Source organism: Arachis ipaensis, chromosome B6 (assembly GCF_059453495.1).
Source record: "Arachis ipaensis isolate K30076 ecotype BB chromosome B6, ASM5945349v1, whole genome shotgun sequence".
Classification (NCBI taxonomy): Eukaryota; Viridiplantae; Streptophyta; class Magnoliopsida; order Fabales; family Fabaceae; genus Arachis; species Arachis ipaensis.
In genome coordinates this window covers 108,100,685-108,172,773 of record NC_142441.1, presented here as the reverse complement: position 1 = coordinate 108,172,773, position 72,089 = coordinate 108,100,685, and the positions used below count along the sequence as shown (strand labels likewise).

Genomic DNA, 72,089 nt, shown 5'->3' with positions numbered 1-72,089 from the left:
CGAGCCAATAGGATAGACATTCATCATGTACATTTTCTATCTGTTTGTATGCTTTGCCGACTTGTAATTGTATGCCTAAATGAATAACATGCCTATTTGCTTACTTGAATTACTGTTCTATATGCTTCTACTTGTGTTTTACTTGCTTGCACTTATATTGTGATTGTCTGGTGCTGAGGAGGTTAGGTAGGCGGTGGCAATGGGATCGCACGGAGGTTAGGTTGGCGACGGTTGTGAGATACAGCGGTGTGAACAGTATTAGTTAGAATTCCCCTAGGTTTAGACAACCCTGGTTTATGGTTTAAGTTCTTTATATATTTATTTATTTATTTTATTCTAAGCTTGAATATCAGTATGTGATGTGAAGTTCTAGGATTGCCTTCGGCGTCCCGGGGCCTTACATCTGATATCATTGGGCACTGTTGCCATACTGAGAACCTTCGGTTCTCATTCCATACTTTGTTGTTGTTTTTCAGATGCATGTCACGACCCACCGCAGTGAGTTGGGTGATGGTAGCAGCGCGGAGAATCTTATTCTATTTTGTTGTCTTCTTGGTTATTTTATCTTGTACTCTCACTTTTGTATTTTGTTCTGCCTAGAGGCTTTTATTTGAGAGAACAAAACTTGTATAAGCCCTTAGGAACTACAGTCTTCTTGTTGTCTGTATATGGCTAGCCGACTTAAACTCCGCGAGTCATGGCTAAATTCTTATGATATTATACTATTATGTTTTGATACATCTTATCTGTACCTTGTGATTTAAGTTAGTAGCTTCGCCAGTACGTTATGCGCTTTTTAAATCCTGTTTTTGAGCTAAATCTTTCATCAGACTTCTAGAATATATTATTTCTTTCTATATAAATATGTATAAGCCTTAGAATTGTCGTAATCTCTGATTAACCTTTGCTTTACGGCTAGAGGTAAGGCTTAGGGTAATTGGGGTGTTACACCTGCCACACTCTTGGGATATAGTGCCCGCCACACTTCATAATCCTCAACCTAACTCGTCCCCTACCATTCCAATTGCTGCCTTCATTCCTTTTCCTTTGACATTTCATGCTTGTTGAGCTTCCAATACTATTCATTTTGCGCTGTGTTAGGGTTTTACAGTATACCTTTAAGGTCATTAATTGAGGATTTTGCACAGTTATGGTTTAAAAGAGATTAAAATCAAATCACATTGAAGGATGATGGTTATCAGTGGCTAAGAGAAGGGGGTTGAATCTTAGCCCCCTTTTCACTTGACAATACTTGCTGGCCTTTGAAACCACTTCTGGAAATTTTTTATCTTTTTATCTCGTAACTAGCCACGAGACTTTTTCTTTTGTCTCGTCCCCAGCCACGAGACTTTTCTTTTTGTCTCATCAGTCGGCATGAGATATTTTCAGTTTTATCTCCTGAGCAGCAGAAATAGAAATGGAGTAGAAGAAAGAGAGAATTACACCAAGATATATCCTGGTTCAGCTGCTAAGTGCAAGGCAGCCTACATCCAGTCTCCATCACAATAATGATGAAATTTCACTATAATCATCCTTGATTACAAACACCAATTCTCCCTAGGAACTACCCTTCCTATCCGGGACAAGTCTAGAATCTAAACCCAAACTGAACTTGACTTGGTCGTAGCCAAGCTTTCAACTGTAAAGTGCTAACCCAACTTACAAGAGGATTCTCACAGAATCATGAAACACAACACAGATGTACAAAGGAACTCTAAGAACATCTATGGCTTTTTCTTTTAATTTTGCACTCTCTGCCTTTTTCCACTCTATGGCTTTTTCATACAAACCTCATTGTTTGCCTTTTTCCATGAGACTCAAGACATGACGAAATTAAACAAAAAAATTACAAAATGAGAACATTGAAGGAGAAGAAATTCTGTCAGCTTAGAGAGCTATGAGAACCCTGTGCTTTTGCACTCTTACTCCTTGAATCAAACCCTGACTGTTCACCCATACTTATAGGGAGAAGCCTCCAAGGTTGAAACCAAACAAACCAAGCCAATCTTCTTCTTCTTCAAGTTAGAACCGATTCCGCCAGAGAGAGAGAAGAGATAACCCATGCAAAACCCAACATGCAATTACTTCTAGTCCTTCCTTGGTCACCACTCTTCATCAATCCGAGCCCTTCATCCTTGCCTTGCTCTCCAAGATGAACTTCTGGCCCTTGATGCTTCATGATGATGATAGCTTCATCTTCTTCAATCTCTTTCTCTTCCATCACGTAGCCACTGTAGCTACCTCCTGTGGCGGTTGAGCAGAATCAGAGACAAGCCATCCTCTCCAAGGATCTTCTCCTTGCTGGCCGAGATCTTCTTCTTTCTTTTTTGGGTATGAAGAGCTCGAGATTACCTCACCAAATCTTACCATTCTTGGTGAGAATCTCAGCTACTACATACTTTTAGTTTGCTTTTTTTTGCCATCATAGTGATGGTCTTTGTTGCTTGTTCTTCCTTTCGGTGTCTAGCCATAGCCTCCATTGTTTGTTGTGTAAAGACCGAATAGAGAAGAAAGAAATGAGAGAGAGAAAAGAGAAACTATTAACAATTAATGAAACAAAGAAAAAGTGTAATAGTGAATTAATTTTCCCACTCCCTTTGCTGAGTAGCGTGTAGCTAGATGCAATCAATCATGTCAATCACATTTTCTCTCTCATGGTTTCCAATGCATTAACTTCACTTTAATGAAATTTGAATTCCACCACATGGTAAAGATTGAGATCCGTTGGAGGCAAAATATTTGCTTTCCCTCAATATGTTTCGGACCAAGCATTGGATCTTTGGTTTAATATGGGCTTAATGATGATGTTGATAGAAACTGGTCCAATTAAACAATTCAGCCACCATTTATTTCCTATAAGGCTGAATTTTGATTTCATACTGGGCTTTGGTTTTTCTTTTATATTCGGCCCAAGAAACAAAAATTATTTCAGCCATAGTCTCATCAATTTAATATTAAGGTTGAAAAACTGGCCCAATATAAACATGCATTGTAAAATTATTTAATCAACATATGAAAATTAAGATCAAAATAATAATTTTGCAATTAATCACATTTATAATGTTTAATCATCACTTAAATTAAAAATAGAGTTTTTCAAACTCATCAATCTCCCCCTTGATGACAAACATTATAAAAAATTGAAATGGAAAGAAATTAAAGATTAAAGTATAGAATACTCCCTTTGAATATTTGAATTTCTCCCCCTTTCTAATTATCACATGGCTCCCCCTTAATGTATGCTATTTTATCAAGTGAAGCTTTATACTTGTAACAATTTTTATCAAGCCTAAGACAGCAATGTTATTCAACATATACATTATGTAATGTTGAATGGCTTGATTTATGAGCAGAACTAAATGATAATCAAAACTCATTTGTTATCAATAATTTGATTTTCTGCTCAAACATACAAAAAAATTGGGTAAAAAAATTGATGTTTCCTGAAGCTGCTTTTCAAGCCTTTTTAAAACTATTTTCCAATAAGCAAATCAGAGCAAGTTAATTATAGTAAGGTAAATATTTCTAATTAAGCATGATCATCTCAAACCATAACAACTATGCTTAAAGGAACTGCCAAAAAATAAATTCAAAACAGCAACCATCAAATAAATCAAATGCATCACAAACACAGCAAACATTTTACCAAGGTAAATAAATCACAAACATCAAGCAGCAGCAATCATGTTTACTAAAATAGAACAGATGCATTATCAAATATATTACCACAACAAAATATTGAATCAAGGGTGATCATGAACCCACAAAAGGATTTCATCCCCTGTTTTCAATTTCAATTTTCAGCCATTTTCTCCCCCTTTTGGCATCAAGGGGCACTGCAAATAAATGAAAACATCATACCAAACAGCAGAATATTTATTTTCTACCAAAATACAATGGTCTAGAGTATCCAAGTACAATACCAAAACAAGATAGCAAAAACTGTGTACAAGCTCCAAATGATTCCTAAAAGATGAAAATTTCAAGGATTTAGATCCTTTAAGACTAAATCATATTTTCACAAGAAAATGTTTTTCCAACACCTTAATAAAATTCCATATCACACATGCATTTGAGCAAATAAATTTATCAATGACAATCAAAGCTCAAGTCAAAATTAATCCATAAAATGCTCAAAACAGAGCCAGATCAAGGAAAAATAAAACAGGACAACAATGAAACATAACAAAGCAAAACATGGCAACAAATCAATAAAACATAACAAAGCATCAAATATACAGAGAGCAAAATAACAGTGTATTCAGCAGCAGTAGCAGCAATAGGGAGCATTAAATACTGATTGGAGAGAGAAGTGGGGTAGTTATTACCTATTAAGGAGCACGGTTATTAACCAAGGAGGGATTTTAAAATTAAAACTGAAAAGTGGTTTCCTAGAATCAAGGGATTAGATAAAGAAAAAGATTTGATTTGACAACATCCTCTTCCAACAAGATTTGATGAGACAACAAAAGGAGATTGTGATTTACACAAAGAGAAACTAACAAAACGGTCAGAGTGGGGTCAAGAAAATTTGGTGGGGTCCATAAGAATTAATTTCGGCGCAGTCTCCCCCTTGATCATAGCCCTTCCAACACACTCTGATTTTTATCTCCTCCTTTCCTACGAGACAAAAATGAGCAGAATCAAAATTTCACAAGTTATCAATAGAACTTAAATCAATCATTCCCAAACTTTTTCTCAATGTACAGAATCTATCTTCACATAGGGGTTTTGTAAAAATGTCAGCAAGTTGGTCTTCAGATTTTACAAATTGAATATCAATAGTACCCTTTTGCACATGTTCTCTAATAAAATGATATTTAATTTCAATGTGCTTGGTTCTTGAGTGCAGAACAGGATTTTTTGAAATGTTTATAGCACTCATATTATCACAAAATAAGGGTATACTATTGATCTTTAATTTGTAATCTTCCAACTGCGTTTTTAACCAAATTAATTGTAAACAACATGCAGATGCAGAAATATATTCAGCTTCAGCTGTGGATAGAGCAACTGTGGCTTGCTTTTTGCTTGACCACATATTGAGTGAGCTTCCAAGGAAGCAACACATGCCGGAGGTGCTCTTTCTGTCCACCCTATCTCCCACATAATCTGCATCACAAAACCCTACTACACAAAAATTATTAGATTTAGGATACCACAAGCCATAATCACTAGTTCCCTTAATGTATCTAATGATGCGCTTAACGGCTGAAAGATAGGATTCCTTTGGGTGAGATTGAAATCTTGAACATACACTCACACTTTGAACAATGTCCGGTCTAGAGGAAGTAAGGTACATGAGTGAACCTATCATTCTTCTATACCTTGTTTCATCCACATCTTTGCCATCATCATCCTTTTCAAGTTTTGTGTTGGGATGCATTGGTGTACCCATTGCTTTGGAATTTTCTAGGCCAAACTTTTTGATAAGTTCTTTTGCATACTTTCCTTGGTGAATAAAAGTACCACTAGGAGTTTGTTTAATTTGGAGGCCAAGAAAGAAAGTTAGCTCTCCCATTAAACTCATCTCAAATTCACTAGTCATGAGTTTTCCAAACTCTTCACACAAGGACTCATTGGCCGAACCAAAGACAATGTCATCCACATAAACTTGAACTAGGAGAATGTCATCATTAGATACTTTAATGAATAAAGTTGTGTCGGTGGTTTCCCTTTGAAAGTGATTTTCTAATAGGAAGGCATTAAGCCTTTCATACCAAGCTCTTGGAGCTTGTCTAAGGCCATAAAGGGCCTTTGAGAGTTTAAAAACATGATTTGGAAAATCTTTATGTTCAAAGTCGGGGGGTTGAGCCACATACACTTCTCTATCAATAAAGCCATTAAGAAAAGCACATTTAACATCCATTTAAAACATTTTGAAACCCTTATGGGCAGCATAGGCAAGAAGCAACCTAATTGCTTCCATTCTAGCTACCGGAGTAAAAGACTCATCAAAATCTATACCCTCTTCTTGATTGTAACCTTGAGCCACTAATCTAGCCTTGTTACGAACAACTTGTCCATCCTCACCAAGTTTATTTTTAAAGACCCACTTAGAACCCATTATTTTGTTACCATCCGGATGAGGTACTAGTGTCCAAACCTCATTCTTGTCGAATTGGGCAAGCTCTTCTTGCATTGCTTTAACCCATGATGGATCTTCAAGAGCTTGTTTGACATTGTTGGGCTCCATTTGTGACAAGAGGGCAAAATTTCTTGGTTCAAATTGCCTTTTGGTTGAGGATCTCATTGTTACACCTTGAGAGGGATCACCAACGATAAAGTCATGAGGATAACCCCTCATAGACTTCCATTCTCTAGGCTTCCGGAGTGGCGTTGAGCTTTGATGAGCTTCTGGTGGTCTCACTGTTTCAGTTTCTCGTGCTTGCTCTGGAGACAAAATGGAAATGTCTCCTTCAATCTGACGAGACAAAACTAGGCTGGCAGATTCTTCATTTTGAGCAAATTTGGAATTTTCTTTACTTGTTCCAGCTTCTTCACAATCTGAATCATTATCTATCACAGTACTGGGAATTAAATTATAATCACAAAAAGTAACATGTATGGATTCCTCTATGGTCCTATGTTCTTTGAGATAAATCCTATAGGCCTTGCTAGTGGTGGAGTATCCAACAAACATTCCTTCATATGATTTTGGATCAAATTTGCCAAGGTTTTCTTTATTGTTAAGTACAAAGCATTTGCATCCAAAAACATGAAAATACTTAAGATTTGGGGGGGGGGGTTCCTTTCCATAGCTCATAGGGAGTTTTTTTCAACCCTTTTCTAATAATTGTCCTATTCAAAATAGAACAAGCTGTATTTACAACTTCTGCCCATAAAAATTTTGGAATCTCATTCTCACAAAGCATGGCCCTAGTCATCTCTTGAAGGCTTCTATTCCTTCTCTCAACCACCCCATTTTGTTGAGGAGTTCTAGGGCATGAAAAGTTATGAGCAATTCCAAAGTCATCACAAAATTTTTCAAAGTCTTGATTTTCAAATTCTCTTCCGTGATCACTTCTTAAATGGGCAATTTTTAAATCTTTTTCATTTTGAAGTTTCTTGCAAAGAGTTGAAAAAGCATGAAAAGCATCATTTTTATGAGCAAGAAAAAGTACCCAACCAAATCTAGAGTAATCATCTACCACCACAAGACCATAGTGTTTACCTCCTAAACTTTGAGTTCTTGTTGGACCAAAAAGATCAATGTGTAACATCTCTAATGGCCTTTTAGTTGAAATTCCATCTTTTGGTTTAAAGGAGGATTTTACTTGCTTGCCCAATTGACAAGCATCACAAGTAAGATCCTTATCAAATTTTATATTTGGAATTCCTCTAACCAATTTTTTCTTAACTAGCTTAGAAATTTGGTACATGCTAGCATGACCTAACTTTCCATGCCATAGCCATTTTTCAGATTCAAGAGAAGTAAAACATGTTACATTTTGTTCTTTCAAGTCCTCAAGAGTCAATCCATACACATTATTGCACCTTTTAGCCTCAAATAAAATATTCCCAGTTTTCTCACAAACAACCAAACACACAAACTTTCTAAAAATAACTTCAAAACCTAAATCACACAATTGGCTAACACTAAGTAAATTATGTTTCAAACCATTTACAAGAAGAACATCATTTATACAAGATGAAAAGCTTTTACCAACTTTCCCAACAGCCACAATCTTTCCTTTAGCATCATCACCAAAAGTGACAAATCCTCCATCATATTCATCAAGCTTTATGAAGAAGGTTGTCTTTTCGGTCATATGCCTAGAGCATCCGCTGTCCATATACCACATATTCTCCTTCCGTTTGGATGCTAGGCATACCTACAAAACAAGCTCAAGTGACTTTAGGTATCCAAATTTTCTTGGATCCTTTCATGTTAAACCATCTCTTATGTCCTAAGCCATTATAATAAAAAACAACCTTGTAAACTTTATCACCTATCCTTCTTTCACCAAAAAAGCATTGTATGGGAAAGTGTCAACTTCGGTTACATAGTCTACAAAATCTTGGTGTTTCTGTTTTGTTAAAGCTTCTTGGGTTTTGAAACCTTGTATCATTTGAAGATGAAGCAATATTTTCAAAATAAGATTTTTCAACAGATTTATAGAACCCCAAGCCAGCTTTATCATAGAGGTTTTTGGCTAGCCAAGATTTGATTCAGATTTTCAAAACTTTGTGTAAACTTGGCTAAGTCTTCTTTAAGCCTTTTGACCTCTTTAAGCAACTCTTCATTTCTTTCAAAACAATCGACATATGCAACAACCGAATGGTCACTTTTACAGCTCCTAAGTTGGGCTTTTAACTGCTTATTTTTTTCAACAAGATCACAAGCAGTTTCAGCCTCCCTTAGCTTTTCTTTTAGAAATCCATTTTCTGCTTTTAGGAAGATAATTTGTTGTTCAAGTTCTTGATTATCCAGCAAAAAGCATCTTATTTTTTCAGAAAGATGATCTATCATAAGATGAAGAGATTTAGTGTCAGGGTTAGGAATGATTACCTGCTCAACGTGGTCAGCCATAAGGCATGGTTGAGACTTTGTTTCAGATTCTTCATCATCTTCAGAGTCATTTTCAAGATCTTCCCATGATGCCATCAGTCCCTTTTTCTTTCCTTTCTTTGGCTTTTCTTCCTTCTTCAACTTAGGGCAGTCGGACTTGAAGTGGCATGTTTCCTTACAGTTATAGCAAGTCACCTTGCTGAGATCTTTCTTCTGTTTTCTTGAGCTGCCTCCTTTGCCTCTCTCCTTGAGCTTTACCCTTTTCTTGAATTTTTTTACAAACAACACAAATTCATTTTCAGATGAATTATCACTGGATTCATCATCCAAAGGGTTAGTAACAGATGAGAAAGCTATTCCTTTCTTTTTTGAATCCCTTTTTAAATAGGTATTTTCAAAAGCAAGTAAATTTCCTCTCAAATCATCATAAGTCATGGAGTCAAGACCACTACTCTTAGAAATAATTAATGCTTTTGTTTCCCACTCTTTTGTGAGACATCTCAACACTCTTTTCACTAGCACAGATTCATGATACTTGATTCCCATAGCATCCAAGCCAATAATAATGGTGTTGAAGTGCTCAAACAGCTCATCAATGGATTCTCCTTCCTTCATTGCAAACATTTCATACTCTCTGTTTAACATATCTATCCTAGTCTTTTTTACAATGGTGGTTCCTTCATGAGTAACTAGGAGTTTGTCCCAGATTTCCTTTGCCGTTGTGCATCGTGATACACGTCGGTACTCCTCAAAGCTGATAGCACAGTTGAGTAAGTTGATAGCCTTGGCATTGAGTTCAACCTTCTTTCTGTTTTCTTCGGTCCACCTTGCTTCTAGTTTAGGAGTGACAACTCCTTCGGCACTTGTGATGGTTGGATATTGAGAACCTTCAAGGATAATCTTCCAAAGTCTGTAGTCCACTGCTTGCATAAATATCTTCATTCTCTCCTTCCAATAGGTGTAATTTTTCCCATTGAAAAGAGGAGGTCTGTTGCTTGATTGTCCTTCGGTCAGATTGTAGGACACCAGATTTGAGCCACTGTTTTTTGCCATCTGGATCTTTACTCCAAACTGCAAAGCTTGATCTCTTTGAGACCAAGTTCTGATACCAATTGATGGTTATCAGTGGCTAAGAGAAGGGGGGTTGAATCTTAGCCCCCTTTTCACTTGACAATACTTGCTGGCCTTTGAAACCACTTCTGGAAATTTTTTATCTTTTTATCTTGTAACTAGCCACAAGACTTTTTCTTTTGTCTCGTCCCCAGCCACGAGACTTTTCTTTTTGTCTCGTCAGTCATCACGAGATATTTTCAGTTTTATCTCCTGGGCAGTAAAAACAGAAATGGAGTAGAAGAAAGAGAGAATTACACCAAGATATATCCTGGTTCAGCTGCTAAGTGAAAGGCAGCCTACATCCAGTCTCCATCACAATAATGATGGAATTTCACTATAATCATCCTTGATTACAAACACCAATTCTCCCTAGGAACTACCCTTCCTATCCGGGACAAGTACAGAATCTAAACCCAAACTGAACTTGACTTGGTCGTAGCCAAGCTTTCAACTGTAAAGTGCTAACCCATCTTACAAGAGGATTCCCACAGAATCATGAAACGCAACACAGATATACAAAGGAACTCTAAGGACATCTATGGCTTTTTCTTTTAATTTTGCACTCTCTGCCTTTTTCCGCTCTATGGCTTTTTCATACAAACCTCACTGTTTTCCTTTTTCCATGAGACTCAAGACATGATAAAATTAAACAGAAAAATTAAAAAATGAGAACATTGAAGGAGAATAAATTCTGTCAGCTTAGAGAGCTATGAGAACCCTGTGCTTTTGCACTCTTACTCCTTGAATCAAACCCTGACTGTTCACCCATACTTATAGGGAGAAGCCTCCAAGGTTGAAACCAAGCAAACCAAGCCAATCTTCTTCTTCTTCAAGTTAGAACCAGTTCGGCCAGAGAGAGAGAAGAGATAACCCATGCAAAACCCAACATGCAATTACCTCTAGTCCTTCCTTGGTCACCACTCTTCATCAATCCGAGCCCTTCATCCTTGCCTTGCTCTCCAAGATGAACTTCTGGCCCTTGATGCTTCAAGATGATGATAGCTTCATCTTTTCCAATCTCTGCCTCTTCCATCACGTAGCCACTGTAGCTACCTCCTGTGGTGGTTGAGCCGAATCAGAGACAAGCCATCCTCTCCAAGGATCTTCTCCTTGCTGGCCGAGATCTTCTTCTTTCTTTTTTGGGTATGAAGAGTGGTGCGCAGAAATCATGACGGTTCCATTCCTTGGTAACGGCGCTGAAAACTTTATACGCACGTTCATAATCTTAATTCTTTGTCACAACTTCGCACAACTGACCAGCAAGTGCACTGGGTCGTCCAAGTAATAAACCTTACGTGAGTAAGGGTCGATCCCACGGAGATTGTCGGCTTGAAGCAAGCTATGGTCACCTTGTAAATCTCAGTCAGGCGGATTCAAATGGATATGGAGTTTTAATAATTAAAAGATAAATAAAACATAGATTAGGATAGAGATATTTATGTAATTCATTAGTGAGAATTTCAGATTGGCATATAGAGATGCTTTCGTTCCTCTGAACCTCTGCTTTTCTGTTGTCTTCATCCAACCATTCCTACTCCTTTACATGGCAAGCTTTATGTAGGGCATCACCGTTGTCAATGGCTACATCCCATCCTCTCTGTGAAAATGGTCCAATGCGCTGTCACTGCATGGCTAATCATCTGTCAGTTCTCGATCATACTGGAATAGGATTTACTATCCTTTTGCATCTGTCACTACGCCCAGCACTCGCGAGTTTGAAGCTCGTCACAGCCATCCCTTCCCAGATCCTACTCGGAATACCACAGACAAGGTTTAGACTTTCCGGATCTCAAGAATGGCCATCCATGGGTTCTAACTTATACCACGAAGATTCTAATATCTAGGACTCGGTCCTCTGTATTAGATATCTAAGAGATATTCATTCTAGCTTGTTTGCATGTAGGACGGAAGTGTTTGTCAGGAATGCGTTCATAAGTGAGAATGATGATGAGCGTCACATAATCATCACATTCATCATGTTCTTGGGTGCGAATGGATATCTTAGAATAGGAATAAGCTTGAATTGAATAGAAAAATAGTAGTACTTTGTATTAATTCATGAGGAACAGCAGAGCTCCACATCTTAATCTATGGTGTGTAGAAACTCTACCGTTGAAAATACATAAGTGATAAGGTCCAGGCATGGCCGAATGGCCAGCCCCCAAAACATGATCAAAGGATCAAAAGATAATCCAAAGATGTAAATACAATAGTAAAAAGTCCTATTTATGCTAAACTAGTTACTAGGGTTTACAGAATTGAGTAAATGATGCAGAAATCCACTTTCGGGGCCCACTTGGTGTGTGCTTGGGCTGAGCATTGAGCTTTACATGCGTAAAGGCTTCTCTTGGAGTTGAACATCATTTTGTAACCTGTTTTTGGCGTTTAACTACACTTTGCAACCTGTTTCTGGCGTTTAACTCCAGAATGCAGCATGGAACTGGCGTTCAACGCCAGTTTGCATCGTCTAAACTCGGGCAAAGTATGGACTATTATATATTTCTGGAAAGCCCTGGATGTCTACTTTCCAACTAATTGAGAGCGTGCCATTTGGAGTTTTGTAGCTCCAGAAAATCCACTTTGAGTGTAGGGAGGTCAGAATCCAACAGCATATGCAGTTCTTATTCAACCTCTGAATCTGATTTTTGCTCAGGTCCCTCAATTTCAGCCAGAAAATACCTGAAATCACAGAAAAACACACAAACTCATCGTAAAGTCCAGAAATGTGATTTTTATTTAAAAACTAATAAAAATATACTAAAAACTAACTAAATCATACTGAAAACTACGTAAAAATAATGCCAAAAGCGTATAAAAATAATGTCAATGAGTTCTTGAGCTTCTACAGGCGTTTTCTTTAGGTGAATAGATCCACCTGCAGAATGGTCCAGTGACATCTTTGATAACTCAGACAGACCATCATAGAATATATCCAGGATGGTCCATTCTGAAAGCATGTCAGAAGGACACTTTTTGGTCAGTTCCTTGTATCTCTCCCAAGCTTCATAGAGGGATTCACCTTCTTTCTGTCTGAAGGTTTGAACATCCACTCTAAGCTTGCTAAGCTTTTGAGGAGGAAAGAACTTAGCTAAGAAAGCCGTGACCAGCTTATCCCAAGAGTTCAGGCTATCTTTAGGTTGAGTCCAACCATACTCTAGCTCTGTCTCTTACAGCAAACGGGAAAAGCATAAGCCTGTAGATCTTGGGATCAACCCCATTGGTCTTAATAGTATCACAGATCTGCAAGAATTCAGTTAAGAACTGAAAAGGATCTTCGAATGGAAGTCCATGAAACTTGCAGTTTTATTGCATCAGAGAAACTAATTGAGGTTTAAGCTTAAAATTGTTTGCTCCCTGCCATTGAGATGCTTCTTCCATGTAAATTGGAATTTGGTGCAGTAAAGTCACCAAGCATCTTCCTTGCATTGTTATTATTTTCGGCCATGTTTTCTTCTTTTTCGAAAATTTCTGTCAGATTTTCTCCAGAGAGTTGTGCTTTGGCTTCCCTTAGCTTCCTCTTCAGAGTCCTTTCAGGTTCAGGATCAGCTTCAACAAGAATGTTCTTATCCTTGTTCCTGCTCATATGAAAAAGAAGAAAACAGAAAAGAAAATATGGAATCCTCTATGTCACAGTATAGAGATTCCTGTATGTGAGTATAAGAATAGAAGAACAGAAGAAGAGAAATTCGAACACTAAGAGGAAGAGAGGGTTCGAATTTTAAGATGAAGAGAAGTGTTAGTAAATAAATAAATAATTAGAAGGAGATGAGAGAGAGGAAATTTCGAAAATTAATTAAATTAAAAATAAAATTTAAAGTTAAATTTTGAAAATTAAAATTGAAATCAAATTAAATTAAAAATTAAAACAATTAGTTAATAAAAAAAGAAATTTGAAAAAAGGGGGAAGGGATTTTCGAAAATTAGAGAGAGAGAATTAGTTAGGTAGTTTTGAAAAAGATATGATTGAAACAAAAAGATAGAATTGATTAAAAAAATTTGAAAATCAATTTTAAAAAGGTAAGAAGTTAGAAAGGAAGTTAGAAAAGATTTTGAAATTGATTTTGAAAAAGATGTGACTGAAACTTAATTTGAAAAAGATTTGAAAAAGAAATTTAAAAAGATTTGATTTTAAAAATTAAAGTTGATTACTTGACTAACAAGAAACTAAAAAGATATGATTCTAGAGTTTAAAGATTGAACCTTTCTTACTAGGCAAGTAACAAACTTAATATTTTTTTGAATCAATCACATTAATTGTTAGTAAAGATTTGAAATTATGAAACAAAATAAGAAAAAGATTTTTGAAAATCATTTTGGAATTTTCGAAAATTATGAAAGAAAAATGAAAAAGATTTGATTTTTGAAAAAGATTTGAAAAAGATAAGATTTTTAAATTGAAAATTTGATTTGACTCATAAGAAACAACTAAATTTTAAAAAGTTTTGAAAAAGTCAACTCAAATTTTTGAAAATTTATGAGTGAAAAAGAGAAATATATTTTTTTGATTTTTGAATTTTAATAAAGAAAGAGAAAAACATCAAAAAGACTCAATGCATGAAAATTTTGGATCAAAACATGTGATGCATGCAAGAACACTATGAATGTCAAGACGAACACCAAGAACACTTTGAATGTCAAGATGAACACCAAGAACTTATTTTTGAAAAATTTTCAAGAAAAGAAAACATGCAAGACACTAAACTTAAAAATTTTTATTCTTTAGACATTAACAAATTGAAAATGCATATGAAAAACAAGAAAAGACACAAAACAAGAAAATATGAAGATTAAACAAGAAGACTGGCCAAGAACAACTTGAAGATCATGAAGAATGTAATGCATGAAATTTTCGAAAATAATTTTTAGAAAATTAAAAAGATGCAATTGACACCAAACTTAAAACTTGACTCTAGACTCAAGCAAGAAACACAAAATATTTTTGATTTTATGATTTTGTAAATTTTTTTTTGTATTTTTTGAAAATTAATTGGGAAAAACGAAAAAAAGAAAAATTTTTGATTTTTTTAAGAAAATAAGAATAATAAAAACAAAAAGGTTAAAATTAAAATAAAGTTACCTAATCTGAGCAACAAGATGAACCGTCAGTTGTCCAAACTCGAACAATCCCCGGCAACGGCACCAAAAACTTGTTGCGCAGAAATCGTGACGGTTCCATTCCTTGGTAACGGCGCTGAAAACTTTATACGCACGTTCATAATCTTAATTCTTTGTCACAACTTCGCACAACTGACCAGCAAGTGCACTGGGTCGTCCAAGTAATAAATCTTACGTGAGTAAGGGTCGATCCCACGGAGATTGTCGGCTTGAAGCAAGCTATGGTCACCTTGTAAATCTCAGTCAGGCAGATTCAAATGGATATGGAGTTTTAATAATTAAAAGATAAATAAAACATAGATTAGGATAGAGATACTTATGTAATTCATTAGTGAGAATTTCAGATAGGCGTATAGAGATGCTTTCGTTCCTCTGAACCTCTGCTTTCCTGCTGTCTTCATCCAACCATTCCTACTCCTTTCCATGGCAAGCTTTATGTAGGGCATTACCGTTGTCAATGGCTACATCCCATCCTCTCTGTGAAAATGGTCCAATGCGCTGTCACTGCATGGCTAATCATCTGTCGGTTCTCGATCATACTGGAATAGGATTTACTATCCTTTTGCGTCTGTCACTACGCCCAGCACTCGCGAGTTTGAAGCTCGTCACAGCCATCCCTTCCCAAATCCTACTCGGAATACCACAGACAAGGTTTAGACTTTCCGGATCTCAAGAATGGCCATCCATGGGTTCTAACTTATACCACGAAGATTCTAATATCTCGGACTCGGTCCTCTGTATTAGATATCTAAGAGATATTCATTCTAGCTTGTTTGCATGTAGAACGGAAGTGTTTGTCAGGCACGCGTTCATAAGTGAGAATGATGATGAGCGTCACATAATCATCACATTCATCATGTTCTTGGGTGCGAATGGATATCTTAGAATAGGAATAAGCTTGAATTGAATAGAAAAACAGTAGTACTTTGTATTAATTCATGAGGAACAACAGAGCTCCACACCTTTATCTATGGTGTGTAGAAACTCTACCGTTGAAAATACATAAGTGATAAGGTCCAGGCATGGCCGAATGGCCAGCCCCCAAAACGTGATCAAGGGATCAAAAGATAATCCAAAGATGTAAATACAATAGTAAAAAGTCCTATTTATGCTAAACTAGTTACTAGGGTTTACAGAATTGAGTAAATGATGCAGAAATCCACTTCCGGGGCCCACTTGGTGTGTGCTTGGGCTAAGCATTGAGCTTTACACGTGTAGAGGCTTCTCTTGGAGTTGAACGCCAGTTTGTAACCTGTTTCTGGCATTTAACTCCACTTTGCAACCTGTTTCTGGCATTTAACTCCAGAATGCAGCATGGAACTGGCGTTCAACGCCAGTTTGCGTCGTCTAAACTCCGGAAAAGTATGAACTATTATATATTGCTGGAAAGTCCTGGATGTCTACTTTCCATCGCAATTGAGAGCGTGCCATTTGGAGTTCTATAGCTCCAGAAAATCCACTTTGAGTGCAGGGAGGTCAGAATCCAACAGCATATGCAGTCCTTCTTCAACCTCTGAATCTGATTTTTGCTCAGGTCCCTCAATTTCAGCCAGAAAATACCTGAAATCACAGAAAAATACACAAACTCATCGTAAAGTCCAGAAATGTGATTTTTATTTAAAAACTAATAAAAATATACTAAAAACTAACTAAATCATACTGAAAACTATGTAAAAACAATGCCAAAAAGCGTATAAATTATCCGCTTATCAAAGAGCTCGAGATTACCTCACCAAATCTTACCATTCTTGGTGGGAATCTCAGCCACTACATACTTTTAGTTTACTTTTTCTTGCCATCATAGTGATGGTCTTTGTTGCTTGTTCTTCCTTTCGGTATCTAGCCATAGCCTCCATTGTTTGCTGTGTAAAGACCGAACAGAGAAGAAAGAAATGAAAGAGAGAAAAGAGAAACTATTAACAATTAATGAAATAAAGAAAAAGTGTAATAGTGAATTAATTTTCCCACTCCCTTTGCTGAGTAGTGTGTAGCTAGATGCAATCAATCATGTCAATCACATTTTCTCTCTCATGGTTCCCAATGCATTAACTTCACTTTAATGAAATTTGAATTCCACCACATGGTAAAGATTGAGATCCGTTGGAGGCAAAATATTTGCTTTCCCTCAATATGTTTCGGACCAAGCATTGGATCTTTGGTTTACTATGGGCTTAATGATGATGTTGATAGAAACTAGTCCAATTAAACAATTCAGCCACCATTTATTTCCTATAAGGCTGAATTTTGATTTCATACTGGGCTTTGGTTTTCCTTTTATATTCGGCCCAAGAAACAAAAATTATTTCAGCCATGGTCTCATCAATTAAACAATATAAACCTGCATTGCAAAATTATTTAATCAACATATGAAAATTAATATCAAAATAATAATCTTGCAATTAATCATATTTATAATGTTTGATCATCACTTAAATTCAAATGGAGTTTTCCAAACTCATCAAAGGATCAATTTGTCCTCATTATTTTAGATAATTTTACCTTGGCATTTTTTTGTGTGACTATTTTACTTTGGTATTTAACGAACACCTCATTTACTTTAATAGTACACGTCAAAAGAGCTTATAAGTTTTACATTAGCAACTGACAAAAGAATATATCCAGTTCACTATAAGTTATTCTAAGAGATGTAATTGTTACCCTTTTTTTTTCAGAGGCTAAATAGTCAAAATACAAAATCTTTAGGGACCTAATTATCACTTTGTTTTAATAATAATAATAATAATAATAATAATAATAATAATAATAATAATAATAATAATTTAGTATTTTAAGAGAGTAGCTCTTATGTCAAATTATTAAGGTACATAGTAAAATATGGTAGATAAAACAATATACATGCTCCGACCAATGCTTCTGTTCTATATATGCTACATATCATTATTCACCAGTGCCAGATAACTAACTAACTAATACCATAGACAATAAGATAAACTACTCATTATATCTACTATAAATCTCCATTTTCTTCTCTACCATCTGTTACAACAACAGATGACACATTTTCTTTGGCACGTTCCAAATCATGATACTCCTTGTGCATTTCACTAGTACTTTCCTGCTCCACAGGCTTGTACGTATAAAACCAAGCACAAATGGAATAGTAAATGAGATTAACAACTTGAATCCCACAAACAAGAAAGTAGTAATTCTCCAATCTACCCCTATTGAGATTCCTATCAGGTAACCAATTTCTCTCTTTACCAGTGTACGCATGAACCAGTGATACCAACAACGTTCCAATGTAATTCCCAATGGCCGAAGTTATGCTATACAAAGCAGTAGCACTACTTCTCATACTTTCAGGCGATTGATCATACAAGAATTCCAAATGTCCAACAGACGAAAAAATTTCAGCTACTCCATGAATTACATACTGCGGCACCAACCAGAAAACACTGATTGGAATCGTGGCTTTGGGATCGTCCAATAAATGGTGCTTTGCTGCGGCAGACTTCCTCTTGATTTCGACGAAGGCGGCGATAATAGTTGCTACAATGTTGATCACGAAGCCTACTCCCATTCTCTGCAGGCATGTGATGCCTGCAGGGTTCTTGGTGAACCTGCGGGCGAAGGGAACGAAGAGGCGCTCGTAGAGTATGACGCCGACCATCATGGTTAGGACACTGAATATGGACATGCTGGCAGGGGAGATTTGGAAGGAGGGAGAGAGGTGGCGGTCCATTGATCGAGCTTGTTGGATGACGAAGCTGTGGAGGTGTGATGAGGCTGTTACTTGTAAAATTCCTGATGCCCAAATTGGAAGCATTCTGATGATTGATTTCAGCTCTTCTACTCTGTGGACAGTGGCTAGTTTCCATAACTTTGGTTCTGCGTTTGGGTCTCTGCTATCATCCTCTGTTACAATTGCAGCCTTGTCCAACCATCTGTAACAATATAAATTCAAGAGTCATTGAGAAAGAATATAGGCTTTTCAACTAACTGAAAACTGCTTAAATCAGTTGATTGATCTAGTATGACTTACTTGAATTGGTCAGAGTGTAGAAGAGTTCCTTCTGTGGAAATGCCAGCATCAAGCTCCTTATTTTGGTACAAAAGCTTAGCATCAGAAGGCAAAGGTTGTTTCCTCTTCTTGATAGCAGCCACAACCACTTGTGCCAAACGAATCAAAGGACTGCCCTCTGGCTTGACATGCTTATAGAGAGGGAAGCCAACCACAAATGCAACAATGGATATCATCATTGCAATGGTTGGAATCCCAAGTCCCCAACCCCACCCCATGTTGTCTTGGATGTAAACCACAACTGTCAAAGCACTTAGTGAAGCAAAGCCCATGCTGAAAAAATACCAATTGAACAGGTTCCATTTTCTGGATTCCACACCCTTTTTGGACATGTCAAATTGGTCTCCTGAAAAGGGCACCACACAGGGTCTAATGCCACCTGAGCCAAGAGATGTGAGGAGTAGAGACATGTATAATATCCATAGCTGTGAGGATGTGGCTTCTTGGCAATTCACTTGTTTTGGGCATGGTGGTGGACGAAAATGTGGAAGTATCGCTGATAATGTCATGCTAATCATTCCCTGCATGTCAAACAATAATTAGTTGCAATGCTATTGAATATGTTGTACATAAATTCAAAAACTGAAACAAGAATGAGATTATAGAGAGAAGAGAAGGGGGAAAATGAAACCAGTTCATAGATGAGAGAAGCAATAGTAATGGTCCAAAAGCGGCCAGCAAAAGACTCAGCAATGATAGCACCAAGGAGAGGAGTGAAGCTTGATGTTCCAGCAAAGTTTGTGAGTGTGTTGGAGGCAGCTACCAATGGCATGTTCATCACTTGTGTCAGGTAACTTATCAAGTTGCCAGAGAACCCAGCCACCGCAAATCTATCACACACTTCATTTGCTGCAAACATATTTGCATATCACCCACCATCTCCATGTAATTAATTTTACATATACAAGGAGGCTTCTATAAAATGTATATAGATATAGGGTAAACATCTCATATTCAATATTAATCAAGTTTTCTAAGATTTTGTTTTCCATTTCTATCGTTGAATTATTTTTGTACAATTTAAACTATTTCGCTTTCATAGTATTTCGAATATCTGATCTCAGTTAAAAGGTTAAGATATTCTACTATATATTCTGATAAATCTTATATATATTGGTTATGTTTTATTATTCCTTTTTTTCCTGCTGATTTTGTTTAGTTAAATTTTTTAAGAGTTGTCTATATAGAGCAACTATTGAACTAACACTTCGTGCACTAATGGGACACGTGTGGAAATATGTCTATTTCTTGGTATAGATATAATTATCTCTCCAAAAATATACTTAGCTATTGATTTTGGGACAATTGTGCAATATACCTAATTGATGGTGGTATAGATGTAATAATGATCTCTCCAAAAATATACTTAGCTATTGATTGTTGCATTGAGATGTTGTAGTTGTCAAATTAACACAATATAAAATATTTAAAAAAAGTACTTGTATCTTATTTATCATTGATATAACATGGAGTCAATAAGACAATGAAATATGTCACTTCCACCCGTTTAGGCTTGACTCACATCTAAGTTTGTAGGTTATATGAATTGATTCGTTTATTTTTTATTTGTTCATCAACCTCAATTTTCAAGCTCGAGTCGTTTATGCCAAATTCGACAGATTATACAAGTTAACTCGTTTGTATTTTTTTTATTATCTTTTAAAAAAAATTGGACAAAAAATCCATTTCTAAACTAAAACAAATTGAAAAAAAATATTACTTTTTGGCCAAAATCTTTAAACGACAGAATTTTTTCAATGTGGGTGAGTCAGATCTTCAAGTTAAATTAAAAGAAATATTAGAAAATATTGATTTTATTTTTAGAAAATGCAAACAAACAAATTAAACAAACAACTTGTTTAATTGTCAGGTTAATCCGTTTAATCCACTATTTTTTTTTAAATTAATCGATCTCAGTCCATTTAGTTCGAAATTTTAGTAAACCTAATTTTAAAGACAAAAATCTGTCTATTTAACAAGTAAATGAATTAGTTCAACGAATTTAACCAATTTTAACGGATCTATACTCAGTAAAATTTATATCTTATTTAGTAGTTAAATCTAAGAGTCAATATAGTATTTCATGTATTAATATACGTTTGAAATTTTTTATTTTTAGTTTGTAGATATAATTCTACTACAAGCAGCCATGTATACGCAACAACTTTTTGCAACTCTGTTCGGTTTTGAAAATTATTCTTTATTAGTCTAGCTAAAATATCTATAAGACAGAGTTCTAGAGAAATTAAATCAGGTATTAAACTATAAGCAACCAGGGGAAGAAATATCATCCGTGACTATACAAAGGATGCTTCAATCTTATGTAGAGCATGTGAAGTGTTTTCCATTTTTTGCTTTCTATTTAAATAGCTTTATGAATTAATATGTTACTATTTCTTTGTAGATTATTGATCATTTGTCCTCTGTTTTCTTTTTCGCTTATCCATAAATGGACAATACCTACAGGTATTATAGACGAATCAATTACAGCACATTTGCACGTGAAAATTGTAGAGTCTAGTTTCACCTTCACATGATTATTGAAAATTTATTTAAAAATATAAAACTAAACTTTTTAAATACGGGAGGACGGTTAGGTGATATATACGTATCAAAGAAAAAATAAGTATCATTAAATACATACAAATTAAAATTAAATAATTTTTTTTTATAATTAATGACAATAAGGTTTGGAACCTTAATCATAAAAAAGGATTAAACTTTTATAAACTAGGAGTAGGACCCCATGGAGTTAAAGAAATATATAATTAGAGAAATTTTTCATCTTTTATACAACTAATCATATTCTCATAAAATTATTCTGATTTCCATCACTTTTGTTAGTAGGAATATGAATAAAAATTAACTAATGTCATTATTAACTTTTGAAAAAATTTATTTTCAAGAAATAAAACTCTCAAAGTGTATAGTTATTTAAAAAATTAAAAATAGCCACTATTAGAGAATTGAGTAATATAAATAAATATAAAAAGTTAAAAATATTTATATTTCATAGCTTATAAGAACCTAAAATAAAAGAAAATGGCGTGGTTACTTTCATGTAGATATTTTTATGTAAAAAATAGTATAGTTCAATCAAATATATTTAATTAAATATATGAACTCATGTAATGATTTATAATACTATCTTCACATAAAGACATTTTAATAGAAGTAGCAAAAAATAAATAAATAAATAAAAGAAAAATGATTGGTATGAATTGAAAATTATTGATGCTGGACGAATGACAATAATGCAAAGGTAGGTCGTTTTATCCTTTTCACACCAGAATTCTGTTTCTTGTGCCCTTTCATACATTGCCTCAATTACTTAAATTTGAGGGTACCATGTTCATGGCTTTATTCGTACATACACATACCATTTAGATGTAACGGCGTTCATATACGAAACAAATTGGAAATGGATTATCTCCGGTTTTTTTATTAATATTTGACAGAATCTAGTGTGATCTCTCACCTTTGATTCTATAAATGGGACCAAAAATAAATAAGAAAGAAAATAATAAATAGTTAAATTAAATACTACACATCATCCATTTTTTTATTTACTGGAAAGAATCCACTCCCAAACAAATTAACGCCTAACTATTGTCACGTCAACTCGTCTGTTACTCTAGTCTACTTATTAATAACCAGTATTTTAACTTTTAAAGACACTAATCAAGAATAGAAATTTGGGTTTTGCTAACAATTGTACTTATAAGACTTAATTTGTTAACTTGATTTTTATGAAATTAATTTTGATGTTTAGTTTATTCAATAAACAAAAATAATTTATGAATAATTAACCGAAAAAACGAATATAATTAAATAATTGTATAAAATATTATATACTATCAATTTATCAAAATTAAGCTTTATTTTTATTAAATAATGTTAGGGTCATATTTTTAATATAAAAATATAAAAAATTAATTAATGTTAGTTTGAAAACAAGACAAAAATAATAAAAGTATTGATTAGCTAAAATTTCTCTTATTTTAACGGTCTTATGTACTTATTAACCAATTTCTACAATTTTTGTATATTTCTATTTTTAATCTTTAGTTAGTATTCTCATCAAAATCCAAAATGGTGGATAACAGATACCCTTTTGAGTTTTGATATATACTTGTTAACGGTACTACTAAAGTAAGTTCTTAATATTTTTAATATTTAATAAATATTTTAAAATCTTAAATTTTTGTAGCTTATCAATTAATTTTTATTTTTAAAACATTAATAAATATCCTAACTCTTAGAATTTAGATCATCTAAATTTTAAATTTTTATTTGAGAGGATAAAATGTAATTTTTTATTTTTAAATATTTTTTTATATTTTTTTTATTTGACCTATAAAATAAATAATGAAAAATGACACTTTACCTTCTAAAATAAAATTCAAAATTTAGAATATTTAAATCCTAACTCTTAATGACTTACATTTTTGTTGGATGGAGGGAGTAAATCGAGGGACAATGAATCAACGATACATACACTAAATAGACATTAATAACAAGGACAAAACTAAGTTTTAACATTGTCTTATATCTTATATTTAAGACAGGATACATTTACAATTCATAGATTCCATCAACTGTAGAAGTTCTTTGAACTTATGTTTATAAAGAATTTCTTCAAATTAATTAATCAAAACATTTTTAAAATAATGTATGCAAAGCATATACGGAGTGGAGTACTAGACTCAAAGTAATTATCTACCAGCACATAGAAAATATGCTTCACCGGAATACTGGATTTAGTTACTTTTTTTTTTACATTAACCTTGTCTTCCTTGCTACCATCATCTTTATTTGTGCTCTTGTCTTTACTTGCCTTGGCTTTCTCCTTCTTTAGCTGCCAACAAAATTTCTTCACATGTCCCTTTTGACCACAATGATGACACTCAATATTCTTATACTTTCCTCGAGACTTGCTTCTGCTTTGATCTCTACCTTTAGGACCTCGACTTTTGCTTCTCCCCCTAGACTCAGAAACAAGAACATCTGAATGTGTAGTCGATGTACCTTGTGACTTTCTTCTCATCTCTTCATTCAAAACACTGCTCTTGGCAAGATCCATAGAGATTACACCATCAGGAGCAGAATTGGACAATGACATTCTGAGAATTTCCCACGAGTCTGGTAAGGAGCCAAGAAGTAACAATCCTTGAACCTCTTCATCAAACTTGATACCCATGGAAGATAACTGATTCATAATTCCTTGGAAATTATTCAAGTGATCTGTCATTGATGTCCCATCTGTATACTTCAAAGCCAACAACTGCTTGATCAAAAACATCTTGTTATTCCCAGTTTTTCGAGCATACAACTGTTCAAGTTTAATCCAAAGAGTCCGAGCATGTGTCTCTCCAATAATATGGTTCAACACATTATCGTCAACCCACTGCCTAATATATCCACAGACTTGTCTATGCAACAAAGTCCAATCATCATCAGATTTATCATTAGGCTTCTCTGTACCAAAAACTGGTTGATAAAAATTCTTGACATAAAGCAAATCTTCCATTTTTGACTTCCACAAATCATAATTAGGACCATTAAGAGTGATCATCCTACTAGTATTAGTATTAGCTTCCATTGTTCACAAACTCACAAGCCCAGAAAAATACCAACAAGCTCTGATACCAGTATGAAAGAGCCTAGCAGCGGAAACGACACAAATGTCCAACACAAAAACAATATGGAAGCACTCACAACACAATATGGCAGCAACTATAACAAGCAAATATAGCAAGTAAAGCAATAATAAGAACACACCGAGATTTTAACGTGGAAAACCCCCTCAAGGTAAGAGGTAAAAACCACGAGTCGTCCAGACCAATGAAATAGCTCCACTATAATCAAATGAGGTACAAGAGAGTCTCAAACAAAGCACAAAAATGTGCATATAACCAGCCAAAACATCAAAGCACCAAAGCTCACAAATGAAAAGCAAGAAGATGAAATATACCCAAAAAACAGAGCTGCTGTCGAAGCCAATTTCTCCCTCTGTAGACCTCCAATTAAAATCTCCACCGTCCAGAATGAAGAACAAGATGTGAAGAATCTACAGTTCAAATTTCACGTCGATCCAACGGTGAAAGAATAAGAAACTGCCGTTCCAAAATTGCTGCTCTGTGTAAAAACGGGAAACCTAATTTCTCTCTTGCGAAGCCAATTTCTCTCACTGCAAATCTCCAATCAACATCTCCACCGACCAGAATGAAGAACAAGATGATAAGAACATGCAGTTTAAATTTCAAGCCGATCCAACGGTGAACAACTGAGAAACTGATATTTGAAATTTACTGCTTTGGGCAAAAACGGGAATTTTGTTTTTCCCCTTCTCTCTCACTTGGTGGCTACTCTCACTCACTCTCAATGACCCCAAAAATCTGAACTAGGGTTGTGGCACAATGGGTGCAAGAGACACCCTCAAAATGTTGGGCTTGGGCCTCACAAAGGAGAGAAAAACCCAACAAATCTCCCCCTTCTCGACTAGGTGGAGGCTCTCGCCATTCCGGCGATCAAACAACATGTTTCAAACTTTTCTCTTGACAATGCTTTTGTCATCATATCAGCACCATTGTCATCAGTGTGAACTTTCTCAAGTTCCAACAACTTTGAATCTAACACATCCCGTATCCAGTGATACCTAACATCAATGTGTTTAGATCTTGGATGAAAAGTAGAATTCTTGGCAAGATGAATAGCACTTTGGCTATCACACAACAACACATAACGGTCTTGCTTGAAACCAAGTGCTGCAAGAAACTTCTTCATCCACAACAACTCTTTACATGCTTCAGTTGCTGCAATAAACTCTGCCTCTGTGGTAGAAAGTGCAACACACTTTTGTAGCCTTGACTGCCATGAAATAGCTCCCCCTGCAAACTTGACCAAATAACCTGAAGTAGACTTTCGAGAATCAATATCTCCTGCCATGTCTGCATCAGTAAAGCCAACTAGCAAAGGTTTCTCACCACCAAAACTCAAACTCAAGTTAGTTGTACCTTTGAGATATCTCATAATCCATTTAACAGCATTCCAATGTTCTTTACCTGGATTAGAGAGAAAACGACTCACAGTACCAACTGCATGAGCAATGTCTGGTCTAGTACACACCATAGCATACATCAAGCTTCCAACAGCTGAGGCATAAGGAATTTCATCTATTGCTTGTTTCTCCTCATCAGTGGTTGGACACTGCTTGGTACTCAACTTAAAATGAGGAGCAAAAGAACTAGCAACACATTTGGCATCATTCATGCCAAACCTTTGAAGCACCTTCTTTATGTACTTCTCCTGTGACAAATAAAGCTTCTTGGAATCTCTATAACGAGTAATAGTCATGCCCAAAATTTGTTTGGCAGGACCCAAGTCCTTCATAGCAAAGAACTTACTCAACTGTTTCTTCAACTCATTAATCCTCAAAGCATTCTTGCCCACAATCAAAATATCATCCACATAAAGCAAAAGAATGATAAAATCATCATCAGAAAATTTTTGCACAAATACACAATGATCTAAAGTTGTCTTACGGTAACCATGCTTCCCCATAACAGATTCAAACTTCTTGTACCACTGTCTTGGAGCTTGCTTCAACCCATAAAGACTCTTCTTAAGCTTGCACACAAAATCTTCCTTTCCTTTAACAACAAAGCCCTCCGGTTGCTCCATGTAGATCTTCTTGTCTAAATCACCATGAAGAAAAACTGTCTTCACATCCATTTGCTCAATCTCCAAATCAAGAGACGCTGCTAATCCAAGCACAGCACGAATGGATGACATCCTCACAACAGGAGAAAAGATCTCCTCATAATCAACACCTTTTCTCTGGCTAAAGCCTCTAACAACCAATCTAGCCTTATACCGAGGCTTAGAATTGTGTTCTTCATTCTTGATTCTGAATACCCATTTGTTCTTCAAAACTCGCATACCCTTCGATAGCTTCACCAACTCATAGGTATCATTCTCAAGCAAGGACTTCATTTCTTCTTGCATAGCTTCAAGCCATTGAGCTTTGCTTTCATCTTCAACAGCCTCTCCAAAGCATTCAGGTTCTCCCCCATCAGTCAACAAAACAAACTCATGTGGAGAATACCTTGACGAAGGCTTTCTCTCTCTTGTAGACCTTCTAAGTGCATTTGCAGGAATTTCTAAAGCTGGTTCTTCATCTTGATCATCATCACCAACTTCATCAAGTATTGGATCAACTGTTCCATCTTCACCTGCACTTGTATCATGCTCATTATTTTGAGCTTCAACTCTACCATCTTCTACCATAGGCATAGAGGGAGTAATATCCAAGTCAGAAAAATCATCACTAGGCTGAACCATTGGCTTTTCCGCATTATCAACATCCTTCAATGTTTGGTCTTCAACAAAGACAACATCTCTACTCTGAATCACCTTCTTGTTAACAGGATCATAAAACCTGTAACCAAACTCATCCATGCCATAGCCAATAAAAATACATTGCCTAGTCTTTACATCAAGCTTAGATCTCTCATCTTTAGGAATATGAACAAAAGCTTTACATCCAAAGACTCTTAAATGATCATAAGAAACATCTTTACCTGACCATACCTTCTCTGGCACTTCAAATTGCAAGGGAACACATGGTGTCCGGTTCAAGACATGAACAACAGTGCTCAAAGCTTCACCCCAAAAGGATTTTGCCAATCCAGACTGTGACAATAAGCACCTAACTCTTTCAACCAATGTTCTGTTAATCCTTTCAGCCAAGCCATTCAACTGAGGAGTCTTTGGAGGAGTCTTCTGATGTCTTATACCATGCTCTTTACAATAAGCATCAAATGGACCTGAGTACTCACCACCATTGTCAGTACGAATGCATTTCAACTTCTTCCCAGTTTCTCTTTCAACAGAAGCTTGAAATTGCTTGAACACATTCAAAACTTGATCTTTGGTCTTCAAAGTGTAAACCCATAATTTCCTAGAATGATCATCAATAAAGGTTACAAAATAGATAGACCCTCCAAGTGTTCTTGTCTTCATCGGCCCACATACATCAGAATGCACCAAGTCAAGTATCTCTGACTTCCTTGAAGGTGGGTGGCTCTTGAAAGAAACCCTGTTTTGTTTTCCAGCAAAGCAATGGTTGCACTTTTGCAAAGCAACCTTACAACCAGATAAAAGATTCCTCTTGGATAACATATTCATGCCCTTCTCACTCATATGACATAATCTCTTATGCCATAAATCAGTTTCATCAACAAACTCAGCAGCATTAACAACATCTTTCACAATCTTTGCTTGAGTTAAATAAAGAGTAGAGTGTCGAGTACCTCTAGCAACAACCATGGAACCCTTGGTGAGCTTCCAACTATCACGAGAGAATGAGCTATCCAAGTCTTCATCACACAACTTACCAACAGAAAGTAAGTTCAACCGAATATCTGGAACATGCTTCACACGCTTCAAAGTCAACTTGGTACCGTTGGAGGTTTCCAAGCAAACCTGTCCAACACCGGCACATTTTGCAACACCTTGATGAGCCATTTTTACATCACCAAAATCACCAGGAGTATAGGACGTAAACAAATCCCTCCTAGATGTAACATGAATAGAAGCACCGCTATCAATCACCCAACTAGTGCTATTATCAACAAGGTTAACAGATTCAAACTCCTCAACAACAAGAAAATCATCATGAGTTACATTAACCTTGTCTTCCTTGCTACCATCATCTTTATTTGTGCTCTTGTCTTTACTTGCCTTGGCTTTCTCCTTCTTTAGCTGCCAACAAAATTTCTTCACATGTCCCTTTTGACCACAATGATGACACTCAATATTCTTATACTTTCCTCGAGACTTGCTTCTGCTTTGATCTCTACCTTTAGGACCTCGACTTTTGCTTCTCCCCCTAGACTCAGAAACAAGAACATCTGAATGTGTAGTCGATGTACCTTGTGACTTTCTTCTCATCTCTTCATTCAAAACACTGCTCTTGGCAAGATCCATAGAGATTACACCATCAGGAGCAGAATTGGACAATGACATTCTGAGAATTTCCCACGAGTCTGGTAAGGAGCCAAGAAGTAACAATCCTTGAACCTCTTCATCAAACTTGATACCCATGGAAGATAACTGATTCATAATTCCTTGGAAATTATTCAAGTGATCTGTCATTGATGTCCCATCTGTATACTTCAAAGCCAACAACTGCTTGATCAAAAACATCTTGTTATTCCCAGTTTTTCGAGCATACAACTGTTCAAGTTTAATCCAAAGAGTCCGAGCATGTGTCTCTCCAATAATATGGTTCAACACATTATCGTCAACCCACTGCCTAATATATCCACAGACTTGTCTATGCAACAAAGTCCAATCATCATCAGATTTATCATTAGGCTTCTCTGTACCAAAAACTGGTTGATAAAAATTCTTGACATAAAGCAAATCTTCCATTTTTGACTTCCACAAATCATAATTAGGACCATTAAGAGTGATCATCCTACTAGTATTAGTATTAGCTTCCATTGTTCACAAACTCACAAGCCCAGAAAAATACCAACAAGCTCTGATACCAGTATGAAAGAGCCTAGCAGCGGAAACGACACAAATGTCCAACACAAAAACAATATGGAAGCACTCACAACACAATATGGCAGCAACTATAACAAGCAAATATAGCAAGTAAAGCAATAATAAGAACACACCGAGATTTTAACGTGGAAAACCCCCTCAAGGTAAGAGGTAAAAACCACGAGTCGTCCAGACCAATGAAATAGCTCCACTATAATCAAATGAGGTACAAGAGAGTCTCAAACAAAGCACAAAAATGTGCATATAACCAGCCAAAACATCAAAGCACCAAAGCTCACAAATGAAAAGCAAGAAGATGAAATATACCCAAAAAACAGAGCTGCTGTCGAAGCCAATTTCTCCCTCTGTAGACCTCCAATTAAAATCTCCACCGTCCAGAATGAAGAACAAGATGTGAAGAATCTACAGTTCAAATTTCACGTCGATCCAACGGTGAAAGAATAAGAAACTGCCGTTCCAAAATTGCTGCTCTGTGTAAAAACGGGAAACCTAATTTCTCTCTTGCGAAGCCAATTTCTCTCACTGCAAATCTCCAATCAACATCTCCACCGACCAGAATGAAGAACAAGATGATAAGAACATGCAGTTTAAATTTCAAGCCGATCCAACGGTGAACAACTGAGAAACTGATATTTGAAATTTACTGCTTTGGGCAAAAACGGGAATTTTGTTTTTCCCCTTCTCTCTCACTTGGTGGCTACTCTCACTCACTCTCAATGACCCCAAAAATCTGAACTAGGGTTGTGGCACAATGGGTGCAAGAGACACCCTCAAAATGTTGGGCTTGGGCCTCACAAAGGAGAGAAAAACCCAACAGAATACACCATTGAAACTAATTAAAGGAAATTAAAGGAATTTGAAGAAGATACTAAATTAAAAGCTATTATATATAGTTAGTGAGTGATGAGTGAGTGCTAACCAAGGATGAAAGGTAAAGTTCTTATGCCTCCTTGACGGCACTGCTTCCTCTTCATATTTTTGTTTCTCTCTTCTTCTGCAACGCTTTCCCCATTGCCCTTTGTAACATTCTTCTCTATCTCCATATGCTACTCTCTTTCTCTCTCTCTCTCTCTATATTTCTCTCTTTTGTTTGCCTACAACTTAATTACATTATCTGTTTCCAGTCTCGCTCTGCAAATATTTATAGAGGGGAATGTCTGGAACGCAATACAAAAACTATTTAATTTATGTTTAATTTTTAGGCTAATATATTTCAGGAAAAGAATAGAGTATATTGCTCTCAGAAAATATGGTGAGGTAATAAATAAAATATTACATTATGGGTGTTAATATTTTTGTTTATCTTTTTGTAAGGAAGATATGATTAACATGATTATCAAGTTATTCTTTTAAACTTTATCCAATATAAAATATAATAAATAAAAAGTTCTGATTTATCTAGTAAATAAAATATAAGCCTTAATGAATTTAAATACAAATAAAATGAATTGAATTATAAGTGAAGCCAGTCCAAAATTTTTTTTAATAAATAATTAGTCATTCATCTACCATAGCATCAAATCGGTGCAACATGGTAAAAATGGTTCGAGCCGGATTTTGACTTCGACAAATTTAATCAATGATATAAATAGGTGGTTTAAGTTTAGATTTATTATTTTTATAGGCATTTTTTTAGGTTTAAATTTGGTTTATTTAAAAGTTTCACAAATCTACAAACCTATTTAAAAAATGTGTTTCGTAAATTATATAAATTGATGTTAAATGTATTTTAAAATTTATAATTTATAATTTATAAGCACAATTTATTTATGGTTATGGATTCCTTGCTCCTACATTTTTGTAGGTTTATCGTTAACCTTCATAAAAATAATTATAAAATGTACCCCGTTTTTTTTTTTGAAAAATTTATTAATTAGATTTTGACCCCTCAAATTATTGATTTTTAATTTTGTCCCCTTTCTCTTTCATTTCTAGATTCAAAGGCATTTAGAGAAGAAAGGTCTGCTAGGGTTTCCTCTCTTTATCAATTTCTGCTAGGATTTTCAATCACTCTCTCCCTCTCTTCCACTTCCCCCACTGCAAATCTCAATATCTTCCTCTTCCCCTCGCTGCCGCAACCTGCGCCCGCCGCCGCGCAACATACCGCCGCCGCGCAACCTGCCCCGCCGCGCAAGACGCCGCCGCCGCCGCACAAGACGAGAAACTGAGAGAGATTAGAGTTCTTGGAGAGCATCAACGAGACTGAATAAATCTCCTTACGAAATAGAGTTCTGAGTTTTCTCCTGAGATTTTTTCTGCCGTCGCATCTGACTTTCTTCTATTTTGTTCTGTTGTGTTCTGTCAAACAACTTCCGAGTTTTCTTCTGTTTTCTTCAAACCGAACCCTTAGTTTTGGATGTGCTCTAATTTTGAACCATTGCATAACCCAGTTTTAGGAAAGATGAAAAGGTACAGAACTACAGATTTTAAAATCTCTCAGTGTTGAACTCTTCATTTCAACGGATCCTGCTGTAAGTTTCTTCCTCATTGTGGTTCACTTTTTGATTGGTTAGGACTTAAGTAAATTGCATGAATTAATTTGATAGGATCACAGCTTTTTCCTTTGCTGTGTAAATAGATTGTGTTTGTTGTTTGTATATTGAATTAGTAGAATACTGCTAGAGTAGGAAGGGATTTGAGCTGATTTAACACGTCTAAGAATCTTAACAAGTCCTTATATTCAAAATCTTCGTTGAAAATTGCTATGGGCTTGTTCTGTAATCTTTCTGTAAATCTCTATAGGAAAAAATAGAAAATGAGAGAAGATTCTAGTGATTTTGTTTGGAGGGAAATCTTGTGGAACCCCATGGAAAATGCACTGTGGCATTTAGTCTTGCATGGTCATCTCCAAAAGTAAAGTTCTCAAAAGGCAGCACTTTTCATAGGTAATCAAAATTATGTAAGAATATTGTATATAGTAAATGTCTAGCAAGACGTAGTATGCCGACCATTTTTTTTTTGTGGTGCGCTTTTGTTTGAATAATTTCAATTCTTTTATTCTGCAGGAGATACACAAAATTTTATGGGACTTCTGAGAGAGCTGCAAAGGACTTGGCCCATGATGCATTAACTCGTATGTTGTCTGATTGGATTGAAGTTGATATTCTTCCTTACTATAGTTTATCTGCATTAGTATTATATGTTATGATCTTCACACACCGTAAAAGGGATAAAAGATATGAATGCTTCTAAAGTAATGTTTCTAAGTGGTTTTAGATTCTGTCAGTAATATTTACAAACCTTGTTATGTTTTAAATTCCAAACAGAATACAAACGATGGGAAGAAGACATTGAGAAATGGCAAAATCCTATTCTTCAGGATGAGTCACTACCAGAATGGTAATTCTCTGTTTAAGCATGAAGACATTTTAATTTTTAAGCATCAACTTGTGTATTGGTTTATTATGGATAATTGCCAAGTTTATATTAGCTTAGAGCCTCTGCAGTATGTGCAAAAGACATAAAACAGAACTTTTCTTTTTTTTTTCTTTGCTAGTTCATGACTAGCTCTTCTGTTTGTAAATTTTTGTTATTTATTTTAATTAAGAAAGGTTTCTCTCAATTTTTCCTAGATCATCCTCCCCCCATATTTATCAGACTGTTCTCCATTTGATCAACTCTTACTTTTGAAGCTTCTGTTGGTTTAGATAATATAACTAAATTTTCATTTACAGGTGCAAGTTCACATTGTTTAATGAACTCTACTTTCTTGTTGCTGGAGGAACAATTTGGATTGGTATGTATTCATTTAAGTATATTGTTTTGTGATTGAGTAACCTGCATAAATTCTAGCTTTTTGGTGGATCTTGCTATTGTCAGATTAGTCTAATAAATGAAGACTCTTTGATCTGTCTTCCAGACTCGCCTTTGCCATCTTCAAATATGAGAAATAAAAGCCAGGATCAGGTAAAAGAATTGGAAAATACAGAAGTCAAAGTGACTGAAGCCAAAGTAAGTCGTAGACAAGGTGCAGATGCTGGGCGTACAACAGATAGCACCTATGATGTTGAGACCTGCATGCAGTCTCGCGAAATTTGGACAGGTGTGACCTACGGTGTTGCTTCTATGATGATCCTTGCAGGAATGGAAGAGGAGGCATTCGCAACTGCCGATGGTATATTTCAAGCAGGGCTGGTCAGAAGATGGATACGGGTAAACTTTCTTGTCATCTGTCCTCCATAATTGTGTGTGATTTTCCAGCATTCTCATTTTTTCTTGCATCTCGTTTACCGTAATAGGGTTAGGATTATTGGATGCGCAATTAGAAATTACTCCCTTAAACTAATTTTATCCCAAACTCAGATCTACAAAGACGTGATTAATGTATCCAATTTTAAAATATCTATAGCATAACAAATAAGCGAACCCTTGTTTTTTCTCTCATCATTGTTAATAATAGCATTTTGGTAAATACGTCTGTCATCAAGTATTGAATTTGAGTTCTTAACTTTATGTCACAACATCTACTAGAGGTTGAAAGTGTGGTGGTGTTTGTCATACATCTTGTGTGCAAAAAGTTCCCACCAAACTTATAATTCTGTGGCTTCATTCTTGCTGTTTAAATTGATAATTAGTTGAATTCATCAAATCATACATTTGATTAGTCTCTCAAATTGGAGTGAAGCAACTTCTTCTCTTTTGTCTAAAGAAATGAAATGAACTAATTCACCTGGTTTGGCATAATGCAGGTACTGGTTTCAGACACCAGAGGCATGGACAATGGATGGACACTACAGGTCTCTCACCTACATGAGGTCACTTTCAAATTGGGGTATGCAATATGCATTAACATTGCCCAAGGCAATTCTTGATGCCCCTAAAATTAACATCATGGTCAGAATCCACCTATCTCCTCTTAATGGAGGATTCTCCCATAATGAAACAGGTGTAAAAAAAAATTGCAAATAAAGCAAAATGCTTTGGAAATTCTGTGTTTCATTGTGCGTGCTGATGATTGTTATTAATATTGCCAAAAAGCACAATTTTTGTATAGGTTTAAAAAAACCCTTTATCGCATTGTTCCTTACCCCCAACATTCTACAAAAGATGTTAAGCAATGGTGAAGCTTCTTTCAGGGTTGGGGTTAGTGTCTTGGAAGAAGAAATAAGAACATTTTACTTGTAATTTTATAGCATGTTAGTTTTGACTTTTGAACAATGTAGGTCATCTTTGCATAATTGCATGTAACGTGAACATTCTTATTTATTCTCCCAAGATATAATCTGACTTTACCACAATTAAATTTATAAAATATTAATAATTGTTTAGCATGTCTACCATCAAGTCTTGGCGATTTGAATTTCCATTTTGTTTTAAATCAAGCCAAGGTATACTGGTAATCAATTATTTAGTTAAAAAAATTGTATAAATTAATATATATAAAAATAATTATCAATTAATATATAAATATATAGTGGTTGAGTGAATAATTAATTTTTTGTAACCGATAATGTAAAGGGAACTAGTAATATAGAATTGTAAAACATAGAAGGATAAATTAGTGTAAATAACTTGTGAAACATAGCTTAGTATTTTGTCTTTCAAGAAAATATTAAAAATATCTAAAAAGATAATTCCTCATTCCCAAAAATGTCTTTATGCTCTGCTTCCACCTTGGTCTTATATTGCCAAGCATTTTCTTGTATTACGAGACACAAATCGTTGTACTCCTCTAAAACCAGATCCACGGCAAGTCTCATTCGTGTGGAGTCGTTAATCTGCTTAGAGCACCAACGATATAATTCTAATTAGAAGTTTGTTGGAAAAATTATTTTAAAAATACTTTCTTATAAATATGACCTGAATATTGAAGTCATCTTGTAAAATACATTCTCTCATCCAACTGGTCACCCAAACTCCGCTATCATTCCTATGATAAAAAGCATTCAACAAATAGTTATTATATACATATAAGATATAATCTATTGAACGATTTATGATATTTAAAAAAAATATATATAATATTAGACTTACGATCTATTTTTTTGAGTGGGTAGGCCAAAAGGTGTCATAGGCCAAAAAGTGGAGCAATCTACAACTTTAGACTTATCATCATCAAAAATATGATCATCTAACATCGCTTCTAAATAAGTTGCCTGTACAAGAGTGAATTCATGACAAAAAAAAGAAGAAGAGTGAATTGTAATTGATTTAAATTGACTAAGAGTACTAGTTACAACAAATGGTTATTTAATTTATTAAGTGATTCTAGATGATTGAGTACTGATTTAGAACAAATAATTACCACTTTAATTGCGTTTCTTTTGCGTTGCTGATGTTTTTCGACACAAGGCAGTGAATCTAATATGATTAGACGACGACTCGTAAAGTCGACAATGACCAAATACCAATGTAGTTCCTCACAGATAGGGATAAAAACCTGCGATAAACCTTAAACCATTATAAACACTAAAAAAAATTTTAGGCATATTAATGGGAAACAAATTAGTCACTTGTACCCTAACGACGTGGCTAATTTTGAGTGAAATATATGCTCCAAGGAAATCAAAGATAACCTTAGCCAGTGTGTATTTGTCGCTTAAAGCATATCGCTGCATATAAAAAAATTGTTAAATGAAAATATGTCTTCAATTTAACAACTATTTTTGAATTGATAATTTAATTATACACTTTACTCATGTGAGTACATAGCATGGTTTAGTCTAGAAAAAAGAACTTCCTTATAAATTAGTATATCCACTCAAACTATTAGACAGAAAAAATTAACTAATAATTTAAAGATATTATAGGGATAACTTTACTGCAAAATGTTCAAGCATGAACCAGCAAATTGGATCTTCATTCCTACGTCGAAATACACGTGTCATCATAAGTGCCACCAGATTTATAACCTACAATATATTAAAATTATATGTAAAACATGTTTATATGTAAATAGAGGCTTAAAAATATAATTATAAGAAATTGTATAACATGCATTGACCTCTATACTTACTCGTGATTCGACACATCTCTCCGGCACAAGACATCTAAATGTACTTCTATAACCTTTTTCATCTGAGATTACTAACTCTTCAGAATCGCCAAAATCATAAAGTGATTAGTTGAGAGAATCATAGAATTTCTACACCATTACATTATACACATAATCATTAACCACACGTACGGATCTAACGTTTCCGAAAAAATATAGGCTGCAACAGCGGCTTGAGAATCGGTTAACTTCATCGAAGCAGTAGGCTCAAATACAATAAGTGTCCACCATTGCTCATAAAAAAAATAGTTTCAAGGTAACAATAAAAAATAAGGAAAACTTTGTCAAAAATAAACGAAAGAAGAAAAAAATTAGGGTTACCTTTGGCAGTACAGCTCCTACTCTAACATGTGGTTGTCCATTAGGTGAAGTTGTAGCTTCACGAGTAATATTCAAGTGGAATAACTTCTTGGGTTGAATTGGTATGATACCAGTAAGATCACTAGTTTTTGTACTTTCCGAAGAATGCACAACTACAGTAGGATCCAACATCGAACTACTATTTGTGGAAGTTTTTTGTTGTGCCATGATCAAATCAATTTTTTGGTGTAGAACATGAATGACTGATTCTAAATTTTCTATTCTTTTTGCTATATCGTTAAACATACTCTTGAACTGCATATTTTTCGGTGGAGCCATCTTCTACTACTCACTCAGATAGTAGTATTTTGTCTTGTACGGTATCATATAACCCCTTAAGATGAATATATAGCAAATTCGGTTATAAAAGATAAGATAAGATAAAAATAATACAAATTTTAAGATATTTTATTTTTATCATTTTTTTTTAAAAGTTATCTAATTAGAGTAAGAAGATAAGTTAAGAATAATAAGAATGCATAAAAAAATCTAATATTATCTTTTTCAAAAAATAATATTAGAATTATAAAACAAAAATTTATTATTAATTTAATACAAGATAAAGGCTGGGTAATTTATGCCGTGGAAACTATTTTAATTTTGGGTATATATTTTTTTTTAATTTAAAGTATAATGACAATTTTTTGTTATCAAATTTAGTTTTAAATTTTAAAAGAGAATTAGTTGTGTGAAACATAATCTTATTCCTATATATAAATGCTCAAGCATAGAACACTATTAACTTTCTCTACTAAAACTAAAATTACAATCTAATAGAGCAATGGAAGAAAAAGTAGTAGACGATCACATTGGATCTTCTTCGATAGAAATTATTGAAAATTCTCCGTTGAAACAAATACTACATGCCATAGAGGTAATATATCCAACTCATGATAATATTGCAATGTTATTTATATATACCAATGCTAATTTTCTATTTTATACTGTAGTCTTTATCCAAGAGAGTTGATGAGATGGAGAAGGCAATGTGGATGGCGAAGAAGTCACTTGATAAATTAACCGCCCTTCAATATAAAACTGATGAGAAGCATGAGAAATTCGACAATACGGACCTATATGAGATGAAGAATAAACCCTGTGATGATGTAATGAAGAAAAACTCTAGCCCGTTGCAAGTAAAGTCCGAAAATTGTGTGTTCACGAATTTATCCGACGAGAATAAGGACGTTGAGATTTTGCACAATCTGCCATCATCGTTCTACAAAGGCATGCAAACATGCCTGGATGGAGAAGAAAAATCGAAGCCAAAGTCAAGATTCGGTATTCATAGAAATAGCAAAACTAATAAAACTGTGCAAGAACTTCCGAGTACGTGTCTAAGGCAAAAGGACAAATTGGCAAGATTTAATAATCCATCATCTATCCAAAATATGGCGTTTGCACGACCAGCTAAAATGCCAAAAATTGAGCACAAAGGTCAACTATCAAGCAAGATGGCAGAAACTAGAGTACGCAAAGGGCCTTTAACTTTCACCATAGACAAAGAACGGTTAACGACCGCTGCGAAACAAAAAAAATGGCTTTCAAGAACACTTCTATCCTAAAGGTATTTGATTTAGTTAAAAATAATTTATTGGCATAGTATTCAAATATGTATATTGTGGATAACCTTTACGTTTTGTGCAGAATCTTAACTGTTCATTCAAACCACCACAAGATATGAGGTTGAGTGAGGATTTGGTCAACATGGCTATGTACATCTTTGCTGCTGATAATGATATAGCGTGAGCATTTTTTTTAATCTTTTATTTTTAATTTTAGTTCTCTCTGTGGCTAACGTGTTGGCTTTGTGTTAGAGAGGATTTGGTTCATATTCACGATACAACTGCAACTAGAGAAGATCTGTTCTGTCTCGTACCTGGAAAGCAAGTGTCTGAACTGGTAATAAAGCTGATTGCATTGAAGATAACATCAAATATCAGCATGACCAAATTAAAAAATGTTTGGTCCCTTCCACCATCATTTGCAGTAAGTCAAAATCTTGATTTTCTGGATATTAACTAAGTAAAATAAATAACCATTGTGCTCAAACATTCCCAAGATGACATTACGTTACATATGGAAGATCATGACCTACTAGAAAAATATGCACATTATATGCCACCAACCCGTGACCTTCAATTTGTAAGTTCTCATTAATTATTGGAATATTTTTATTATAATAAAAAGTACTCAAACTTGTACTTATACATATTACATCATATTTGTTATACAGATATATGTCCCAATCAAGGATAATGATCACTGGTATCTAATGGTAATGAGCATCCCTGACAAAATACTTTATCATTTAGACTCTCACTGTAAGGTTGAAGATGATGAACCACGCAAGCATCATATTAGAAATATAGTAAGTTCTCCTACTATAGAAACAAAGTTAATAATAACATTACCTCGAATAATAAAGCACACTATTCTTATTACAGGGAGTGGCTCTTTCTGAGATAATATTCTCAGAGAAGTATGCAAAATGTGGTATACAAGAAATAGTGAGTTTTGAGGGTTGGGAAGTCCGTAAAGCAATAGGTATTCCTAGGTGCTCAAATAGGTAATTATTCAAATTGTTGGTTATTTAATTTAATATTATATATATACTGTTTTTGACTTCCTTATGTTGTTCTGCATAATACGTTTTCACACAGCAATGATTCAGCTGTATGGGTTATGCAGTGGATGAATTTGCAACAGGAATTCACTCCTGTGGTCCCTCCAAAGGTAACTTTTAACATAGACAATTTCCCTCTTTAATTACACTAATACATGTGTTAACGTTTGGTAAAATAAATTACAGCTGCATGAGGAAAGGAGTAGAATGTATTTAGCATTGGATTTCGTCACCGGAGATTGGAATAAGATACGGTCAGATGTTAACGAGAGGTTTCAGTTATGGTGGCTTATGATACACCCATAACATCTTTATTTAAATTGAAAAGAATTATTTATGTCTTCTTCTTAGACTTACTAAAATAGACGAATTTATTTATTAGATATTTTTTATTACTCTTGTTGTGTACTACCTTTTCCTTCTCCTATTAAGAACTTAAAAAAAAAAATTGGAATGCTTTAGCTATTTTTTTTTCTTTTTTATATTTATCTCCCAGCGTTAATTTTATTGAAAGCACCTTTAGACATGCACCGAATTCATTGGGCTGATGCTCTTGTTATAGGATTTGAGAATAATAAAAACTATTAGATAAATTTCTCTTATCAAAGTTGTTAACACTTTAATGAGTTGCATCGCAACACTGGTACTTGATTGTGTATTAAGAGAATGATGCGATTGCTTTCAAGTGCGCGGTTGTACTTATAATGCAAGAAGAACTAAATCTTTTTATAAAGAAATAAATATATTTTTAATTATTTTTTTATTTAACTTTTATAATCTTTATCTTGATAAATTTTATTTCTCTTAAAATTTTATTAATTTTTATTAATTATTTATTTATTTTTATTTATTTTTTATTTTTGTAATTTTTATCCAATGAAAAAAAAAAGACAAAAGATTGGAAAAGTAAAAAAATAAATAAATAAATAATAAAAATTACTATAATTTTATTTTGTTAATATAAAAATTATAAAAAGTAAATAAAAAATAATTAAAGATTTTTTGTCTTTTATAAAAAAATTCAGTTCTTCTTCTTAAATATTATAAAGAGATTTAGTCCTTTTTAATAATTTTAATATTAAAGGTCTTTTTTAATAATTAAATCTTTCTAACGATCCTTTACAATAATTTTTCTTAACTTTTTTAATGTGAAATATAAAAATATTTGATTATTTTAGTGTTTTATATGGTTGTGATAGTAGCACAAAACATCATTGACGTTTTATAATAAAAAAATTAATTATAAAAAGCCAAACATCACTGACAATTTGTAACAACAAATATTATTTTACAAATGAAAGTAGCAATGTTTAACATATAGTTTGGTTTATTATAAAGAATTTCACACCTAATAATACAATATAAAAAAGAAAAAATTTGGTATAATTCATCAAGTCCGAAAAATAAAAAAGTGGTATAATTCATAAATAAATGTTATGAAACAACATTTTTCAAATTTATTTATGATTATACTATTTTTGACAAAGGTTATTTATCATTTTAAAATTTCTTTTTAGAATTTGTTTTTGGTGATTAACTCTATTTTGTTTAGTGTAAAGAATAAAAAATTGTTTTCAAAGTTATTTGATGTCATAAAAAAATGGTCAAATAGATTAGAGGTGTCACATTTTTTATGAACTGATTTCATGCCATAAATATGTTTGGAAATTAGGGTAATATTACTTATAATATTTGATGGATTGAGTTGATATTACAAATTTTTCGAGAATTAAACTGACATTACATATATTTTTGAGAAACTAAATACTTTAGATTATAATTTATTAATCTATGGAATAAACATAATTTCATTTTTTGACATAGATTTACAAAGGGAGCGTAAATCTTAATTAACAATGTAGCTAAAAAAATAATTAAACTTTTAAAAAAATGCAAACCTATACTAGCCAGTGACACCAGTGTTTGGTTCAGTTTTTTTTTTAATTTATTTATCAAAGACAGAAGTTTACTCATTGAGAAGAAAATTAATAATCAAAGGTTTTTGGTTGACAGCCAGCTGAGCTGGTAGTTGGTGATTTATGTTTTTATCTTTCATGAATGCCTTGCAATATCCATGTTTAAAATTTTAGGGTTCTGGGTCTTTAATGCTGCTTAGATGTATATTTCATATAATATTATATTATATGAACTATTATTTTAAAGTTATATCAGTGTTGTTCACTTGTTTGATCCTAATTATACAATACCTTATAAAAATTTTTTGAAATGTTAAAATTGCATTAAGTTAATACCAAAACAAAAGATTACATGAAATCAATTAAAATACCCAAAAAAAATATTACATCACTCTCCGAAATTACCCATTCAAGTCCCCCAGTTACCCATTCTAAGTTGGCTACCTTAAGAATCAGCAGTTGAAAAAAGGTAAATGTTCAAAAAGGTCAATTCAACAGTGATAAAATTTTGAGTATGGCTTCAAGGATGTAGCACCTGTTGAAAGATGAACACGAGGAACTCGGAAGTAGCAGTATACATGACTTTGTATAGTTCTTCTATTTCGTTTTCTTCTCTTTCTCAGTGACCCTTGGCTTTTGGTAGAACAATATCTGGCTTAGGAGTGTGAAATTTGTAGCAACACCAATTGCGGAACCCATTACAACTTCAAAAGAATTAAGGAAACAGTCACAAATACATAATTAAGATACGAATGCAGTACTGCTAAAGAGTTAAATTAAAGGGGCCTGCTACACATACAAGTAAAAAGGCCGTACAAGTTTTACAAGTTATCAGCCCAAACTTCATTAACACGCGCATTAACTCATTTTGAATGGAGCGTAACTACACGCGCCCCACTCAAACGGTTCCTCTTCGTCTTCTTCTTCTTCTTCTTCTCTTCTTCTTCGTCTTCGTCTTCTTCCTCTTCCTCTTCCTCTTCGTTTTTTTTTTTTCGATTTTCATGGTTTCTGAAATTCTTCTTCTTCTTCTTCTTGCTGCACGTTCTTTTTCCTCTTACTCTTCTTCTCCTTTTCTTTCGTTTCTGCACGTTCTTCTTCCTCGTTTTCCTCTTCTTCTTCTTCTTCTTCATTTACGTCTTTTCTCTCTGTTTTCTCTTTTTTTTTTCGATTTTTCATGGTAAAATCGTTTTTGAAGAAGAAGAAGCAGCAGAAGATGAGGAGGAGAAAGAGAAAGAGTTCTGAATTTTCTTAAATCCTTTGGGTGTATTTTCTTAAATCCTTTGGGTGTATTCCAATAATCGTTTGGGTGAATTCTTGTAACCGTTTGAGTGTATTTTCTGTAATCCTTTGGGTGTATTTCTGTAATCATTTGGGTATATTTGAGTGATATCTGACTGATATCTATGGGTGTATCTGACTCATATCTATGGGTGTATCTTACTGATATCTATGGGTGTATTTTTCATTTCAGAAAAAATAGCAAGTATTACAGAAATACACCCAAACGATTACATAAAATACACCCAAGAGATTACAGAAATACACCCAAACGATTACATAAAATACACCCAAGAGATTAAAGAAATACACCCAAACGGTTACAGGAATTCACCCAAACGATTATAGAAATACACCCAAAAGATTACAGAAAATACACCCAAAGGATTTAAGAAATACACCCAAAATCATGCATAATTCAGAACTCTTTCTCTTTCTCCTCCTCATCTTCTGCTACTTCTTCTTCTTCAAAAACGATTTCAGAGCTTGATGTCAAAAAATAATAGAAATCAATAATAACGAAAAAAGAAGAAGAAAAAGAAGAAGAAGGTGCAGCAAGAAGAAGAAAAAAGAAAGAAGAAGAACATGCAGAAGAAGAAGAAGAAGAAGAAGAAGAAGAAGAAGAAGAAGAAGAAGAAGAAGAAGAAGAAGAAGAAGAAGAAAAGAAAGTGCAATGAAGAAAAAGAAGAAGAAAAGAAGAAGAAGAAGAAGAGGAAGAGGAAGAGGAAGAAGAAGAGGAAGAGGAAGAAGAACGTGCAGCAAGAAGAAGAAGAAGGTGCAATGAAAACGTGCCGTAACAGTATGTGGAGGAACTAACGTCAACGACGAAGAACAAACCAGTGAGAAAGGGGGAGAAAAGAACGATCGAAAAAGAAGGAGAAGAAGAAGAGATGTAGCGCGTGTAAAGAATGTAGCACTTACAGCGAATTTTGGGGATTAGAGTTTAATTGACTTGTAATACTTACAAGCCCTAATTGCTTGTACGCAGAGTTTTTCTCAAATTAAAAGACCACCAAAAACATAAATATTGAAATGAATTTGTTCTAATGTAACACGGTAAAAACTTCATATGTTCGTTTGATAAAATAACACGAACAGTATAAAAATCGCTTTGATGGAAGTAACAATAATAATGACAGAAAAATTGATTAGTGGGGGTGGAAAAAATAAAGGAAGCAAGGATATCACTTTTTGGTGCATTTTCTTGGAGGCTTGTGAATACTCTAACTGCAACATATATAAACGTAAACATTAATTTGCAAACAAAAAAAAACTATAAAGAAAATTTCCAAAATGACATACTGGCTTACCCATTGAACCTGCAGAATTCATCAAAGAAGTTAAGAAGCTGAGCTCCCCTGTACTCCTGTTCTGCTCAGAGCAAAGAAAATAACAAATGAGAATAAGAATGTAGAAACAAGTCTCAACTTAGATAATTGACAAGCATTATAGATTAAACAATACTATGACAAGCGCAGAAGTGTAAAGTGAAAATCATATCATCAGAGATGAAAACATCCTAGCCTAGAAATAGTAAAAGCATATAGTTTTCTTCAAGCATATGGTTCACCTTGGTTCAACAGAAACAACAGTTACTTTTAAGTCATCATTTACTAGAAAACACAAAATCCAGCAGCAAACCACCCAACGCCTGTTACTTTTAAGTAATCTGCTTACAAGATGATAAAGTTTTGATCCAAGAAAACATCATTTCAGCTACTCAATCTAAAATTCAAAGAAAACCAATAACAGCAAAAAGTACCCCATGTACCTTAGCCAGAAGGCAAAGAATCGGTTAACATTGTTGCACATATATATACACACACTAGAAAGCAAATCAAAATCAAGTTCCATTTATTTTGACAGATCATCGGGGATATGATCTCCACATATATCAACCAAGATACCTTTTTCTTTTTTCATTTCTATGATGGAATAAAAAAGCAAATGCTTCACATTTCTATGATGCCATAACAAGAGTATGAACCTCAACCTTTAGTTATAAACACGAACAACATCAACCATCGCAAAAGCTGAATTCGAATAAGATTAAATATAACAGAAATAAATTAAAAATTACACCAATCCCAAATCAACTAAAAATTAGAGGATACCAGAAAATTAAAGCATTAACCATACCTTATTACAGCACCTCATTGCTACTGTAGGAAGCACTCTCATCATATACCTATAATATCAGCAATATAATATCATTAGTACTAGCTAATAAGTAGCAAATAAAACTTTGTCATACCTCATTGGTAAAGATACTTACCAATGAGTCATCTTCAATGTTCATGTGGTCATCCGAGTCATTATCAAATGTGTCATTTCCAAGGCCTTCTGACTGTGAGATGCCACGACGAACACGACAAGTTGTTCGATTGTGGCCCTCCATGCCACAATGTCCACATCGATGTTTTCTTTTATTGGACTGTGAAGCCCCCCTTTTGTCCTACATTTTCTTGGGTCCCTTGGCATGCTATGTCCGAGATCATTGGTTGCGAGCCCAGCTCCAGAAGCATCCACTTGCACACCATCTCTTACACTATCTGCATCATTGACCCCCCCTTTTTGTGCAGCATCTTCCTCCTTAAATTGTTTCAACAAATTCATAGCCATTTCCCGTGTAAAGATAAATCTCTCGTTATCTCGGCAAGCAAAGTTGGCTAGTTGTCTAAACCAATCATCAAACAACCGTACTGACTTAGCATCAAAGAATCCCAATGAAGCCCGACCGCATTTTGCAAACCCACTTTGGCAGTCTTGGTCCACCGAGGCAAGACTAATGACCTTGGCAACTCCTCTATATCTTCATGCACCAAGACGCAAACTATGTGTTCACAAGGTATGCCAAATGATTCCATTCTCATACATGAACAATTGAATTCCATCTCAATGTCACAACAGAATACACGCCACATCTCATTTGGCGTTTGGTCCAAACCGACAGAGTAAATCACATAAGAGCCAGTTTGCCTCATATTTATTACCTTCATTGATGCAGCCCGTACAAGGATTGGTTGGAACATATGAAATATTGATAGGGTGTAAACATTGGCAGCACTCCTCTCTAACTGTTGAAAACAGGTTTGCATAATGGGTCTCCCATTCACAGAGGCGAGGTCAGCCTGGACCTCTTTCCACCTTATATGGTCGACACAACGATTAAAGTGTTGAATGAACTCAACCAGATTGTACCTTGAGTTGACATACTTTGCAATGATCGAGTTTAATCCCTCGCACCGAGAAGTAGTCCGAAAACCAGCAAAAAACTTCCCTCTTATATGTGCAGTTGCCCATGATGTCTCTTTTTATACATATCTAGGACCCAATTCTTGTTTTCGACACCAAATCTCTCAACCATTTCAAACCACTTTTGACGAAATACATCAATTTCATAGTCGCCTAGCATACACTTTCTAAACATGGATGTAAACTGGGGCTTGCCAATGTTACTTGTTGCGTTGCGAATCAGATGCCATGCACATAATCTATGATGTGCATTAGGAAACTCTTTCTCAATGGCGAACTTCATTGATAGATCACCATCCGTGATCACCGAAACAGGTGCTTTCCCATTCATTGCTACCTTCAGTTGTTGTAGCAACCACCTGTATGTGTCTTTTTCCTCATCGCAAATTAAAGCAGCAGCAAAGATAATTGTTTGATTGTGATGATTGACACCAGAAAATACCACCAATGGACACATATATTTATTCCTCTTATAGGTAGCATCAAACGCCAGCACATCGCCAAATAATGAGTAGTCGGCCCTGCTGAGACCATCGCACCAGAATAAATTGCGCAAAGTACCATCGGCATCCATGTGATGATTAAAATAGAGAGAAGGGTCATTTGTTGCTTGATCTTCTAGATACTTCAAAGCTGCATATGCATCACCGGGTAATTGGCACCTCTGCTTTGCTATTTTATTGTACATGTCCCTTTACGTGAAAGAGAGATACTCGTAGCCACCTGCCTGATTTGCTAATGCCCGATATATCTGCCCAACACTAATCCCACCCTTTTTCATGTTAACCATGTGGCCAATATCAGCCTCGGACATGAATCTATGCCCAGGGAGCAATCCAGTCAACCGAGGATCCAGAAGCGAATGATTGTGTTCATCAGAAAAATAAGAAATAAACCAACGACCGCTAGGTGCATCTACACGAATCTCCATCATTGCACTGCAGCCACACCTTGTCTCGGGTGTAGGTTTTCTCTTAAGGTTTCCGATGCCGTAATTATTTGGCGGTCTAAATCCTTCACGATGACATACAAAATTCTTCAACTTAAGTGCGCCCGCACGACTCTTCCTAGTCCTGTTCTTCCGAGCACTAAAGCCTCTTGTCCTTGCATATCTATTGTAGAACTCAAATGCAATGTCGACATCAAAAAAGTGAAAATGACATACATCTTCATCCCTGATGTTCCAAAATTCAATCATCCCAATGTCTTCGAGTGAGTCAATGTTATACCCTTCATCGAAGCCGTGATAATCGAACATTGGTTCCACATTTGTGTCGTCCTCATCCATATAATCCACGTCAACTTCCTCATATTTTTCTTCCTCCTGCTCATACTGATCATATGATGTATGCTCGCTATTAACCCCTTCGTGAGAAAATTCCTGACCCATAACTTCCTAAACACCAATACACAATTCAAAATGAAACTTAAGTTTGTAAATAAATTACCAAACACCGAGTACCAGCCATCACAAATCACAATCTTTTAAAATTGAAATCAATCCAATAGTGTCAATCTTAGGAATCATGAAATTGGACACGAGTTTCATTTATTGTATTAAGGGGAAATGAAGAAGCGTGAATCCAAAATCTAATGGTGAAACTATAAGAGTAAAAACAGAAAGACAAGAACAATTGGCAATGCCAGCTATGCATGCGGTGGGTGCAAAGGACAACAAAATATTAAAGAGTATATATCCTCTATCTATAATCTATCTATATTTCTGATCCCATGTCACAAAATCCCCGCCGCTCGCGGCCACTGAAGAACACATCGTTTCCCCTTTGAGAACCCCGCAAAGTTTGCTTGGCTGCCACTTCAATCCATAGAAATTGATTGTTCGCAAGATTAGATATGCATATGCCATTCCTGCTGAAATGACCTTATTTTAAACACACTGCTTTCTTTGAGTTGATTGATGAGGTGTTTAATTTTCTCTTTATATATTGTGAAAGGCACTTTCCTGTGCCAGCTGCTGCATCAGCACACAGAAGTGGTTTTGGCAATTTGTATAGAGTGGTGGCAAATTTACAAGAGAGAGGGGTACTCAAATCCATAGAACATGGATGTGAGGAAATTTATTCATTAAAAGTATTGTGTTTGGAATCTTAGGGTTCTTAATTGCTAATGACTTGGAACAACATGACAACTATTTTGGACAAACCATGTTCAGTGGCACCATTAAATACAACAACAGTACAAGCCTTATAATAATTAATAACTATTCATTATTTCAATCCTTTCATTCAAACTGTAAAATCTGCATATGTTTTAAGTTTTCAAACTTGTATCATGTCATTAAGATAGAAGGCTAGAGGACCATTTTGTGACACATGATTTTCTCTATAAGCATACGTATGGATTTAGATAGCTTGTTTGTAACTATACATTTTAAGAATACTGGGTCAAGTTGAATGAATAATATAAAACAATGGTGAGGTCAATTTTACATTAATCTACATATATGCTTACAAATTACAAGAACATAAGAAAAACACCTACTTGTAACATAGGATGGTATTGAAGTCACAAGATATGGAAGCTGTGATATGTTTAAGAACTAATAACCAGAGCAGAAATGAACTAGATATGTCACATATATGGTATACAATAAATCAAGTGCTACTTCATCCTAACCTTTTGATGTTATCAAATAGTGATCTACTAGAGTGAAGACTCAAAGAATCCAGATGAAGTATGATTGGCCCTGATTCATCACCTTTATCCGGGATACAAATAATGATCAAGCTCTAATTAAGACTGAATACATGAAATATTACAAGAAAAAAAATTCAGAAATGAGAGAATAGACAAGAGAGATTAAAATATAACAATAAAAATGACCCTGCTGCCAATATAAAATTGAGCATGAAGTGCATTCATAGGAGCACAGAAAACATAACTATAAAAATTTACAATTAAATAACCCATTCTTCATTTGTTTTTTCTTACCAGTTTTTCTTCTCCCACTATTTCTTCTAATATGGAAAACTCATAAGGCAGAAGAGACTTAAAATATATCAAAGAAAAAAACTTTTTCGAAAATGGAATTAAGAGTTTGACAATTTTAAATAGCCATATATTACTTTCTTCTTCCTGTAACGAAAAATACCCATTCCCATTACAAACTTAACCAGACCTAACCTTGGACAAAGAAACCACAAACGAATTACTTGAACAGATGAAAAATCAGTACAAATTTTGAAAAATAATATTCATCATTTAAAAGGTATTAAAGAATAAAACATGCACGCACGCACACACACACTCACATCTTACACTAAAGTCTAAACTGGGATAAAAGTAATAATATCAAAATTTAAAACACTCATGGAAGAGAAAACTGTCGAAACTATTCCATTTGATTGACCAACAAATTCAATGTGGTTAGAATATGGGGGAATTTAGGACAACTTTCACAAACCAAAGAAATTTCAATTATAAGATAGCATTAACAGCTTTCACTAACCAATTACTAGAACACGTGAACCAGAAAAAATGGATAATAAACAAAAATTCAGTATCAACATAGGAACTGAACAGGAAAGACATCAACATCTTGTCAAATGAGGAATGACTAGCATTTTTTTTAAGGATAAGACATGAAAACAATGACATGCAGCCAAATAGGGTAATATAGTAACAAAAGCAATTTAAAATTTACCAATTGCCCTAATTTTGTGCTCCCGACAGATATCTATCAGATCTTTCATGGAATTGAGTATTGACAACCTCAGATATCTGTCACCCATCACAGGAGGCAAATGATGAGAAAGCTTGATTAGATAATAATAATAATAAACTTATAAAAAAAACTCTAAGTAGATTTAAGTAGTGTACCTGCAAACAATAATGATATCTAATTAAAGCCAATGTATTTAGATTTAGAGTAAAAGGAGAAATTCCGGTTAAGGTAAACCACTGTGAGCACAATTTCTAATTTGTATGACCATCCAACCCATTTTACTAAAAAAGCAATGTATGATCTCCCATCCAATTGACTGGCTATGATCTTTCTTTTTCCCTTTCAACAAAAAACTTAGTCCATGCTTCAATTTTGGACTGTTTGAAATTTTTTGTTGGTTTTTTCAGATCATTTCTATGATCTCCAACCATTAATTAACAAAGCAACACCATTTCTAAGATCCTTCAACCCTTGTTAGCTGAGATTTCTTTTTTCCCAGGACAACAAATGACTCAGTCCATTTATGAATTTTGGACCGTGTGGATTTTGGAATGCCAGGCCAACTGCAGAAGCAATGCAGGTCCCTAACACTTATGAAGTTGGCCTGGAATTCATTTGCAATTGCTTTTGTAAACAGGGTTTTGCCGCAGCCCGGAGGGCCAAAGAAAAGAACACCTTTGGAAGGCAACATGCCAAATTTCTCAAACTTCTCAGCATGTTCCACCGGGTATTGAACCGTCTATAAACAGTAAAATAAATCTCTTATATTAACAAATTGTTGAAAACATACCTAATATACAACACATCTAAGATTCGGAATATGAAATCAAGATGTATACCTGATGAACCAGATGAGCGATTTAGGGCCGCAGAAACCTCTTGTCTTATTGAGCGTGGGAGGCGTGGCGCGGCGGCCGAAGCAGGGCGAGGCGGAAGCGGGGCGAGGCGGAGGCAGGGTGCGTCGGCGGCGGAGGCGTGGCGCGTCGGCGGAAGTAGGTCGCGGAAATTTGCAGCAGAGGAAGGGTATGAGAATGGCAGGGATTGCAGTTGTCTCAAAACCCTAACTGCTTCTCTTCTCTGAAATGCCCCTGAATCTGAAATAAGAAAAAGAACGGGGATGGCAAAATTAGGGTTTTTCAAGAACTCTAAGGAGGGTGGAGAGTGAGGGCAGAGTTAGGGAAGGAGAGAAAGGCTTCAACCTGGTTGATGCTCTCCAAAAATCAATAATCTCTCAGTTTCTCGTACCAAAGAAGGGAAAGGGGTCAAAATTAAAAATCAATAATTTGAGGGGTCAAAATCTAATTAGTAAATTTTTCAAAAAAAAAAAAAAAACGGGATACATTTTATAATTATTTTACTGTAGGTTAATCATACTCCCACACAAAAGTGGGAGTAAGGAATCCATGGCCTTTATTTATATATCAATTGTTAGTTACATATCATAACTATATTTATAATTTATAATTATAAATATTTTTTTTTGAAAAAAAATTACAATATTGACTAGTCTTAATTATTGAATTTTTTTTTGTTTTGTTTTGTGTTTAAATATGAATAAATAGTTAAAAATCTAAATTAAAAATAAATTATTTTTACAAAAAAAATATTTTCATAAGGCCTAACGAATTTTGTAGGTTTTTTTAAAGTCTATATCCTAAATTCTTTAATTAATAGATATTTTAAAAAGTTAAAGCTTCGCTCGTTTAATAAAATGAGCCGAGTCGAGTCACTTTCACATGCTTCCATCTCTGGAAGTGGATGAAACTATCCTAATTGATTGATTCATTTTATAAATATTCTCTGATTAATTTATTTTATAAATAAAGTTTTTAATCTATTACATTTTAATTTTTAAATTAAATCAGACAATTAATTTTTATTAAATTGATTACTACGAAAGAGTCGATTAAAAAATTCTTAGCAGAATGTTATGTTCTTATATTTTTCGTTAAAATCTACCTCTTCAAATGTATATTTCTATTATTGATTTTTGTTGGATATCGTTTACATATTTAGTTCTTTCTTTTTTTTAAAATAAAAGTAAATTGATTATATTATGATTTTTTAATTATATATTGTAATTAATTCTTCCATTAAATAGATTTATAAAGATAACTAATTCAAATATTTGCACCAAAATTTATCACATATTATTAAGTTTTCTTCTCAGTTTTATTTATTAAGTTTAAAGGTTCTTGATATCCTAGAGAAGAGGGTTAAATTTATGATTTTTTTTTAATTTAATTAACAGAACTTCAAACCAGAACTTATAACTTAACTTCTATTTGGTCTGCGTATTGGATTATGCAGGAGATAATTTTATTTTGTCTCATAAATCGTGAAAAATAGAATCAGAACAGAAAAGAAAAAGATGACACAATCATGTATCTTGATTTAGTTGTCTAGTACAATATAGCCTACATCCAGTCTCTACCACAACGTTAGTGAAATTTTCACTATCTTTTTAAGTGTTACATACACAAATTCCCTAGGACTCAACATAATCCTATTAGAGACACACCAAGCTTCAACATAAACTTGACTTGGCTATGTACCTAAACTCAACACACTAAGTGCTTATCCAACTTAGCAAGGAATATCTCTCAGGTACATGATACAAAATAAAAAAAAAAAATCTGAAATCAATCTTAGCTTTTCTCTCCAAGTATCTCTCTAGTCTTTTCTCTCAATGGCTGTTTCTCAATGCCTCTCTCATTTACCTTTTACCATTGAATTAAAACAAAGAAAGATACAACATTGAAACAAAATATTAAACAATAAACTATGAAAGAGATGATGATTCACAGCCTTGACTCTATATGTTGAACCCAACTTTTGAACTCTCAAATGTTCTTTATCTTGGCGGAGTGCTCCTTTTAGTGTAGGTGCAATGCTTCCAAGACTTTAAACTCTGTTTGTGAGGTTTCACTCTCTTCTTGTTTCGGGTTCTCTCTCCTTGTCTTCAAATGAAAAATATTTTTCTTTTTGTATCTTCCTTGGCCACGGCTAGAATTTTCTCTCCAAGGTCAACTTCTTGGTCCTTAAACCAGTCGCAATCTCCTTTTTCTTTTTCTTCATTCAGACTACAAAATTAGGAATTTAAAATCTGACTTTGGGTTTACCGAGGAGGTAAGTGCAACAATAACTTACTTGCTCATTGAGGTTTCCAAATACAAATCCTTAAATTTGTGCTTTAGCTCCAAGAAACACTTTCAAACATTGATTTATAGTAAAAAAATTTAGTCATCATTTTTTTCATTTTTTTCAAAATGGTAGTGCAGAGAATAGGAGAAAATGTGAAGCAATTGACTTGTATATTAAAGAAAACAAATTACCTTTAACTTCTGATTGTGCTTAACTTACTTTTGTTTAATTTGATTTGACATTAACTTTCTTAATTAGCTTTTACTTTCTTTTACTTTGGTATTTAAATAAAAAAGTGAAGCTCCCTTCCTTCTATGTTCTTTACCTAAAGTAAACTTAACTGAAGCTTAAGATTTCTTTCCTTTTGGCTTGATTAGTATTGTACTGGATTGATGATACAATTTTTATTCAGCAGCTTTCGAATCATTTTATTTTTGAATTTGGGTTGTTTGATTATATTGGGTTGTACTAATAATTTTGATTTGAGTCTGCACATTAAACAACATCATCAAATCCACTTGCATTATTAATCCAAATTCATGATGTTTGTTATCATCATTTTTATTATTTATTTATTAAACTCAACAAAATTTTCTATATCCAATATTAATATCCAATTATATCTTAATTATTTCAGTAATTAATTCTTTTTCATAAATAAAATTTTTAATTTATTATATTTTTAATATATCATGTGATTGATATTTTTTTAATAAAATAATATATTAAATCTCATTGTTGATAATTAATTCTTTTTATTAATGTTATTATATAATTATTATTTATTTAAATATTAATAAATTGAATTATTTAATAAATAATTTTTTTAAATATAACATCTATATTATAATTATTAGAATGATTGGGTAACGAAAATATAAGAAAAAATATAATAATTACTAAAATATCTATTTTATTCACGATTTTATCGTAAAAGTATATATTAAAACCTTATTTTATATATTTGTGTGAAAATGATTTAATGATTCATGGGACTAGATATTCAATCATTAAATCATGGGTTAATATAAGAAATATTTGAATTAGGATGATTAAAAAGACAAAAATGCTAAGTGTCTTAAGTTTTCTATTAACCAAGTTAACTAAGTTATTAAAATTAAAATTTTGGGTCACTTTTTCTTTTGTCGCTGGTGTTTCTTCTTATATTTTTTCTTTCTTTTTTAATGTCATTATCGTTATCGTTGCTGTCACCACAGATGTCGTCTTCTTCTTCTTGATATTATTGTTGATGTTATTGTTGTTGTTAATTTTTTCTTCTTTTTTTTCTTATCATCCTCTTTAATTTTATTATCATTATCATCGTTTTCATCGTCTTCATCTTCTTCTCTTATTAATGTTCAGAAAATTAAAACACAGAAATTTTGATACACAACACATAAATTTTGGTATATAGCACACAAATTTTAGTATACAGTACAAAAATTTTTTAAAGACCATATGTCCAAAACATTGATACCTAACCAATAAAATATGCATAATACATAAATTTGTGTGAACAGCACCAAAATCTTATTGCATAGCATAGAATTTTTGATGTGCATGACATAAATTTTTTAAAGACTACATACTTAGAACATTTACTTATCCAACTAATAAAATACATTTACAGCAAAAATTTGTATTATGTGCAAAGATTCGTATACTATGTGTAAAAATGTGTGTTATGCGTAAAAATATTTATGCTACATCGATAAGTTTGTGTTATGTGCAAAATTTTGTATTATACTTCGAAAATTTATGTGTTACAAAAAGTGCAAAAAGAAAGTAATAATATATGCACGTATTTTTTTTCGCTGACTTTGCATTAAATTAGTTGGACTTGATTATAAAAAAACTTGTACAGGTAAATATCACTCTTAAAAAAATTATTGATTATTAGCCGCATTTCAATCATTAAATAGTAAATTGCGTATAATTGAATAGAATATACTTTTCTAAAAATGATTGAAAAGATAAAAGTATGCAAACCGATACTAAAATATGCTATGTTAACATATTTGGCACCAGTAATATTATCTGTTGTAAGATAATATAATGATTTATTATTCAATTTTACATATTCAAATATCTATACTTATAATTAATTTATTCCACTTATATTTAAAATATATTTTTTAATTAATTCTTTTTATAAATATAATATCTAATTTATTACATTCTAATTTATAAATTATATCATACAATTGATTTTTTTTAAATTGATTATGAAAGAATCGATTAAAAAATTATTATCAGAATATTACATGTCCACAAGTTTTTTTTCCAGACTCTACCTCTTCAAATGTATTACCTATTATTGATTTTTGTTTTATATTCTTTACATCTTAAGTTCCTTCTTTCTTTTAAAAAAAATAAATTAATTACATTACGATTTTTTAATTATATACTGTAATTGATTTCTCTATTAAGTAGATCTATAGAAATAACTAATTTAATTATTTGCACCAAAATGTGTCACATATTATTAGTTTTCTTTTCAATTCTACATATTAAATTCTTTATATCTAATATTAATACTCTATTATATCTTAGTTACTTTAATAATTGATTTTTTTTATAAATAAAATCTCTAATTCATTATATTTTCAATTTATATAATGTGATTGATTTTTTCAATAGAATAATATATTAAATCTCATTATGGATAATTGATTCTTTTCTTATTAATGTTATTATATATATTTAAATTACATCACATAATCATTATTTTTTATTTAAATATTAATAAGTTTATTTATTTAATACATGATTTTTTTTTCTAAAAAGATTGTCTATATTAGAATTATTAGAATTATTGATCCACAAAAATATAAAAAAAATCATAATAATTACTAAAATGTATATGTTAGTCATGATTCATTCAATCATTAAAAGTATATATTAAAACTTTATTTTATATATTTGTGTGAAAAAGATTTAATCATTTATGAGAATAGACATCTAATTATTAAATTATGTGTTAATATAAGAAAAATATGAATTAGGATGATTAGAAGAATTATTACAATTAGAACATTAAATATTAATTTGCGTATAATTAAATAAAAGATACTTTTTCTAAAAATGATTGGAAATAGAAAGGTATGCACAAGCATTAGAACGTGTCACATCAACATATTTGGTATCAGTAATAATATCGTTGTAAGATAATACTAATATATGTATCTGTACAATGCATAAAAAATATTTATTTTTTTTTGTATTTATTAGATTCAAAGTATGATTCAAAAATAATTTTTTTTTATGAATAATGTCCTTAACTTATTTAATATATTTTTCATTTGTTTTATTATATATATAATTTATTAACTGTTTTGGAAAATTTTCTCACAATGTGAATCTCAACTTAGGTCCACTCTTATAATACATCAAGACACAAATTTAGAAATAACATAACTTCTTACATCAAAATTAAAAATATATTCACAATTATTTCATTTTGTCGCAACTCATCGAATTCTAGCACAATAAAAAATATTACACTGTCAAATTTATTATAAATTTTTAATTTTTTTTAGTTAGAGTACTATTACATCTGTAAACTAAAAGCACACAATTTTATTTTTAAAAAATTCATCAAAATATATTTAGTCCAACAAATTTAAATATAAATTGTATAATCCTTATATCTTTAAGTGTGTCTTTTCTACATTTAGAGTATTCAATGCAAAAAAAAAAAAAAAAATTGCCGGAATTGAGGAGTCTTTAACTGAGTGTAAAATGATATCTTTCGAGAAGTAAACTCTATATTTATGCATAGTTGACTTAAACTTAATATTGTTTTGACTAACGTCAAAGTTGGTCGTAACATAAATTCTTCTTTTAGATATCTTTTACAGATACCTTTATAAAATAGTATCAAAAGAGATAAATAATTAAATTATTATTAATATACAAATTACAATTACTTTTTCATTAATTAGAATAATTTTGATTAGAATTTTTTGTATTCGTGTTTTAAATTATTTTATATTCCATAATATATAGTTAAAGTACTTTAACATTAAGTTTCTAAATTTTATGCTCAAAAGTTATCTTAATATTCTTAATAAAATTATACCTAAAAAAAAAATAAAGAATGTAAATAAAAAATTTAAATAATACTTTATTTAACAATATATTAAATTAAATGATAAAACATAATTTAGTAGTCACAACAACTGCTAACAGAAATATAAGAATTTCATTTAAAAGCTCATTACCAAGTGTAGCATGGTAATCTACTTTAAATTTAGGAAAGAAATTATTAATTACTGATATAATAATTTAATTCTCTAATTTTAAAAAAATAATATATATAATTGTAGTACAATTTATAAATTATGTTTAATGCATGTCTTAATAATAAATTAAAATATTATCTGTCTTTTAATAATATAATAATCATATAATTTCCTTCCATTAATTGCTTTACAATGTTAATACACCCATCGTAACTTTAATAATATATAAATCTTACTATTTGTACACCAACATATTAGTATACACGTTATTTTTATTTTATTATATAATAAATTTATATAATATAATATATTAATTTGTATTTAGTATTATATAGAATATTATTTTATTCACAGAAATTAAATAAAAAATTGTTTTTAAAATTTCAATTATTAGGTTTCAATTGATTTGGTTCCAATTATGTTTAGCATCGCACAGATACACACAAATTAATTAGGTTCCGGTTATTATTTTAAATGGTATAATTATTAGATATTAATAGTTTAAAATTATTATACAATTTGTGAAAATACAAACCATGTTTAATTGATTTTTTTTTCCATCCATTCACTACGATAATAAAGCTAATGATTAGTTTAATTAATATTAAATTAGAATTTATTTATTTCCTAATTATATATTAATGAGACATATTTACACTGATGAATTCGACTCTGTGCATTTAATTAAAATGCTTTTAAGATTAGCAAAAAAAATTATTAATTAACAATATAATACATTGATTACTAAATTAAGAACAAATAATTATGTATGATTGTAGTATAATTATATAATTTATATTTAGGGTAATTAGTAATAAATTTAAATATTATCTTTCTCTTAATAATATAATAATCATATATATTTCTAACATTAATTGATTTAAAACATTAATACGCCTATTCTAACTTCAATAATATATAAATATTTTCTTTCTGGTAATCATATATTAATATAGGACAAATTACAATAATAAGTTAAGGAGAGCAAAATTTTAGGAATAAACTAAAACAAAAACTGCTTCATGAATCTACCAATGCATGTTTATATGTAGTTCGAATCATCTAAATTCGAACTCCATTTCTACATAATTCGAACCAGTTGGGTTTGAATTATACACAAACATACGCACACACTAATTCGAACCAACTAGTTCGAATTACACACACAGTAATTCATGGTATAATTTGAATTATGCTGTTAAAAAATTAATAATTTATTAAAAAAATTTTATAAAAATTTTATTAAAAAAATTAATAATTTAAAAATTAAAAAAATATATATTTTATTTTATACGTTAAAAAAAAGCTAACAAAATATTTAATTATGAGACTTCTTTAAAATATTAATGAGCTATCAATTCAAATTTCATACAATACTTTTCTGTCCATTTTTAATAGCTTATGAATATTTTTTAATAAATTTTTTTAATAAATTTATTTAAATTATACTACAAAAAATATTTTATCCTATGCAAAATAATTTTAAAAAATGGCTTAAAAAATGTTAATAATACTATAAAATTTGTAATGTTCTAATAACTTAGGTAAATATATGCATGTATTCAAATTTTAAATAAAATACTCTACATAGTCAATAATAATTTATAAATGAAAGAAAATATTTTATTCCATACAAAATAATTAAAAAATATATTTTATTCTATACAAAATAATTTAAAAAAATGGCTTAAAAGATGTTATGAGTAAAGTTTGTAATATTCTAGTGATTTAGGTAAATACATGATAAAAATATTTTTTCTTTAATTTCTAAATTATTATTGACTATGTAGAGTATTTCTTTAATGTCATAAGTCATTAGGATATTACAAATTTTTATAGTACTCCTAACATCTTTTAAGCCTTTTTTTAAATTATTTTGCATAGAATAAAATATTTTTTTGTGGTATAATTTAAATAAATTTATTAAAAAATATTCATGATAATTTTTTAATAATTAAATTATATGGTGAGATATTACATGATTCGAATTACGTATGGGGAAGTTCGAATCACTCTGATTCAAATTATATGGTGAGCAATTCGAATTCTATATAATACTCTTCTGCCCATTCTTGATAGCTCATGAATATTTTTTAATAAATTTATTTAAATTATACCACAAAAAAAATTTTATTCTATGCAAAATAATTTAAAAAATGGCTTAAAAGATTTTAGAAGTACTATAAAAATTTGTAATGTCCTAATGACTTAGGACATTAAAGAAATACTCTATATAGTCACTAATAATTTAGAAATTAAAGAAAAAATATTTTTATCATGTATTTACCTAAATCACTAGAATATTACAAACTTTTATAGTACTCATAACATCTTTTAAGCCATTTTTTAAAATTATTTTGTATAGAATAAAATATATTTTTAATTATTTTGAATAGAATAAAATATTTTCTTTCATTTCTAAATTATTATTGACTATGTAGAGTATTTTATTTAAAATTTGAGTACATGCATGTATTTACCTAAGTTATTAAAATATTACAAATTTTTATAGTACTCCTAACATTTTTTAAGCCATTTTTTTAAAAATTATTTTGCATAGGATAAAATATTTTTTGTAGTATAATTTAAATAAATTTATTAAAAAATTTATTAAAAAATATTCATGAGCTATTAAAAATGGACAGAAAAGTATTGTATGGAATTCGAATTGATAGCTGATTAATATTTTAAAGAAGTCTCGTAATTAAATATTTTGTTAGCCTTTTTTTAACGTATGAAATAAAATATATATTTTTTAATTTTTAAATTATTAATTTTTTTAATAAATTTTTTAATAAATTTTTTTAATAAATTATTAATTTTTTAACAGCATAATTCGAATTATATCATGAATTACTGTGTGTAATTCGAACCTAACTGGTTCGAATTAGTGTGTGCGTATGTTTGTGTATAATTCGAACCCAGCTGGTTCGAATTATGTAGAAATGGAGTTCGAATTTAGCTGGTTCGAACTACATATAAACGTGCATTGGTGGATTCATGAAGTAGTTTTTGTTTTGGCTGATTCCTGTAAAATTTTGTTCACCTTGGCTTATTATTGTGATTTGCCCTATTAATATATATGTTGTAAAACTCGGTCAAATCGTAATTAATTAAATAATAAGTTAAATATGGGCAAAAATGGTTAGAAAATAAAACCATCATAATTTGACTGTTTTGATATGATAATTGGACTCAGTGAATTTTTCTGAGTCAAAAAACATAATTTTCTGCGTAAAAATACAAAACAGAATTTTGACCGGCAGTACCGGTTGAGATATGTCCGGTACTGCAGTTGAGAAAATTAATTTTTAGCAAGAAAGGGTAAAACGTTAAAGTGGGTATTTGAGATGGTAAAAATAATTAAAACGTACATTAAAGTGCTAATCTTAAAGGTTTTGGCTCAAAGTTGGGTCAAACGGACCATACATGTGAATCGGGTCCAAGTTGGATCCAAACCCAGCATATATAAGCCATAACTAATGGTCATTTCAGCAACCACACACTCATTTTCCCTTTTTATGCTGAAATGAAGAAGTCAAAATAAGATAGAAAGAAACCCTAACTTCCAAAACTTCAAATCACCATATCTTTTTTCTATAGAGCTCCAATCGACGAGCCGTTTATGGCCATGCATCGCTCTCGACGAGCTCTTCAAGTTTATCTAGGTATTGTGGTAAAAAATTTTGAAACTCATGTCCAGTTTTTATTTCTCTCTCTATTTCATATTTTTGGGTTGAGTTTTGAGGAAATCTTGTGATTTTGGTTGTTTAGGGGTGCTCTAGTATGAGTCATTGGTGAGTTTCATCAACCAATTTCGTAGGTTAAGGTAAGAAACCCTCCAACCCTTGTGATTTATGAGATTTTATAAACCCTAGGTTGAAGTATGTATGAAATTGTGTGTATTAGATTGTTGAGTACACTTTTGGAACTTGAAAATTTCTTGTGGAAGTGTTGGGTAGAGCTTCGAGCTGAGACTTGGTGAAATCTCACAAGTTGAGAGCTTAATTTTGACTTCTAAGAGGTACGATTTTAGTTTCATTTAGGTACTGTATAATGTAGTATGAAATCCTAGGCTAGATGCCCCTAGGATTAGGTTTGGATTGTGTAATTGGTTGATATTAATATGTATACTTGATATGTTGTAGAAATTAATGATTGAGTTAAGAGTTGTGTGAAATTGCATATTAGTGTGTTGAAGAATTTGGTGAATTGGATAATGATTATTGGTTTGTGGAATATGTATTGAATTGTGAACTTGGGCCGAAGGCCAGAAAAAGGTAAGGACGGTAAGTGATGATTGAATTGTGTGATAATTTATGAGATTGAATGAAGAATTGGTATGAAATGCATGATAATTTAATTGATTGATGGAATAGTGAAAAATGAGGTTTTTGTAAAGTTAAATTGGTGTATTTGAGTTGGAATGTGTAGATGGAGTAGGTTTAGATTTGGTTGAGTGTGAATATGTGGATTGAGTTTGTTTGGGTTTATTTTGTTGGTTGAAAATGATTGAGGTTTGTGAATCTTTGGAAAATTGGTAAATGTGTGTTTTTGGTAAAAATATATTTTTAATCAACTTCGGTGGGTCATAACTCGGCCCTTGGAGTTGGAAAATTTTCAAAATTGTATTTTTATAAAAATTTATTTATCGATCTTTCCAATGGTTCAAGAATGGTTGAAAAATGAATTTTGTACAAAAAGATATGAAAGTTTGAAAATTGGGTCCAAAAATTGAATTCTCGCACACATAAGCTTTTTGAAATTTGGCAATGTCATGCGTACGCGGAGGTTCCACGCGACGCGGACACTGGGCTCTGTCCAATGGTCCCGCGTATACGGGAGAAGGCATGTGTACGTGGGAGTGTCAAATTTCACACTCGCGTACGCGAATGTAGTACGCGACGCGAGTGAAAGCCCTTGTTTTCAATACTCGTGTATGCGACCAAAGGCTCGCTGATGAGCGGATAATTTATACGCTTTTTGGCATTGTTTTTAGTATGTTTTTAGTAGGATCTAGTTACTTTTAGGGATGTTTTCATTAGTTTTTATGTTAAATTCATATTTCTGGATTTTACTATGAGTTTGTGTGTTTTTCTGTGATTTCAGGTATTTTCTGGCTGAAATTGAGGGACTTGAGCAGAAACCAGATTCAGAGGTTGAAGAAGGACTGCTGATGCTGTTGGATTCTGACCTCCCTGCACTCAAAGTGGATTTTCTGGAGCTACAGAACTCGAAATGGCGCGCTTTCAATTGCGTTGGAAAGCAGACATCCAAGGCTTTCCATCAATATATAATAGTCTATACTTTGGCCAAGAATAGACGACGTAAACTGGCGTTCAACGCCAGCTTTCTGCCCAAATCTGGCGTCCAGCGCCAGAAAAGGAGCCAAAACCAGAGTTGAATGCCCAAACTGGCACAAAAGCTGGCGTTCAACTCCAAGAAGGACCTCTACATGTGCAACACTCAAAGCTCAGCCCAAGCACACACCAAGTGGGCCCCGGAAGTGGATTTATGCATCAATTACTTACTTCTGTAAACCCTAGTAGCTAGTTTATTATAAATAGGACCTTTTTCTATTGTATTAGACATCCTGGATTGTATTTTGATCCTGTGATCACGTTTTAGAGGGGCTGGCCACTCGGCCATACCTGGACCTTTCACTTATGTATTTTTGACGGTAGAGTTTCTACACTCCGTAGATTAAGGTGTGGAGCTCTGCTGTTCCTCAAAGATTAATGCAAAGTACTACTGTTTTCTATTCAATTCATCTTATTTCGCTTCCAAGATATTCATTCGTACTTCAATCTGAATGTGATGAACGTGACAATCATCATTATTCCCTATGAACGCGTGCCTGACAACCACTTCTGTTCTACCTTCGACTGAATGAGTATATCTTAGATCTCTTAATCGGAATCTTCGTGGTGTAAGCTAGAATGATGGCGGCATTCAAGAGAATCCAGAAAGTCTAAACCTTGTCTGTGGTATTCCGAGTAGGATTCAATGATTGAATGACTGTGACGAGCTTCAAACTCGCGAGTGCTGGGCATTAGTGACAAATGCAAAAGGAGGGTGAATCCTATTCCAGCATGATCGAGAACTGACAGATGATTAGCCGTGCTGTGACAGAGCATGTGAGCATATTTTTCACTGAGAGGAGGGGATGTAGCCACTGACAACGGTGATGCCCTTGCATAAAGCCAGCCATGGAAAGGAGTAAGACTGATTGGATGAAGACAGCAGGAAAGCAGAGGTTCAGAGGAACGAAAGCATCTCTATTCGCTTATCTGAAATTCTCACCAATGATTTACATAAGTATCTCTATCCCTATTCTATTAATTATCATTCGAAAACTCCATAACTATTTTATATCTGCCTGACTGAGATTTACAAGGTGACTATAGCTTGCTTCATACCAACAATCTCCGTGGGATTCGACCCTTACTCACGTAAGGTATTACTTGGACGACCCAGTGCACTTGCTGGTTAGTTACACGGAGTTGTGAACCATGGTCTTGGCATCATGTTTTTGGCGCCATTTCCAGGGAAAGAAAGAGCAATGAATTTTACATAATTAAAGTGTAATCACGATTCCGCGTACCAAGTTTTTGGCGCCGTTGCCGGGGATTGTTCGAGTTTGGACAACTGACGGTTCATCTTGTTGCTCAGATTAGGTAATTTTCTTTTTATTTTATTTTCAAAAATTTTTCAAAAATATTTCTAAAATTTTCTCATCTGTTTTCGAAAAAAAATATTTAATAATAAAAACAATGTTTTCAAAAATAAATTATTCTATGGCTTCAAAATTTTTAAAGAATGAATTCTAGTGTTTCATGAAGCATGTGAAGCCTGGCTGGCTGTAAAGCCATGTCTAAATTCTTTTGGACTGAGGCTTCCAAACCATCAGCATAGAGGCAAGTTACTTCGATAAGTAATGAGCAGTATATTCTCTTATGTTACATACTGAAGCTTGGCTGGCCATTGGCCATGTCTAGTGTTTTGGACCGGAGCTTTCATTGAAAGCTTGGCTGGCTCATGAGCCATGTCTAATTCCTGGACTGAAGCTTTAGACTAAACACGGCAAGATTCCTGGAATTCATGTTAAAAATTTTGGAATCCTTATTTTCCCTTTTTCATATAATTTTTGAAATAAAAATCCAAAAAAAATTAGAAAATCATAAAAATCAAAAAAATATTTTGTGTTTCTTGTTTGAGTTTTGAGTCATGTTATAAGTTTGGTGTCATTTGCATGTGCATCTTGCATTTTTCGAAAATTTCATGCATTCATAGTGTTCTTCATGATCTTCAAGTTGTTCTTGGTAAGTCTTCTTGTTTGATCTTGATGATTTTTTGTTTTGTGTTATATGGTGTTTTTCATATGCATTCTTGAATTCTTAGTGCGTAAGCATTAAAGAATTCTAAGTTTGGTGTCTTGCATGTTTTCTTTGCATTAAAAATTTTTCAAAATTGTGTCTATGATGTTCATCTTGACATTCAAAGTGTTCTTGGTGTTCATCTTGACATTCATAGCATTCTTGCATGCATCACATGTTTTGATCTAAAAATTTCATGCATTGCATCTCTTTAGTGTTTTTCTCTCTCATCATAAAAATTTCAAAAAATCAAAAAAATATCTTTCCCATTTTCTCTCATAAATTTCGAAAATTAGATTTGACTTTTTCAAAAATTTTTAAAATCTAGTTGCTTTCATGAGTCAAATCAAATTTTCAATTTAAAAATCTTATCTTTTTCAAAATCTTTTTCAAAAATCAAATCTTTTTCAAAATTCTTAGTTATTTTCGAAAATTCCAAAAATTTTTTTCAAAAATATTTTTCTTATTTTTATATTAAAATTTTCGAAAATAACATAATCAATTAATGTTTTGATTCAAAAATTTGAAGTTTGTTACTTGCTTGTTAAGAAAGATTCAAACTTTAAGTTCTAGAATCATATCTTGTGATTTCTTATGAATCAAGTCATTAATTGAGATTTTAAAAATCAAATCTTTTTCAAAACTAATTTCTAAAACATCTTCTTATCTTACCTTTTTCAAAAAGTTGGTTTCAAAATATCTTTTCTAACCTCCTAACTTCTTATCTTTTCAAAATTTGTTTCAACTAACTAACTAACTTTTTGTTTGTTTCTTAACTTTTTCAAAACTACCTAACTAACTCTCTCTCTCTAATTTTAGAAAATATCTTCCCTCTTTTTCAAAAATTTCTTTTTAAATTAACTAATTATTCTTATTTTTATTTTTGATTTTAAAAATTTTCAAAAAATACTAACATTTTTCAAAAACCATTTTCGAAAATCACTAACCTTTTTTTGAAAATTATTTTCGAAAATTCTCCCTCTCCCATCTTATTCTATTTATTTATTCATCTACTAACATCTCTTCCTCACATCACCAAAAATCCGAACCCTCTCTCTCTCTGAGTTCAGATTTTCTTCTTCTTTTCTCCCACTAACACAAGGATCCCTATACTGTAGTATAAAGGATCTCTATTATTATTATTTTTCTGTGCCCTCTTCTTTGTCATATGAGCAGGAGCAAGGACAAGAACATTCTTGTTGAAGCAGATCCAGAACCTGAAAGGACTCTGAAGAGAAAATTAAGAGAAGCTAAATTACAACAATCCAGAGATAACCTTTCAGAAATTTTCGAACAGGAAGAGGAGATGGCAGCCGAAAATAATAATAATGCAAGGAGAATGCTTGGTGACTTTACTGCACCTAATTCCAATTTACATGGAAGAAGCATCTCCATTCCTGCCATTGGAGCAAACAACTTTGAGCTGAAACCTCAATTAGTTTCTCTGATGCAGCAGAACTGCAAGTTTTATGGACTTCCATCTGAAGATCCTTTTCAGTTCTTAACTGAATTCTTGCAGATCTGTGATACTGTTAAGACTAATGGAGTAGATCCTGAAGTCTACAGGCTCATGCTTTTCCCATTTGCTGTAAGAGACAAAGCTAGAATATGGTTGGACTCTCAACCTAAAGATAGCCTGAACTCTTGGGATAAGCTGGTCAAGGCTTTCCTAGCCAAGTTCTTTCCTCCTCAAAAGCTGAGCAAGCTTAGAGTGGATGTTCAAACCTTCAGACAGAAAGAAGGTGAATTCCTCTATGAAGCTTGGGAGAGATACAAAGGACTGACCAAAAAGTGCCCTTCTGACATGCTTTCAGAATGGACCATCCTGGATATATTCTATGATGGTCTGTCTGAGTTATCTAAGATGTCATTGGACACCTCTGCAGGTGGATCCATTCACCTAAAGAAAACGCCTGCAGAAGCTCAAGAACTCATTGACATGGTTGCTAATAACCAGTTCATGTACACTTCTGAAAGGAATCCTGTGAGTAATGGGACGCCTATGAAGAAGGGAGTTCTTGAAGTTGATACTCTGAATGCCATATTGGCTCAGAATAAAATATTGACTCAGCAAGTCAATATGATCTCTCAGAGTCTGCATGGAATGTAAGCTGCATCCAACAGTACTCAAGAGGCTTCTTATGAAGAAGAAGCTTATGATCCTGAGAACCCTGCAATAGCAGAGGTGAATTACTTAGGTGAACCTTATGGAAACACCTATAACTCATCATGGAGAAATCATCCAAATTTCTCATGGAAGGATCAAAAGCCTCAACAAGGCTTTAATAATGGTGGAAGAAACAGGTTTAACACTAATAAACCTTTTCCATCATCCACTCAGCAACAGACAGAGAACTCTGAACAAAATGCTTCTAATTTAGCAAATCTAGTCTCTGATCTATCTAAGGCCACTGTGAGTTTCATGAATGAAACCAGGTCTTCCATTAGAAATTTGGAAGCACAAGTGGGCCAGCTGAGTAAAAGGATCACTGAAATCCCTCCAAGTACTCTCCCAAGCAATACAGAAGAGAATCCAAAAGGAGAGTGCAAGGCCATTGACATAAGCACCATGGCCGAACCCAAAGAGGGAGAGGAAGACGCAAATCCCAAGGAGGAAGACCTCCTGGGACGTCCAGTGATCAATAAGGAGCTTCCCTCTGAGGAACCAAAGGACTCTGAGGCTCATCTAGAGACCATAGAGATTCCATTGAACCTCCTTATGCCCTTCATGAGCTCTGATGAGTATTTCTCTTCTGAAGAGAATGAGAATGTTACTGAAGAGCAAACTGCCAAGTTTCTTGGTGCAATCATGAAGCTAAATGCCAAATTATTTGGCATTGATACTTGGGAAGTTGAACCTCCCTTGTTCATCAATGAACTAAGTGATCTGGATCAACTGACATTGCCTCAGAAGAGACAGGATCCTGGGAAGTTCATAATACCTTGTACCATAGGCACCATGATCTTTAAGGCTCTGTGTGACCTTGGTTCAGGAATAAACCTCATGCCCCTCTCTGTAATAGAGAAACTGGGAATCTATGGGGTGCAAGTTGCTAAAATCTCATTAGAGATGGCAGACAATTCAAGAAAATAGGCATATGGACAAGTAGAGGACGTGTTAGTAAAGGTTGAAGGCCTTTACATCCCTACTGATTTCATAGTCCTGGATACTGGAAAGGAAGAGGATGAATCCATCATCCTAGGAAGACCTTTCCTGGCCACAGCAAGAGCTGTGATTGATGTTGACAGAGGTGAACTAGTCCTTCAATGGAATGAGGACTCCCTTGTGTTTAAAACTCAAGGATCTCCCTCTGCAACAATGGAGAGGAAGCATGAAAAGCTTCTCTCAAAGCAGAGTCAACCCAAGCCCTCACAGTCAAACTCTAAGTTTGGTGTTGGGAGGCCACAACCAAACTTTAAGTTTGGTGTTGAACTCCCATATCCAAACTCTAAGTTTGGTGTTGGAGAGTTTCAACAATGCTCTGAACATCTGTGAGGCTCCATGAGAGCCCACTGTCAAGCTATTGACATTAAAGAAGTGCTTGTTGGGAGGCAACCCAATTTTTATTTATCTAACTATATTTTTCTTAGTTATATGTCTTTATAGGTTCATGATCATGAGGAGTCACAAAATAAATATAAAAAAAATTTTTGAAAACGGAATCAAAAACAGCAGAAGAAAAATCACACCCTGGAGGAGCATCTGCCTGGCGTTCAACGCCAGAACAGAGCATGGTTCTGGCACTGAACGCCCAAAATGGGCAGCTTTCTGGCGCTGAACGCCCAGAACAAGCATGGTTCTGGCGTTCAACGCCAGAAATGGCAACAAATGGGCGTCGAACGCCCAAAATGGGCACCAACCTGGCGCTGAACGCCCAGAGTTGTGTGCAAAGGCATTTTACATGCCTAATGGGTGCAGGGATGTAAATCCTTGACACTTCCGGATCTGTGGACACCACAGGATCACCTCAAGATCTGTAGGACACCACAGGATCATCTCAGGATCTGTGAACCCCACAGGATCCCCACTTACCTCACCCTCTCTCTCCATTCATGACCATCCCTTCTGTTTTCCATTCACCACTCACATCCATACATCCCACTTACCTACAAAATTCAATATCTCTTTCCCCACCCAATCCCACCCATATGGCCGAATACACACATCCCCCCATCTCCTCCATATCTTCTTCTTCTTCCTCTATTCTTTATTCTTTTGCTCGAGGGCGAGCAACATTCTAAGTTTGGTGTGGTAAAAGCATAGCTTTTTTGTTTTTTCCATAACCATTGATGGCACCTAAGGCCAGAGAAACCTCTAGAAAGAGGAAAGGGAAGACAAAAGCTTCCATCAAGGGTCTATAGCTCAGTGGTAGAACATTTGACTGCAAATCAAGAGATCCATGAGATACCTCAGGGGATACATTTTCTTCCACACAATTATTAGAAGAAACTAAGGGTGGAACATCAAGAGCATTCCATCATCCTTCATGAAATTAGAGAAGATCAAAAAGCAATGAGGGAGGAGCAACAAAGACAAGGAAGAGACATAGAAGAGCTCAAGGACATTATTTGTTCCTCAAGAAGAAAACGCCACCATCACTAAGGTGGATTCATTCCTTGTTCTTATTTCTTCTGTTTTTCGTTTTCTATGTTATGTGCTTATTTATGTTTGTGTCTTCATTAAATGATCATTAGTAGTTAGTAACTTTGTCTTAAGGTTATGAATGTCCTATGAATCCATCACCTCTCTTAAATGAAAAATGTTTTAAATCAAAAGAACAAGAAGTACATGAGTTTCGAATTTATCCTTGAACTTAGCTTAATTATATTGATGTGGTGACAATGCTTCTTGTTTTCTGAATGTATGCTTGAACAGTGCATATGTCTTTTGAAGTTGTTGTTTAAGAATGTTAAATATGTTGGCTCTTGAAAGAATGATGACTAGGAGACATGTTATTTGATAATCTGAAAAATCATAAAAATGATTCTTGAAGCAAGAAAAAGCAGCAAAGAACAAAGCTTATAGAAAAAAAAATAGAGAAAAATAGGCGAAAAAAAAATAGAAAGAAAAAGAAAAAGCAAGCAGAAAAAGCCAAAAGCTCTTAAAACCAAGAGGCAAGAGCAAAAAGCCAATAACCCTTAAAACCAAAAGGCAAGGGCAAATAAAAAGGATCCCAAGGCTTTGAGCATCAGTGGATAGGAGGGCCTAAAGGAATAAAATCTTGGTCTAAGCGGCTAAACCAAGCTGTCCCTAACCATGTGCTTGTGGCGTGTAGGTGTCAAGTGAAAACTTGAGACTGAGCGGTTAAAGTCAAGGTCCAAAGCAAAAGAAGAGTGTGCTTAAGAACCCTGGACACCTCTAATTGGGGTCTTTAGCAAAGCTGAGTCACAATCTGAAAAGGTTCACCCAATTATGTGTCTGTGGCATTTATGTATCCGGTGGTAATACTGGAAAACAAAGTGCTTAGGGCCACGGCCAAGACTCATAAAGAAGCTGTGTTCAAGAATCATCATACTGAACTAGGAGAATCAATAACACTATCTAAACTCTGAGTTCCTATAGATGCCAATCATTCTGAACCTCAATGGATAGAGTGAGATGCCAAAACTATTCAAGAGGCAAAAAGCTATAAGTCCCGCTCATATGATTGAAGCTATATTTCATTGATAGTTTGGAATTTATAGTATATTCTCTTCTTTTTATCCTATTTGATTTTCAGTTGCTTGGGGACAAGCAACAATTTAAGTTTGGTGTTGTGATGAGCGGATAATTTATACGCTTTTTGGCATTGTTTTTAGTATGTTTTTAGTAGGATCTAATTACTTTTAGGGATGTTTTCATTAGTTTTTATGTTAAATTCACATTTCTGGACTTTACTATGAGTTTGTATATTTTTCTGTGATTTCAGGTATTTTCTGGCTGAAATTGAGGGACTTGAACAGAAATCAGATTCAGAGGTTGAAGAAGGACTGCTGATGCTGTTGGATTCTGACCTCCCTGCACTCAAAGTGGATTTTCTGGAGCTACAGAACTCGAAATGGCGCGTTTCCAATTGCGTTGGAAAGCAGACATCCAAGGCTTTCCATCAATATATAATAGTCCATACTTTGGCCAAGAATAGACGACGTAAACTGGCGTTCAACGCCAGCTTTCTGCCCAAATCTGGCGTCCAGCGCCAGAAAAGGAGCCAAAACCAGAGTTGAATGCCCAAACTGGCACAAAAGCTGGCGTTCAACTCCAAGAAGGACCTCTACATGTGCAAAACTCAAAGCTCAGCCCAAGCACACACCAAGTGGGCCCCGGAAGTGGATTTATGCATCAATTACTTACTTCTGTAAACCCTAGTAGCTAGTTTATTATAAATAGGACCTTTTTCTATTGTATTAGACATCCTGGATTGTATTTTGATCCTGTGATCACGTTTTAGAGGGGCTGGCCACTCGGCCATACCTGGACCTTTCACTTATGTATTTTTGACGGTAGAGTTTCTACACTCCGTAGATTAAGGTGTGGAGCTCTGCTGTTCCTCAAAGATTAATGCAAAGTACTACTGTTTTCTATTCAATTCATCTTATTTCGCTTCCAAGATATTCATTCGTACTTCAATCTGAATGTGATGAACGTGACAATCATCATCATTCCCTATGAACGCGTGCCTGACAACCACTTCCGTTCTACCTTCGACTGAATGAGTATCTCTTAGATCTCTTAATCGGAATCTTCGTGGTGTAAGCTAGAATGATGGCGGCATTCAAGAGAATCCGGAAAGTCTAAACCTTGTCTGTGGTATTCCGAGTAGGATTCAATGATTGAATGACTGTGACGAGCTTCAAACTCGCGAGTGCTGGGCGTTAGTGACAAACGCAAAAGGAGGGTGAATCCTATTCCAGCATGATCGAGAACCGATAGATGATTAGCCGTGCTGTGACAGAGCATGTGAGCATATTTTTCACTGAGAGGAGGGGATGTAGCCACTGACAACGGTGATGCCCTTGCATAAAGCCAGCCATGAAAAGGAGTAAGACTGATTGGATGAAGACAGCAGGAAAGCAGAGGTTCAGAGGAACGAAAGCATCTCTATTTGCTTATCTGAAATTCTCACCAATGATTTACATAAGTATCTCTATCCCTATTCTATTAATTATCATTCGAAAACTCCATAACTGTTTTATATCTGCCTGACTGAGATTTACAAGGTGACTATAGCTTGCTTCATACCAACAATCTCCGTGGGATTCGACCCTTACTCACGTAAGGTATTACTTGGACAACCCAGTGCACTTGCTGGTTAGTTACACGGAGTTGTAAACCATGGTCTTGGCATCATGTTTTTGGCGCCATTTCCAGGGAAAGAAAGAGCAATGAATTTTACATAATTAAAGTGTAATCACGATTCCGCGTACCAAATGGAGGAGAGGGAGAGTGGGGAGTGTTTCGGCCAAGAGGGGTGTAGAGGGGTGTGTTGATTTCCGCGTACCAAAAATTTTCAACCCGTGCATGCGTACGCACAACCTCCAGATTTTGCAAAAGTGTGATTTTAAGCCTTTTTAACCATTCTTTTAGCCTTTTAAATATTTATAAACACTGATAAGAGTCTAGAGCTGGTATAATTGAGGATAGAGAAATTGGAAGTAAGGACTTAAGAGACGAGTTGGTGAATTGATAAAGGGTAATGTGATGATGAATGGTAGATGGTTATGATGTTGAGGAATGAGAATGAATAGATGTGATTAAGGTATGATGAGATTGATTATGATGTTAAGTGGTGATAAATGATTGATTATGATGGAGATATGAAGGGAATAAAGTTGAAAATGAATTATTTGTAGTGGAGTGATTCCACTTGCCGCAGC

At 33.6% G+C, this 72,089-nt stretch overlaps 2 protein-coding genes, 2 non-coding genes and 2 pseudogenes across 4 annotated transcripts; 2 read left to right on the top strand and 4 right to left on the bottom strand.

Moving 5' to 3' along the window:
• The first annotated feature begins 12,576 nt into the window (after positions 1–12,576).
• Positions 12,577–12,684, top strand: LOC148562243 (small nucleolar RNA R71). Its single transcript, XR_015886554.1, has one exon. It is a non-coding gene; the product is annotated as a small nucleolar RNA R71 (small nucleolar RNA).
• Positions 12,685–17,546: 4,862 nt separating this feature from the next.
• Positions 17,547–30,757, bottom strand: LOC107604661 (protein NRT1/ PTR FAMILY 3.1). Its single transcript, XM_088489421.1, has 4 exons — positions 30,277–30,757; positions 19,414–19,631; positions 18,744–19,303; positions 17,547–18,645 (listed from the first exon to the last, which is right to left on the bottom strand). The coding sequence occupies exons 1-4, from the start codon at positions 30,398–30,400 to the stop codon at positions 17,709–17,711; spliced, it is 1,839 nt and encodes a 612-aa protein (XP_088345547.1). The 5' UTR covers positions 30,401–30,757; the 3' UTR covers positions 17,547–17,708.
• Positions 30,607–34,308, top strand: LOC107648284 (uncharacterized; annotated as a pseudogene).
• Positions 34,309–35,326: 1,018 nt separating this feature from the next.
• Positions 35,327–36,879, bottom strand: LOC148562242 (uncharacterized). Its single transcript, XM_088489828.1, has 7 exons — positions 36,673–36,879; positions 36,481–36,584; positions 36,313–36,394; positions 36,119–36,208; positions 35,816–35,908; positions 35,602–35,736; positions 35,327–35,452 (listed from the first exon to the last, which is right to left on the bottom strand). The coding sequence occupies exons 1-7, from the start codon at positions 36,877–36,879 to the stop codon at positions 35,327–35,329; spliced, it is 837 nt and encodes a 278-aa protein (XP_088345954.1).
• Positions 36,880–44,826: 7,947 nt separating this feature from the next.
• On the bottom strand, positions 44,827–47,176 carry LOC148562241 (protein FAR1-RELATED SEQUENCE 5-like; annotated as a pseudogene).
• An 18,761-nt stretch (positions 47,177–65,937) lies between these two features.
• Positions 65,938–66,045, bottom strand: LOC148562240 (small nucleolar RNA R71). Its single transcript, XR_015886563.1, has one exon. It is a non-coding gene; the product is annotated as a small nucleolar RNA R71 (small nucleolar RNA).
• Positions 66,046–72,089: the final 6,044 nt, after the last annotated feature.

Excerpts from the sequence above, each read along its gene's own strand:
- LOC107604661 (XM_088489421.1), bottom strand. The coding sequence starts at position 30,400 with ATGGAGATAGAGAAGAATGTTACAAAGGGCAATGGGGAAAGCGTTGCA. Across the intron at positions 19,304-19,413 it reads CTTCTCTCATCTATGAACTG|GGAATGATTAGCATGACATT; the intron begins GTTTCATTTTCC and ends TTTGACATGCAG. Across the intron at positions 18,646-18,743 it reads CTACACTCTGACCAATTCAA|ATGGTTGGACAAGGCTGCAA; the intron begins GTAAGTCATACT and ends ATATTGTTACAG.
- LOC148562242 (XM_088489828.1), bottom strand. The coding sequence starts at position 36,879 with ATGGCACAACAAAAAACTTCCACAAATAGTAGTTCGATGTTGGATCCT. Across the intron at positions 36,395-36,480 it reads TCGGAAACGTTAGATCCGTA|TGAAGAGTTAGTAATCTCAG; the intron begins CGTGTGGTTAAT and ends TTTTGGCGATTC. Across the intron at positions 35,909-36,118 it reads TCATGCTTGAACATTTTGCA|CGATATGCTTTAAGCGACAA; the intron begins GTAAAGTTATCC and ends TTTTATATGCAG.